Below are 72,089 nucleotides of genomic sequence, written 5' to 3' on the forward strand. Positions count from 1 at the left end.
TTGCTCTGAGAAATTATTACTTCTAGATAAATAAACAGGATATAGCCAGTCTTGTCACTGTATTAGACTGATCTGTATATTTATCTAGGCCTTTGTGATGACATGAAGTGTTCTGCCTTTTTTAGGCTATTTAAGAAGAATTAAATGAGAACATTACTCACTCAACAAAACCACAACATTTTGAATGGAAATAAACTTAGATGTTACTATTTCGAGTTCTAAAGTTTAATTGTATTTTTACTACCAAATAACTTAGGATCGGATTTTAGACAAAAAAGTATAGTAACCTTTATCAAGCCCAGTAAAAACAATGTTTTTATAACACAGTGTCAGCATAATTTGTTTAACTACAAAACAATTTTGAAAGGTGCTGAGGAGTTTGGTTGTAGATCAGGAATTCACTTAAACACGTGTAACTTGAAGCACTTGAGTAGCTCCAAAAGAGGCTTTATTTACATAAAGTCATGGCAAAGTAATAGTTATAGTCACATTTCCATTGGCTCTAGTGTACCCAGAACCACGAACTTCATTGCTTCTAATAAAATGCCTAAAACTAAGGCTTCCTGGTTTATTTAGATTAATTGATTTAGCTAAGGAAAAAGGACAAGATTTGGAGTACACAAGCCCTTCTTCAAAAGCTGCAGAATTCAGAGCTAATTACAAGCTTGGAGTAAAACAAAGCATAGGTGTAAGTATAACTCTGGATTGAATCTGGGACCTGGTATGACTGAGAATGAAGAGGAACATTTTGAAGATTCAGCAAATATGTAAACATAAAACCACAGCAAAGGCCTTCCTTCAGACCTGCTTCATGCCACTGCTCCACAACAATCACAGAAGAAGGAAGGCAGTTTCTTCTTTGTTTCTTCTCCCTCTTTTTAGAGAATCTTTTAGAGTTATAGAACAAATATCCCAAGGTCTAGTATTAGAGTCTCTGTCATTGTTCCTAGGGAGAAGGACAAACCCACTTTGATAAATGTTTCAAAGTTATTTTACATGGTATTTATAGATCAGCACTCCCAGTTGTTCAGCATTCTAAAATGGAAAGACTACTGCCACAGTCAACACACATAAAGTGTTGCAAAAATAAAAAGGACTACTTATTAAAAAAGTACTTTTCATTTCCATGTAAATACTGTTCAACTTTCATTTGAAACAAAACAAATAATATTTATTGGATAACATGGTCAAAATCCACTCTTTTCAATCAATACACTTTACCTACAATTTATTTTAAAATTGCAATTATTGAAAAACTGAATTTCCAAAAGTAATTTGTTGTACTCTTTGGTTTGCTGATATGCTTTGTCAGCAAAATCATTGCTGGATTTATACTATATTTATAACTGGAATTAGAAGCCTCTATTAATACATTATGAATTAATCTATCATAATAAGTAATGTTCACATATTTTCATATGCAGTAAAAGAAAACTGATATGAGCTGCCTTTCAGAGCATGTGTGAAGACACTTAGATATGACAGTCAATACATTGTCTTATGTTGTGCTTATGTGAGATGAAAATTGACCATTCCTGCAGCAATTTTTTTGAATATCTCATTTAATATAATATCTCATGCAGTTGTTTAATTTACTGTACTTTTATGAATCTTGAATAAATATGTTATTGTAAAGTCATTCAAAAAGACTCCAGTTTATGAAGACTTAGCATTATACTGGTTGATAGTCTTGTTTATATATGCTGATATTTACTTCCTACAATTCAAATTGATGCAGTCACTATTAAAAATATTTTACAAGAATTAAATGATTTCCACTTTATAATTCTAATTTTTGCTGGCGTGACAATTGCGCATGAATATACCTATTTATGTATCTAATTTTTTATTAACATGCAATAACTTTTACAAATACAGCAATCAGTGTTTCAGTGCTATCTCACACTAACTGGGAAATAATTTCATTTTACCTATGTGTACAAAGGAGCAAAACATAACACAACCACCTGGATCACATCCCAAAAAGCCATATCTTTCATAATATTACAGGTTTACCTGATTTTTTTGGTTTCATTTATGTGTAATCCATTTCTGCTGTGGATATACTAAAGACATTATGTCCTGAAATTCTACAGGATTTTGTGTTGGCCTCTTAGCACTATGGAAACAAATGTCTATGAGTGTGCGTGTATGTGTGTGTGTGTGTCTTTCTCCTATAAATTAATACAATCTTTATTAATAAAGTGCTCAATTTTTCAATGAGTTTTTCCTTTGTTTATTTATATTATGAAGTCTGTACCATGATTAGTTCATTTGCAGGTCAGGGGTAGAACAGACAGTAGATTATGTAGTTTCTTCTGCTATAACTACCCAGACTTAAATCTAACATGGTAATATTTCAAAAATATGCTGACTGCACAAAAAGAAATCTCCTTTGCTGAACATTTACTCCTGGTTATATCATATTCTAGGAGAGGACCTATCTACAGTGTTTTGAACATTTTGAACATGAAATCATCAACTTAGATGCTCGTTGGAAACCTGGTCTCTTAGAAAGGTTAACATAAAATGAATGAAGTGTCAAATTCCCCTCTTCCCCATTGCTCAGCCTTCTCCTAGCAAAATACATGCAGTCCACCTTCAAGGACCTCTGGATTACACAGCGTGCATACACAAAGCTGATTTTCTTCCCACATCCCTGTAATTACACTGCCTTCATTAAAATTAACAGAATTCTCACTGTTTATTTCAAGGCAACAGTGAGTACTAGGATGTGCATAGCACTGGCTGGCATACACAGCACACATCTCCTCTCCCTGCCAACAGCACCTCCCTCGCACAATATACACCTTGGAATCTCCCAAGGCACTGACAATAGTCATTTGCATCCATACTAACAAGCACTAAAGGTGTTAGAATGCTACTGAGCTACAGCTTAATCAATTCAGTATTGCTCAGCTACAGCGTTGGGGAATTTGAAAGACAAACTTGTTTCGTGGTTCCAAGAAAAAATTTTCATTTTGAATTAAGCGTGTAAAATCTCTTAGTCAGAAAGGCCCTTTCACAGAGGTGTTGCATGAGCTCTGCCCTGTCATTAGTGACATTGCTGAACAGGGACATTATCCTAGCTAATTAATATCTAAAGTATCCACTATCCATTAATTAATCACAGTAACGTGAGAGAAGAATCAGCGTTGTGTATGCATACAGTGTGACCCAGAGGTTCCTGAAGGTGGACTGGAAGCACTTTGTCAGAAGAGGCAGCAATGGAGCAGAGGGGCTTTGACATTTAATTCTCATGGACAGTTTGTTCAATTATTTAATTATTTTTTCATCAGTGTTTCAAATTTAAGTTTCAAATGGTGTAATACAGCTGTTGATTTAGATTCAGAAAGCAAACCATGTCCTGGGCTGCATCTGGAGCACTGTGGGCAGCAGGTCAGGAGGGGATTCTGCCCCACCTTGAGCACTGCATCCAGGTCTGGGGTCCCCAGCACAAGAAGACCAATGGACCTGCTGGAGCAAGTTCAGAGGAGGGATACCAAGTTGAGTGGATGAATGAAGCACTGCTCCTATGAGGAAAGGCTGAGAGAACTTGGGTTTGCTCAGCCTGGAAAAAAAAAAGGCTTTGACTGACCTCATTGTGGCCTTTCAGTACCTGAAGGGAGCCTACAAGGAAGATGGAGAGGGACTTTTCTCAAGAGTGTGTTGTGACAGTGATGCCTTAAGCTTTCATATTTGCAGATTCTGTGCTGCCTAGGGATACAGTTCTGAGCCTCATATTAAGTGCCAGTAAGGCATCAACAGGACAAGGGTGAATGGATTCCAACTGATAAGAGAGTAGGTTTAGATCAGATATTAGGAAAAAATTCTTTACTGTGAGGATGGTGAAGCACTGGAACAACATACCCAGGGAAGCTGTGGATGCCTCATGCCTGGAAGTGTTCAAGGTCAGGCTGGATGAGGCTTGGAGCAATCTGGTCTAGTGGAAGGTGTCCCTGCCCATGACAGAAGGGTTGGAATGAGAAGTATGGAAGAAGATACCTTGCACCATATTTTGGGAACATTTTATTTTCTTAGCACAAAAGGAAATTAAACGACTTAAGTAAAAATATTGTAGTTCAAGCATAGAGATACAATTATTCATATAGTTACATGATTTATTCAGAAAGTATTTTACCCTGCTCTATTTACTTTTTCAAAGGCTGAAATTCAAATTCTTGCCCACTTTCCTCTATTTCTTTTGTAACAACTCTATTCAATTTCTCATATTATATGTACTGTGTCTGGTAAAAGACGAGAGCAAATAAGATGACTAAATCAGATAATTTAAATTAAAATCTGAAAAACAGCAAACTAGAAGGCTGAAGGCTGATCATTATCCTCATAAAACACCATATATTCCATACTAAACATAAGAAATTTATCTATTAAGCTCATGCAGCAGTAGCGAAAGATAATCTTACAGAAAAATGAGCCTTAGAGCTGGTGATGCAGACTCAAAAGGAGGTCATATCAAACAACAGCTATTTGTTGTTAAACCAAGCAAAACAACAAAATCTCTTGAAATAATCACCTCTCAGGAATGAGGCCATGAAACACAAAGCTCCCGAGCAATCTCGCAACTTGTCAGATGAAGGTAAAAGCTGTACAGTTCTAACTGCAGGGATGAAATACACTGTCTCACATAACCATACTGCTGTTAGGGAATGCTCATCAATGAGTTAGAGCTTACATGTTCCCAGTGTTTCAGGAATAAAAGGGATCATTGTTGTACTGACCAAATACAGACTAGATTTATCTATTTAACAATAATTTCTTTCACTATTTAGTTGACTACTTTATCTTAGAAGAAATACTTTCAGACATCAGGTACAGATCTGTGGTAGCTCCAGACACTGATTCAGGCCTACACTGCTCTACAGCACCATGTGAAACATTTGTTATAAAGCAATCCACTGACAACCTTTGTTCTGAATATTGGGAGTTTCCTTTCCACAACAGAGTTAGTACAATCATTCCTCAGCCTTCTTGGGCACTGTAAAAAGAGTTTCTGCTATTCCATGATCCTGAGAGTTGCTATGTGTGTGAAGTAACTATAATATTTTAATTTAACCCCTGGGCCATTATTGCATAAGTAGAATTAAACAGCTGACATTGCTGAACACTGTTGAAAAGATCTCTTATGGTTTCAAAGAAGACTGCATAAGGAAATAGTACTGGTGAATCTGTACTATGTAGTACTTCCACTTCTGAAAAATTAAAAATCAATACAAATTGGCTTCAAATTTCAAATGAATGACCATTAGATACTCAGGAGTTGCCCTGTTTTTGGGGGTTTTTTTGTGGTTTTTTTTGTAATATTGTCCATATACAACAATGTACAATTTATCCACAGGGTTGTAATAGGAAAGGTAGTAGAAAAGTCCTAATTATGAAATAAAGTGGCCTTGGGTTAAATAGAACTAAAAAGAGAATTACATCTTTTTTTAAGACTAAGCTATATGTGCAAAAGAGGAGATACTACACAGTTCTGTTTTCCAGTAACAGAGTGATAAAAACAAAAGGAACTTGGGTCTATTTAATGCTTTTTGCCTATGAATCTAGTGACAGTGTTAGAGGGAGAAAAAGGATGGAGAGAACACCCTTTCAGATACTCCCAGTCAAAAGTATAGAAATGTGTGCTCTATGCATATGATTAAATGAAACAAAATCCATGTAAAGTTGAGGTGTCCTACTTGTAGTATCTCCATCCTTGTAACATCTGCCGCTCTCATTATCACATTATTTCCACCTACTATAATCTCTGTTTACTACTTTCTTATCCTTTAATCTGTACTTTCACTTGCAAATATCCTAACCACGTGTTGTTTATCTCAGAAATCATTCTTTATCCTTGATCTCCAAATCAGAAAAGTATCCCTAAGCTTATTAACTTTCATCTCTGCTAACTCTGTTCTTTCCTGAGCAGCAGTTGACATCACTCTCTCTACCACAACAGAGGCCAGGAACCCTAAAACAAGACTGGGTTTCCATGTGTAAGACGAATTGTTTTGTAGAAGCTTTTATCCCATGCAGTACCAGTGTCAAAGTCTGCCCAAGAGAGCACAAAATGGAATAAGCACTGAACAACTCAGGAGGGCAGAGAAGCGACAGACACCTCTCAGGTGCCTCGGCTTTCTCCATAGCAGTAGGACAACGAACACGGCCAAATAAAATGTCTCAGAGGTCTTAGAAAGTCTTAAGAACTGATTTTTTTGGGATTTCTTTAAGAAAGAATTCTACACCATCCTTTGTTAGGGCTGAGAGCATGCTGACCCACCAGAAGATGTGAAAAATATTTAAATTAGAGTGTTATCGGCTTCATTTTTTACACCATTACTTATAGCTTATTCACTGTCAGCATCCAAAGACGTCTGCAAAGAAGAAAAACCAACACATCCCATAAAAATAGAACATTTGATACACTTTTCCATTGAGTATTACAGAAAAAAAAAAGCATTTTATTTTGCTAAGTATAGTAATAGCTGAGTCTGACTTAAAGTCTTTGCACTGTAATGCTAAAACACCTTCTGTGCTGTAAAATGCTGCTCTTTTCGAGCTCATTCTGGGGGCAGAAATTCTTGAGATTCTACAGAAACACAAAATCCTAAGGATTCACTGGAATATTGAATCTCAATTTAACAGATTTGCCTTGTAGGCTTTTGCGCCTTATGTTTTGACTGAAGTTTTCCCTGAGATTCACCAAATTTTATCTGTGCACAGTTTTATCTATGAATTTCAGTGAAACCACTGCTTCAATCAGTGCTCACCAGGCGGGGTGGTGGGTCCCAGTCTCACCACAGCTCAGACCTTGGGCTGCATTATCCCGAGCTCCCTCCGACCCCATTTGTTCTGCGATCCCATTATCGCCTAACGGGACCTTTCTTTTGCAATCCAAACAGCGCAACATGTGCACGATGGGGAAAGACTCGTAAACATTGCACAGTTTTCTTGGGGTTTTTAAATTAACGAGCAAAACAAGTCGTAAAACCACTTTTGACGGGTCACAGATGTGCAGACAGCCCCATGCCTGGGCTTGGAGATGGGGCACAGAATTCCCAGAGGGGGTCACGTTGGAGGGGACCACAGTGGGGCATTTGTTCCAATCTCCCTGCTCGAGCAGGGTCATCCCAGAGCACTTGGCCCAGGATTGGATCCAAATGGCTCTGGAGTATCTCCAGTGAGGAAGGCTCCACGGCCTCTGAGGGCAACCTGTTCCCGTGCTCGGTCACTGAACAGTGAAGCTTTTTCTCATGTTCAGATGTCGCCCGTGACTTTCTTGCTTTCAAGTGCTTGAACCTTTGCAGCCTGATTTTCACGCTGCTTCACGTAAACAAAATCATATTCTTAGAATTTATCTGTATGTTTTGCATAGTCGTTCTCCGAGAGAGAACTTGATTAAAAGTAAGAGTGACCAATCAGGTCAGGAGGTTGTAACCTCCTTGGGCCAATCTTGGCCCTCTGTACAAAATGTATATAACTAAATTAGAGTCAGTTAATAAAGAGCCTTCCATGTTTGACCCTGCTGCTGCTGCTGTCCTCTGTGAGGGTCCTCACCCACATCACAACGTGTTACCCTCTAAGGGCAGGGGTAACATTCAAATAAACCATTTCCACCTGTTATCTCTCGTGTTACAGCTTGGTACCACCGGGAACAGCCCGGATCTGTCCTCCTGGCACCCTCTCCCCATTTAAATACTTGTATACACGGATGAAGTCAGGTCCATGGGAAAATAGAGCGGGATGAGCAACTTTGAGCCGTGAGGTGGGATGGTTCTTTGGGCTCGTGGAGTAAAGCAGCGCTGACTGATCAGCCCAGGTAAGAGCTGCCCGTGCTACTGCCCCTCCTGAGAGCGGACTGCCAGCACCCTGCCGGCGGGGCTGGACCCCCAGGGGCTTCCCTGGATCCCGCAGCGGAAACAGCGGGACAGGGGGACAGGGCGGGGGGGGACGAGGAGCTCGGCTCCTGCACATCTCCCCCCCCCCCGGGGTACCCCATTGGTACGGCCCAGCCCGGCGCTCCCCCGCCCCGCCGAGCAATGGAGCCTCCCGCGCGCGAGCGGTTTAAATTCGAGCCCCACCCTGACAGGTGCCCGGGGCTTGCGCGGGGGGCGCACAGGCCCCGCCGCTTGCAGCCCCATTCGCCGTCCGCTCCCGCTGTTCCCCTGTTCCCAGCCGCATTCACGTTCGGATCCCGCTGTGCCCGTTTCCAGCCCCGTTCACGTCCCGCTCCCGCCCCGCTCCCCTCATCCCGCCCCCCGCCCCAAAACGCCTGGCCGCCGCCGTGCGCACGCGCGGCCGCACCCGCCGTTCTCCCCGCCGTGCACGCGCTCCCCGCGCCCGCGCCCCTCCCCTCTCCCCTCCCGGCGTGGGCGGTGCGCGCGCGGCCGCGCGCCTCCGGCGGGGCGGGGGCGGTGTCGGTGTCGCGCGCAGCAGCCTCAGGGCCGGCGGCGGGAGCGGCGGCCCCGGTGCGAGGCCTCGGTCCGCCCGTCCGCAGCCCCGCTGTCCCCGCTCCGCGCTCCCCCGGCCCAGCCTCCCCGCGCCCCTCCCGCCCGCTGCCTCCCCTCTTGGCCGTGAGGCGAACCCGGCGCCCGGTGCCCGCGACGCCGCTGCGCCCCAGGTGAGGGAGCGGGGGAAGGAGAGAGCGAGCGGGGAGCACCCGCTCCCCCCTCCCTCCTCAGCGCCTCCCGCCGCTCCCGGCGCCGAACCCGCCGCTCCCGGCTTCACTTCTCCCGGAGGTGCCGCACAGCCCCTTCCCAAGATGGGCTGCACGCTGAGCGCCGAGGACAAGGCGGCGGTGGAGAGGAGCAAGATGATCGACAGGAACCTGAGGGAGGACGGCGAGAAGGCGGCCAGGGAGGTGAAGCTGCTCCTCTTAGGTAAGGGATGCCGTGAGGGGAGGCTCCTCTGGACGCAGCCGCCCCCCGAAGCTCCCTCGCCTGCCGAGGGGTACAGTTTGATAGGAACCCGCCGGGCTGGGCGGGGGCGGTGCTGCCCTGGGAGCCCGGGGTTCCTGCTCGGGGCCCCGCAGAAGTTTTGGGGTCGCGGGAGGCTCGGGAGCCTCTTGGAGCAGGTGGGAGCCTCGGCTGCCGGAGGGGTCAGAGCAGCGACCCGGGAGGCGGCTCGGCGTGGGCTGTCCGGGCCCTGACTCCCATAGGAAAGGGATAACGCCTGAAACTTTTGACCTGGATTCTCTGTTCCTCTGCTGAAAGGAAGGAAATGTTACGTTGGGGGGTATTTACTTTTAATCTTTCTTCTAGACCCGAACGACTCCTAAACTGTTGCTACGAGAGTAAATTACAGAAAAGTGTCAAAAGAACAAAAGGCGAAGCGTCATTTAACTTTTTGGTGTTTTACTTTTTTTTTTTTTTTTTTTTTTTTTTTTTTTTTTTTTTTTTTAAATTTTGTGGAACTGCTTATGTTTGAGATCTTACAACGGGAAATACCGCCTTGATGGAGCTACTACATCTGTAGTATAATGACTTATAGCGTGCCATCGTGTCTTCAATTTTGCTCACAAGCACTTGAAGCTTGCCTTTTTGTGTGTGATTTAAGATATCCTTGTGCGTAAAGATAAGGTTTTAAAAATTACAAGAAAAAAGGAAGTTGAGGTTTTGTTTGTTCAGGACTAAAAGTACTGTAGGTTGGGGACAGCTGAATGCTGCAAGATTTGCATTGGATTAGTATTGTAGGAAGTTTTGCAATATGTTCTATATAGCTGAACTGGACAGGATGCTTCTAATAGCGAGTTAAAATAGCTGTTGAATCGTAGCTTCCTTCTCATTGGTGAAGTGCCGGGCAAACTTTTTAAATGATGCACAGTTTCTCATTCCCCTCGACATTGATTTTGCTCTCCTGCAGTGCTCTATTCACTACAAACGTAGTAAACCTCTTGAATAACTTTCTATTGCTAAATTCTAAGATGGCTCTAGAAAGGGACAAAAGACTGAGCAACTTTTATTGTAGATGAAGGAATGAAACAAACCCAGAATGGGAAATGTAAAGATCCTAAAATGGTTTTCTAGATTTAAAATGTAACTTGTGAGATAAGCCAGAAACAGAAGCTTTAATTATTTTCCAGGGAGTTGAAGTGGAAACCTAAATCTGTTAGGTTTGGTGGCTGGTACTGTGCCTAGTCCTGAACACCTTTGGAATCCTCAGATTCTTGCATGGAAACGTTTTCTTGCATGTGGTAATAACAATGCTGCAGATGTTAACGGTGCAGATGCCTTTTTAAAAAGTGGCAAGGTAGCACTTTGCGTCATCTGGCAAGGCATTTGAAATTAATTTTCGTTGTTCTGCTGTTCTATGTGGAACTTGCAGTGCCTGTAGTTCGGTACTTGTTTTCCTGTTTTTCATCGTAATTCTTGGATACAGGTGACGTCTGTTTAAAGATGCTTTAAACTTAAGAATGGATTTTGTCACTGTTTTAATGCTCTTACGTACTAAGTCTTATGTTATGAGCTTAAATTTCATGAATTCTCTGTTTCTAACGCTGGAAAGCCTTTCTTCTGGGCTCTCATGAGATCTAAGAACGTGGAACAAATGGTCAAATGCATGTGGGTTCTCAGGGTGTTGTGAGCAGCAGCTTGCTGGGGTTAGTTAGCATTTCCCTCTCCCCTGCTGAAAAGAGGTGTGAAGGCTGCCAGCCTGGCTTCTCTGGCACCAGTGTTGGGATGATTGTTCAAACAATAATTACCTAAATGCTTAATGAAGTCTGGATGAGGTTTTGTGCATACACCCATGGATGCCTGTATGTAGTTCACATGTTTTGGAATGAAGGGTTTTCCCTTCCTTTTCCTTGCAAGTCTGTCAGATGTCTTGAATGTGATGTGAATGCTTTATCTGATGGCAAAACTATTTAAAGTTATTTCCACTAGAGTCACTTTCCTCTCAGCACTCACTTTCCCAACTGCTTGTTCCGCCTCCATGTCATAGTTTATCATCTACTCCGTTGTACTCCTACATCTATTTATGGGCTCGTTCTGCTAAAAAGATACTGAAATAAAAGGAAAAGTACAAATTGTGGTCTGCTGCCAGGAAAATGCAGTGTGCCAGTGGCATCTGAAACACCTTGTTTTGTGGAAAAAGGTCATGTAGCTGTACACCTTTTATTATTATTGACCCAATAAATTGGATTTATTCCAGCATATATAAAGATTTTATTTTTGCCTGGTGATTAGAGAATCCCACTGAAGTTTGATCTAGAATACTCAATTGAGGGAAGATGTGTTCATAAAATCAGTCTATTGCTAGACTGGAAATTTAATTTATTCCATTATGTTTTTCTATTTTTTCCCCTAAAATAGGAAATTGCAGAGATTTAATTGAGAGAGATGTGACATTGCTGTACCTGAACCATCACTGTCAACAGTATCACCAATCCATGTTAGATTTATAATTTGTTGTCTAGGAATATTCTCTAGGAATAAGCAGATCTATTTATTCTGTGCAAAATACTATTGAACTGGATTAAGTTATTTTGTCATATCTGTAAATTAGTTCACTTCATAAAATTTTGACTGCAGGTATTAGGAATAAAAGTGCTGGATTCTAAACATTATCCATGTACAGCTGTTTTAACTTTGTAGTTCTGTGCACTTCAATGTGCTGTCCCAACAGCAGGAAGGTGTTTCCTGAAGAATTTCTGAGGAGCATCGTTCTTAGAAGTTAGCTGAATTTGAGCTTATAGTTGGTAAGCCAGATGGAAAATGCTTGTTTATACATGGGATTTGATAATTTTCTCTCTGAAAACCATTACATAAACAAGCTTATTTACTTTAATACTATTTTCAATCAATGTCTAACAAAGAAATACTTCAGTTTCATGAGAACTCAACAAAAAATATAAGTGCAATATAGTATATTGGCCAACACTAAAAGTTCAACATGCAAAAGTATATATATACTTTTTGTTAAGCAGTTTATTTGTGACAAGTTGACATTTCCTAAACTTCTGTGTACTAATTGAAGTAATATTTTCTTTTCTTGTATTTTCCTTTCATTTTTTTTTAACAGAAACTCATATGCCAAGTGTAAGATTTTTGAAAAGCAGTTTATATTTTGCCTGGCTTCCAGGCAGAGAAAGCAGTAGATCCGAGTTGTTTTTTTCTTCTGTGGTTCCTCATTTTAACTTTTAATATTCAACAAATAAAAATTCTGGTGATGTTTGCAGAATGTAATTCTGCTCATGCTGGGAGGTGGTGATTCTGAGTCTGTGTCTGCATTAATAGATGTGATCCTGGTCAGGTGTGTATCTGCAGCACATTTCTGTTCAATTGGCTAGAGCACATAAGACTGAATTTATGCCAACTGCAGGAGAACAGGCAGTACCTCAATTAGTAGAATGCCTTCTGGTGTGAGGTTAAACTCATCAGGTTTTATCAATACATTCAAATTGACACCATGAGTTTATAGGATTAGCACTTTGTCTTTTCAATTATCACATCCTTTGCCTGACATAGCAAATTTGGTGTTAAGGCTCTTTGTATCTTGGATGAAAAAGGCAATAGATATAAAAATAGGCAATAGATGTGTCTTAAACATTCTTTAGGATTGGGTCCTGGGATCCAGGAGGTCACAGGCTGTGTTTGACAGCTGTCATTGTGTGTCTCCTTTCTGGATAATCACGGTTGTGTGTGTAAGTTCAATGGATACCTTGGTCCTCATGACAAGGAGAGCCACTTCTCTGTTCCTGAATAGATCCCTGTGATTCATACTGGAATGTGTGCATGTCATGTTCTTGAAGATAAGTGACATTTCACTTCAGGCAGTGCTGCATTTAATCTTTTCCATTGCAGCTTCCTGTTCCTGGAGATGGTAACTAGAACAATTCTATTTAATTGTTTTTCTAATTCTTCAGATCTCAGGCATCTTTTTCTGTCTGCTTTTCTTTTGTTCCAGACCTGCATCTTTCTGTCTGCTCAGCCAAACTGACTCGTGCTGCAATACTCATCTTTTCAGCACAGTGATCCTCACAGTGCTTGGCAGTACCTGGCTTATTCCAGACCCCATTGCACATTGGACTGAAAAAATACATTTATGCTGTTTGTACCATTACTTCTCTTGCCTTTCCTCCAGAATATTCTTTTTCTCCACTCTTGCAGACAAGAAAGACTTTGGAAATCTGAACTTAAGGGAGTTCTCAAAAAAGCCTTATTCTCACAAACCAGTATTGCACATTTCAGAGATGTTGACCTTATCTTCATAAATTATGCCAGCCTAGTCTAAAAAAATTCTAACAAGCTATTTCCTGTCATGCCTTTAGAGACAACTATCTACAGATGCTTACGAAGTTCACCTCTTATTTAAAAGCTGATTTGTGATACCTAAAAGAAATGTTTAATGTTTGGGTTTGGCTTTTTGCTTGTTGGTCTTGTCTGTGTTGTGTGAACAGCCCCCCATTCCCGCTGACTCCTTAGATTTAGCGGGAGTTATGAACTAGGAGCTCTCTTGCGTTTTCATATGGACTCTGGACTCTGCCAGTCTGGATGTTATTTATGTGGAGTGACTGGAGTCTCAGAGAGTGATAATCCCTCTTGCTTTTGTGAAAGGAGACTCAGGGATGTGCAGGAAGCACACCCATTTAGTTATGGTTGTGTTTGTACAGTTGCAGTGTGAGTTCTTTCATGCTTGTCTCCGTCTATATGAATGCTGGTTTAAAAGTTTACAACATCATAATACTGGTTTTTAATGTGTTTACTGACTTTAATACAAATTATCTTTAGTGATTTCAGGTCTTCTGTTGCATTATGATGTTTCTTCTTTCTGTTTCTTCTTTATAAAATCTCTATGATTATATAATGAGTTTGTTCTTTAACATTCTTAAGATAAAATTAATTTCAGTACATACTTCAGTATGTACCAAAGTACATACAGTTTTAGAAAGGGTTAAAGAGAAGCTGCATTATGTGCTATCTTGTGATACCAGTAGTGGTGACTTTGCTTTTATAAAATCTTGATTAAAAAGTCTAGTTATGGATACATAAAAATTAGTTGTGTTGTACCAGGTATCAAGGATTTTTTTTTTTTAACACTTAAAGAGTTAAATAGCACTTTAATCTTGAGAAATGGTTTTTCTTCAACTTTTCATTCAAAAACACTCATATATTTTGTAATATGCTATGATGTAATTAGTGTCTTCCTACTTTTTTCTGGCAGCAGAGTTTATTGTATCATAATTGTCATATATGAGAGTTTATTCTGTCCTGTGGATTATATCACCAAAGTGCTTGTGGATTTCAGCTGCCTCCTTTGGTGACGTTATTTTTAACTCCCATCAGAACCAGCCTTTACAGTCCAGCTCCCTGCACGGTTGTGTTGGCACAACTTGAACTTGGGGCTTTGTGCTGTAGTGATTTATATACTCACACTGCCAAAGGTGGGTTGTTCTTTTGCTGCCACATTTCACCCTTTAGTTGTTTTTGTTCTCTGAGAAGGAGTAACTGAGTAGCCAACACATCCTAAAGTCTGGCTAAATAATTGGAAACCAAGCCATGAGCCTGGCTCAAAGGGCACGGAATTCTGAAGTCGGTTTTGCTGTCTCGCTGCTGGGTGTCTGCAGTGTTTCCTGTGACATGCTGTCTGGCAAACCTTGTGGGACAGCACAACTGGGTGCAGCACAGACGTATTTAGGATGTTCTGTTAAGTGTGAGGATGGGGTTTTTTTGCCATGGAAACACTGAAATAAAGATCTTAACTGACTTGATAATTAGATATTAAAAGTTTAAGGGATTTTTTCCTAAGACATGTATAGGAAGACCTGTATTAATAAAAACCTCCTATTCTGACTCTTAGTCCTTCTTTTACCTAGGTTTGCTGTTCTCTTTATTCCCCTTGTTTGCTCAGTGCCCTACTGTTACCTCAGGCTTTGTGTTAATTACACAATTATTCTGTAAATGGAACTCTGTTGGCTTTACCTAAGAGATTTTGTATCCACCAAGTATTGAAGTTGTAGGTAAGGTATGTAGAGTAGTTGGAAAAATCAGAACTTTGGATTTTTCTCACTCAAAACTTTTCACATTCAGAAGTCCAGTTTTTTAAGTGGCTTAACTTAGTAACGTTTCCGAGTGGAAGGATAACTAGGATTTTGGAATTAGACTATTAAGACAGAAATGAACTGGTTTTGCTGAGACACTTGTGTATCAGGACATGCAGTGCAATAAGAGATTTGAACTCTTTTCTTAATGCTGAACATTTTGTTCTCCTTGACCATTAAGTAGGAGCAGACAAGACAAAATAAGATTTCTTAGTAAGGATGAGAAGTAAAGGAGTGATTTTGTAGACTAATTACCTGTATTTGTGACTGCTCATAGTCCTTTTACAGTACAGGTGTGGGAAGTATTAGAGCTGGGGACTTGGAAGATGCTTCCCATCATCACAGCTCTGCCCTTAGAGTTTGCAAAGCTGTGAAAACAACTCCAAGGTCTCTGGAGTTATCTGTAGTTTAAAGCTTATATGCCTAAGTATCACCTCTAGTCACAGATATCCACATGCACCAGTCCTTGATTTGAAAGTTACCTGCTGAGGTTAGGTTTTGACTTTTTCATTTTGGTTCAATTGCTTACTACCCCTTCCTTTGAAACATATTTCTGTGTTATTTTTTAAGAAGTTACTTTTGGTATAATTCTTTCGAGATCTCAACTGATGGAGCTAATTGACATAAAACAGTTAAGAACCAATTCTTTAAATAAGAGACTTGTTAAACATGTGATAAGCAAGTAAATTGGTTTTCTGGCTTTGGTAATTGAAGGGTCAATAGAGCTTTAAATAAGACCACCTCTGGTATATTTTGGTAACAACTTGACAATAAAGTTGCTGTGTTGACTTGTAGGTGTATGCTTACATGGGTAGTCAGTATTTATATTTACCAATACATGTAAACAATATTGTATGCACCTGTAAAATTGATACTGAAATTATAAAATTATTTTTGCAAAGCAACTTATTTAAAGGAATCAACACCATTCAAATACACTGTGCCTCCACTACTGAAATAGACTGGACCTCATTACTTTTTCAAATATTCTAATTAGACATGTAGTGTTGCCTTTGTAGTAATATACTTAGCAAAGGTACCTGATTAAATCTTTAGTGAAATATAACAGTATCTAGGCAACCAGAATGGACGGGAAGTCTTTACAATCATTGCTCTAAGCAGATTGTTTTTATAGAAGTAATCAATGTACTGTAATGAAAATTCCTGTTGAAACTGTGAAGTGGGTTTATAATTAGCAGTCTAGAATTTAATATGACCTGTTTCTTGAATTGAAAGTACTGTTGCCATCAAATGGCTACTTGTAATCCTATATTCCTTTTGATTCCATTGGTAAAATAATATTTTGCATACAACTTTGGGTGTTTTACATGGATGAAGCTATTGTAGTTGTTTAAATCATGCTACAAGTTTTTATCAATCACAGTTGTGAGGACATTCTGAATCTCTGGGGTTTTTTAATAGTTTCCAGTAAAACTCAAGAGGTTCTTGCCTACTTTCTAAATCGGTGTTGGAACACTGGAAATAAGCAGTAGATGTTGTCATACAAGCAGCAGAGCTATTCTAGAAGCTCTGTCTCTATCTGGCTGAATAGCTCTGCCCTCTCCCTGTCACTTTTAAATGCTTCATTCAGGTTTTTTGTTGGTTGGGTTGTCACACTGGCTCTCCTGATTGGACTTAGTTTGCTGTTAGTGGTCAATTCAATTGGTATTTCATAATGGTCTGATGAGGACCTGACCAGAAGCACAATGAGGAGCAGAGGTGTGCTGGGTGCAGATGGAGTGCTGGAAGTGCAGAGGAGCAGGTGGAGGGAAAAATGGATGCAGAATAAGATGCTTTCAGTTTCTGTATTTCTGTGTCACAGCTCACTGTAGAATTGGATTGGGAATAATGTGAAATTGTGTTCACCTGCAAGGTCCACTTGGTAGATGTGTTAAACTCTATTCAAAACCCACTTTTTAAAGACTTCTTTGCTACAATGGGAGATAGACAGCCTACTTTAAGGAATGTGCTGTTGGCAAGTTAAAGGTAGGAGTTTCTTTTCGTTCCAAATCCAGGGAGTATCAAATCTATGCTTCTTTATGCTCTTCTGTTTTGTAGGTTGTAGGCTTGGCTAGGAAGAATCCTCTTCTACCTAACACTTCTTGGTGAAAAATGCAAGAACTACAACTGTCAGCCCAGTGTCCAAACAGTAGAGAAGAGAATTGAGGCAGCAGTAAAGCTGTAGTAATATTAAAATAGAATACAGTGTGAATACACTATTGAAATGCATTTTTAAAACTTGCTATTACTGGAGATGTGGGTCTTGCAATAAACAAATTGGAAGTAAACCAGACAATTGTTTTGAGTATTTATAGATTTTATTTAAATAAATGTTATTTTTGAATCTTGTTGATTTCATGTCTGCCAGTAATGTTTTATACAGTGGTGGACTGAAAATAAGTTGCTAAGTCTCATTGAAGTGCTGTCTGTAGTCTTGATGCATTAAATATTTCTTGAAGCACTTTGAAATTGGATTTCTCATCTATATGCAGATCCTTAATAAATCTAGTAAACTCTTGGCAAACCCTTTATACACTTTCTAAAGCATAAAAATGCTTATGCATAAAGCTCTTAAATCATTGACATGGATCCCTTCTAATATGCTTTAGGGCTGCAGTGTTAGGTAGGAAAAGCTGTTGCCTAATTCCTAGATGAGGGTCTATTTACATTGTTTTCTCTATCTGCTGTTGTGGAACATAGAAGTGTTTGGAGTTGGGTCATATCAGCCTTTGATTATGTTCCTGTTTGAAGCCAAACAGGTGCTGTTTATGTGGGTGTTTTGCTCCTTGCTTCTGGGATTATTGGTGCAACTGTGTCTTGGAGGGAGTTGAAATTTCTATGTACTTCAAAGCTGTCTCAGTTTAATATGAGACTGGTTAAATACAAATTCTGTTTAAACAACAACAAGCCCCCCATTTGTTTTTTTTTTTAAGTACTGTTCACCCTACTTGAGGGTAGTTTCATGTGCAAAATGCATGTGCATGTAACAAAAAATAAGGCTCATGAATTTTCTTTCTTGCTTCAGATACAAATAGGAATTATGAAAATGTTTGTATTTGAAAGCAATTGTTCACTGATACCTAGGATCTTTTTACATTTTAATCTGTCACTTTAAGTCCATCCAAGTTCTGATGGAGTGGAGGCATTGAAGTGAATTTAGGTCAACTATCAATATTCTTATTTTTGTAGATCTTAGTCCTTGAGCTACAGGATGAAAAACATTTTTAAGTTAGGTGTGGATGAACACTGATAATTTACATGAAATGAAGTTCATTGCTTTGTTTCTACAATAATGGGACAGCTTTTAGTGTAATTGCGTTTTCTCTGGTATAAACTTTGACAATACCCATTTATCACATTTGCAACTAATGCCTTGGTGTTATGTAACAAGTAGAGCTTTGAATAACACCAGTTGAGATTTATGTGAGAGAACTTTTTCCTGTTTTGATAGAAATGCACAAACAGTTTTCTGATTGTCCCAGATCTGCACAGTTACATAGTTATGAGGTAGCTGGGGCAGTAGGTTCTGTCAAAATCATAGATAAGAACAACAGTAGTGTTGTTCTGAATTGGAAGCAGGGCCTGCAATGAAAATAGGTTGTTATTCCAAGTTTTGTTGTATCCCTTTGCCAGAACAGCCTCCATAAAGTATGCCTTTGTTGCAGAGGAGGATATTTTATAAAATATTTTTGATTGTGATTAATGATAGCCTGCTCAGTAAGTTTGCTCTGATGTCTCTGAACCTGCCATCTTTGCACACCATATTTATAGCATGGGGCACTGTCAAAGGCCATGAGCACTCTGTGCAGAGCAGTGTCAGGGCACTCTGGATTTTTGGAAGGTTTATTAGAGATAAATATATTTGAAAGGCTGGATGAGGCATATTGTACTCTCTTGGCAGAAATCGATGGTGAGTCTCTTGATAGATATTGTAAGAGTAAAGGACTTCTTTCTGTTGGAGCAGTCAGCATTTATCTCCTGGATTGGGCTCATATACAATAACCACTGAAACTCATGTTAAAGAAAGTCTTTAGTCGTATTTTCTCATACCATGATTTAAAATTATATAGTAATTGTTTCTGAGCATACTGCTTTGTATGGAAGAAGAAAGCCACTTGACTTTTTTTTAAGTAGCAGATTTAAATCTTCAGTTTTGTAGAGGAGATATTCATTTGCTATATTGAAGTTTCATTCAAAACACTAGCAAGTTTTTGGGCTTTGAATTTTGAAGAGATTCCCAGGTATTTTAGATGACAGTAGTGTGGATGCTGACCTTTGATACATTTAAGTAGCCAGCTGCTAATCTTATCAAGCTGGTGTCAGTATTAACATCTTAGATAAACCTGAAGCCACAAATGTTTAGCTGCTGGTGGTGTGCCATGTAGTTGTCAGGCAGCAAGCATATTTACCAAGTGGTTTTCATCTCCAAAGGTGCATTAGCACCTGAATTTAATTTCTGGCAAAAGTGAGAGGTTTATTTCCAAACCTTTGGTTCTTAGCTTGTTGTGGTCCTGGTGGGTTTGGCACTTCACACAAAGGAAGCCTCTGCCTTAATGAAAGGAAAAGCTCCAATGCCCTGTCCCTGTCTAAGGCTGTGATACTGGTGTTGTGTTAAAGCGCTCTGTTGTACATTCTGAACAGATACAGCTTTTTAAAGGAGCTTCAATTCCAAGGTACCACATTTCCTTTTGAATGTTTCACAAAGTTTCTGAAATATGACACTCGGCATTGTACTGGTGCTCTCCTTTAGGATGACATGACTCCCCAGTACAGTTATGCTTTAAGTGATGCACATAATGATAAAAGGGTTCCTATATGTAGCAGTAGCAGGATTAGTAATTTAAAACAGCTGAGGAACATAGAAATGTTTTGAAGAGCTAGGTAGAATTTGTATTCAAAAGCTGCATGTGTTTAATTTTGTGTGGTACATAAAATTGCCCATAATTTCTGCTAAAGTGTCTGTTATCACATGATTGAATTCTAAGCAAAAAGAACACTTCATAACACTTTTGTCATAAAAAGATATGAAGCACTAATTGAAGATTACAAGTAGCTCAAAACTCAATTCATACTTACAAAGATAAAGATGTGAATAGAAGTTACCTTCAGGTTTGCAAAATGGAGTCTGCACCCTCTTTGTTTCACCATAAGATTTATTTTTAGAATTCATTGGGTTCCAGAGATTATATTGAATATAAACCTATATTTTCTCCCTGGTTCAATACTAATTAACACTGTCTTTATCACTTGCTTATGTGTTTGCTCTAGTAACATCCTAGGTATTTCAGAAACTCAGAGCAGTCTGTTAGACATCTAGGCCTGAATAAACCTACAGGATGCTACCATGTGTTTATACTTGATCGCTTCTCAAGGTGACTTTTTATCTTAACAGTTTTCTTAAATGATGTTTTATATATATAGATAGACTATTTTATTGTATACAGTTGATTTCAAACATCTACTAAGAGCAATGCTGAAGACCTAGGAAATAATTAATTGTAATTAATTTTTGTTTTGTTAGGGAATTTACAAAAGTGCTGGAAGCGTATGGGTGTAAATGACACGACTTCTGTAGGACTAAGCATGCAGCTACTGAAACCTCAAGAATCATCTCAGATCCTTTGTCTGAGTCAGTGCCATAATTTTAGTCTGTCACTTCTCTGGTTTGAATCAGTGATGTAATCTGGAGTTCACACTATTACTACATGGCTAATTTACGGAAGTGTTTTCTGACAGATACTAATCATATAGTTTCTTACTTTGTTGAAAGATTCCTGGCATGTTCAAATTCCAGTAGCTGTGGAAATTCCAAGACTATTGGCACCTTAGAAGTAATGAGTGCTATCTACCTTTGGGTGACTCTGTGAAAGCAGTTGGGAAGGGGAAAAGGGACATAAACTGCCAGGGCCAGCAGCTCCCCAGAATAAGAAGAATAGCAGGTGCTGGTAGATAATTGTTGCTATTGTGTGACTTCAAAAAGAGGGAGTGGACAAAATAAAAAAATTCAGGCAGATAGAGCAGTGTGGGTTTCAGAGAATGTTTCATTTGGTGTTCAGCCTGCCCAGAGTGTGTTGTGGCAAAGTTTCCACTGTGGGTTTCTTGTACTAGCATTGATGTATTTTGAGTATAGAAGCACTGATTAGCAGCTTGCATTCTAATTTTAATCTCATGTCTGCTGATGTGTCATGAGGTGATAAATTTAAGAGATTGTGCTTCTAAGCTACAAAGCCATGTGTTTTTGTAAGAGATTACTGACCCCATAGCAGAAAGAGTAGAAATCACTGGGTGTTTAGCTTGTGCTGTGACCAGTGGCAGCTGAGAAACAGACTCCATTCAGCCTGTGCCTTCTGCTGTGGAATTCAAGTGTCTGACAGAATTGGATAGGAAAGTTGTGGGGAGGCAACTTTAGAGTACTTGAATCCAAAAATTTACAAGTCCATGTATTTTATTTTGAATTTCACATGTGTCTTTATGCTTAAATTAATCTGGTCTAAATGTCCTATTCTACAGGTTTAAAAGCTGTCAAACATCTGTTGAAAGTTTTAAATTAATTACTCTTGTCCATACTTGAACTCTCTTCTGGCAGAATACAAGGCTGTCCTACTTTTTTGTGGGTTCTGTTCCTTAGTCTGACTTATTTGGTGTTATTTCAAAGCTGACCCAATTTTTTCTCTTTAGTTTTTATCTAATGCTTAAGTTATTTTAATTTAGTCTGCATTTTTTTCCATTTTAGTATTACAAGGAGTATATTTATTCTATTAGAAATAGTTGTACTTGACAGATGATTTCATCCAAAGAGGGGTACTGTGAACTTTAAGTTTGCCTTGCATTTTTACTTTGGTATTTGATTGGTTTCTTCAGTAACCAATTGAGCAAGTTAGAAATGTTACTGTTAAGATCTCAGCCCTTCCAAGCAGTGTTTTTGGTACTTGGGTGCGTAAAACATTTGTTCCAGAAATTGGTAGTTCTGGAATGCTTGCTATGTAGGCAGTGTGTGGGATAATAAATCATGAGACATTCTAAGTAGTTTAAAGTAACATTTTTGCTTACCTGTTAATTTTAATCAAATTATTAAATGTTTCAGTTCATTTTAAACAGATTTGCTCCACTTGGAAAGAATATTCAATCTAAGATGGTGTTCGATACAATTTCATAGTAATGAGTCATAGGGTGATAAAATCATTTAGGTTGGAAAAGAACCTTAAGATTGAGTCCAACACAGTATTTTTAATTTTTTTTTTTTTTTTTCTGTCCTTGACAGATTACAGAAATTACAGCTTGGACAATCAAATATTGCTTTAGCTGTTTCTTAAATTTATTTGAGCTCTGCTTGTCTTACTTGTTTCCTTCAAGGGGAAGATTCATTGAGACTGATCTCTTAAATGGTTTTTTGATTGTTTAAGGGTTGGGGTTTTTTTAACATGAAAATGTTTTCTCTATTTCCAAAGTAGAGAGCTGACTTTGAAAGAAAAATCATAAAACAAGCTTAGTCCCTGTTGTTTAGCTGTGTCAGCCTCACCGTGCTGTGGGTGGTGCGGTGGGTTAGTCACAGCCTGGGTTTATGTGCTGCCTCTGAATTCAGGGAATGTTGTCAGAATTCGTGCTGGATCCAGGTAAATGACTGGTTTGGAAGCACAGGACTAGCTGGGAAATAATGACATGTGAAGGTAGAGCCTGAGTATTAAACTTTGATGTAGAAGACCCTTCAGATTATAATAGAATCCATATGGAAAGTGTGAAATTTTGCTGTTTAAGTTGGATGTGCTTTGCTCCCATTCTTTGGCAGTCTGCATAATGAAGCATAAGGATCTACCTGCTGTCTGGCAAGCAGGTGTAGGAAGAGTATTAGATTTAATTCAAGTTACATTTTTACTCAGCTACGTGAACAAAAGTTTTAAAATTCTCTCAATGAGACTTCTGTAGATTGTTGCCCTCTTTTTGAGGAGCAGATGAAGAATATAAAGTGTACAAGGGGAAGAAAAGACTAACCTGTTACTGAAACTTCCATTAACATAATGACCTAACAGTTAACTTAGACTTCCATTTAAAAGTAAACAAACAAAAAATGTCCACTACTCTTAAATTCAGAAATTACATGCTGCTGTTCTTCTAGTCTAAGCAGAACTGTCATGGCTTTTAAATAATATTTTTGTCATAAATAAGTAGTAACAGAGCCAGTAAGACTGGTAAATTGTTGACAGTAGTGATCTGAAATCAAGTATATATATATATATAAATTATATAAATAGCAAGCAATAAATAGCATCATTTACTAGATGATTGAGGAATATACAATCAAGTCTGTCTAAATTTAGGTAGTGTTTGGTTGTGACAGTATAGCTAGCTCTGACATTTTTTACACAGCTGTCACATGAAATATTTAATACTGCTTACTTCTTTCTAAAACTTTCTAAACCAGGATTAGTTCTCATTTTGCTGTATGGGCAACTTATTTATGCTGAGATAAAGGAGGAAATTTTACAAAGTATATCTGTCAGAAAACCTGGCAGAGTTCTGTATTCAGGAGTGCAAAAATATTGAATTTCCTTTCAACATGGGACAATGAATAAGGTGAAATTTTCACATCTACTTTGCAAAGATTATTAGGAATTCTGCAGTGTGCAGTTAAAGGAAAAACCCAAGTCAAACACAACAATTTCTGTTTTCCATTAAATAACACAGGGGAATGCACCTTCCAGGAACTCACTGCTGATGTTAGGACTCTGTAATAAATGACTTAATTATTCTTTTTGTTTATTAAAGTGTGTTTGTGGTTATGTTGCTGAGAATGCTTTTATGATAGGTATTTGGTAGGTATTTATATAGGAATTTGGTGCATGTGAATTCTCACACCATAGAGAAACATGCATATCTGACTCAAAAAATGGAGTACCAAGTGTGTGACAAATATAATTAAATTTTTATATCAAAAATAGCCCTAACACTGACATTCTTCTTTAGTCAAATGTGATAATTTTTTAGCAAAACATTTTGAGGTTATGTAAATTAAATCCTGTAGTATTTTTCTTAATATTTCCAAAATTGCTGTTTAATGCAGGGAATATACCATGTTCAAATTATTTGAATAAACAATATTAATCCAAAGCAAATTACAATGATTTCATTAATAAAGCTAACTTTTAAACTTTTGTCACTTATTTGTGCTTAAGTGCATAATCAGCTATTTTAAGACTGTTAATTTGGTTTAAATGCTTCAGGTGTCTAAATAACAATTGACTTTTGCACTGGTGTGTCTGATTCCTGTTTATATTAACGCACTTCCATGGCTGCTCAGATTCTTGAGAGCTATTGCTGCTCTATAAAGAAACCTGCAGACTTATAAAAGACTGTCTTTTGCTTTGACATGAGCTAAAGATGGCATTAAGCAATGTAGATTGATGCTGACAGGCCTGCTCTTTTCCTTAGCTCTGTTCCTCTGAGCTCAGTGTCTCCTCTTGGTGCCACACTCACTCTGAGGTGTTGGAGGAAGAGAAATGTAACCACATCAGTAGCAGTGCTGGGGAGGAGGTGGGACAACTTTTGACAGCCAGTCTGAAGTTGGGCTAAGCCTGTCCTGGAGCTTCATACTTGGTTTAGTAAGAGGAATATCCTAAAAGCATCACTTTACAGTATTTAAATATAGAAATACTTTGTTCTACAAAAATGAAATACTGAAGTTGGAAGAAACCTCCTATAGGTCATGTAGTTTAGCCCTTGGCCCAAGGCCAGGCTAGCAGCAAAATAGGTGAGGTTGCTCAGAGCCTTGTCCAGCTGCATCTTGAGGGTCTCCAAGGCTGAGTTTCTACTTCCTCTGTGTGCAGTACAACCTCTTCCATGGGATAGAATTCCCTGCACCTCCTTCCCTTATATCTCTCTGTAACTGGCTGTGCTGGAGGTTCTTAATTGCCTCACATCTTTTTGTTGTGTAGGTCTGAGAAGTTCACTTCTGCTTTAAGCTGCCTTAAGTGGGTGTTATGGGAAGGACAGAAACTTACAGACATCCAACCTGCTCCCCACACCAATCTTGCTAGGATTAAAATGCCCAAGTTCCATGTAGCTTTTCCTTGAATGTCATTGCCCTCTAAACAACTAGGTGACCTTCAGTTGCTTTTTGTCTATCTCATTTACTGGCTGCTGAGGGGGAGAATTGTACACAGTACTCAGAAACAGCACAATGAATGCTGAGTGCTGGGGAAGAAGAGCATCCTTTGACTTGTCTGCACTTTTGCCACTGCAGCAGTGGAAGCTGTTGGCCAGGGTCAACCCAGACACCCACACAGTTGTGTGATCACTCTCCTCTCCCCTGACATAAGGAAAAAAATAGAAGGGAGGCAAGAAGACTCATGGATCAAGATAATGATGTCTTAATAGGGAAGGCCACAGCTTGCACACACTAGCAAAGCAAAAAGAAGAATTAATTCCTTCCTTCTCACTGAGAGGCAGGTGTTTGGCCACTTCCTGGAAAGCAGGGCCTTGGCATGGATAATGGTTGTGTGGAAAGAATCACAGAATTGTTTAGTTTGGAAAAAGCTTATTATGTCATTGTCTCCAACCATTAACCCAGCAGTGCCAAGCCCACTGCTAAACTATGTCCTCAGGTGCCAAATCTAGAGTTTATAAATCAGCCAGGTATGGTAATTCAACCATTTCCCTGGGCAGCCTCTTTCAGTGCTTGACAATGCTTTTGATGAGGACATTTTTCCTGTTAGCCAGTCTTAATCTCTCCTGGTGCAACCTGAGGCCATTTACTATTGTCCTACTGCTTATTCCCTGTGAGAAGAGACTGACCCCACCTGGCTAAAACCTCCTTTAAGGTGGTTGTAGAGAGTGTTGAGGTCTCCCCTGAGCCTCCTTTTCTCCAGACTAAAACCCCAGTTCCCTCAGCTACTCCTTATATGAATTGTGTCCCAGGCCCTTCACTATAACCACAGTTCCAAAGGTTATAACAATAAAGATTCAGACAAACACTGTCACAACAAATGACCACCCCTCTTCCTCCCTTCCCTGAGTTTTTACTGCTGAGCCTGACATCATGTTGTTTGGAATATCCCTTTGGTTGGCTTCAGTCAGCTGTCCCAGCTGTGTCCCTTCTCAAGGTCTTGTCCACACGCAGCCTGCTCACTGGGGGTGGGGACATGGTGAGAGAGAGAAAATGCCTCAATGCTGTGTGTGCATTTTCCAGCTATGAGAGAACCATCAGTTTCTCTTACTGATGAATGTTACCAGCACTGGTTTAGCTACAACCCCGCAGTGCAGCACTGTAAGGCTGCTGTGAAGAGAGTTAACTTTGTCCCAGACAGAGCCAGTGCAGCAGCCTGGAATGTGATTGACCTTCATTGCCACAAGGCCCCACTGCTGACTCCTCAATTTCTTGAGCCCCACAGTTTTCCTAACCCATTAGTCCCAAATCTGATGTGTTGAGTGTGTTATTCTGTGCCACTTGCAGGACTTCACAATCGTCTGTGTTCACTGTCATGAGATTTCTCAGCTCAGTCCTTTAGCATTTGAGGACCCTTTGAGTAGTACCTCTGTTCTCTAACACTGGCAACCACTTCCTGGCCTCCCGGGCTCACGTCAGCTGCAAACTTGTTGATAGTGCACTTTACCTTTGCTTTCAGGTCACTGGTGAAGATGCTAAACTGTATTAGCCCAGTTTTGTCTCCTGGAGACTGCCTAAATGCTTTCCCATTGGATTTTTGAACCACTGACACAAGCCTTTGTGTGTGGCTCTCTAGGCGGATTTTCAGACACCCCAAAGTTGGTACTTACCCAGCTTAGTACAAGGGCTGCTATGGAAGGTGGCATTGGAAGCTTTGTTAAAGTACATTACATCTGTTAGTGGCCTTCACCCCCAAACCCACCTGTTTCCTCATGTAAACTTTCTAAGGGCAGTTTGTACTTTGTAAACCTGTTTTGGTGGTTCTCAATAACATTTATTTTGTCCAAGATGAGGTCGACTGTTGTGGATCAGGTTCTTGCCTTTTTTTTTGGAGATGGAAAAAATAAAGCCTTTATCACTGCCTTTCTGTGGTCAGAGTTTTCTTTGGTTATATTGGAATTGGACAATGGGTGATCTCTTTGCATTAGAAGTACCTGTAGACTGTATGAAGGTTATACTCACTTGTGCAGAGCTTTATTGAGAAAGGGGAGCTGTGAGAGGGAGAATTCAGCACAAGTCACAGACAAACTGGGAGCATGCTATCTAAAGGGATTAGACTGCAGCTGTAAGAGTTCATGTATTTTTTAGAGTAAGAAGTAGACTAAAGATAGATTGTTGAGACAGCAAAAACTGCCTCTTTTTCCCTGTCTGTTGACAGAGATACTGTTTCTCTAAGCTCTGTGTTTTAACGTAGCTTTTGTTTTCTTTTGTTGTTGTTAAGCACTTAAAATGATATCAGGTTGACTGTCAAACCTCATGCCATCTGTTCTAACCAAAAGTAGGCTGACTGTTGGTTTATTCATGCAAGGGTCAAAAGAGAGTTACAAGCACTAAAGCCTTGAAGAATTTTAAGGTGTTCATTTGCCACATGGAAAACCATTAACACAGTGTGAAGAATGGATTTTGGTTAGATTTTGATTAAAAAGGCAGTAAGAGGAATTAAGCTTTAGATCCCTTTGAAGTTGAGCAACTTACCATCTTTTCACATTAGAAACATCAGCAGACTGTGTAAAGGTTATTCTCACTTCTGTAAAAAAAAAAAAAAGACTTTTTAGAACTGACATTTGTTCTTAAAATGGCTTGATTTTGCAATTTCCCACCGAAGGTGCATTTTTATATTAAAAATCAGTTTGTAACATGTTCTTTTACCTATTGAAGGTTTTTATATTGGTTAGATACATGAAGTGTAGAATCAAAATCTATTTTCTAAGATTAGTAAAAGCCTAATGTTGAATTTTCACACTTCTATTTTTCAGGAGCTGGTGAATCGGGGAAAAGCACAATTGTCAAGCAAATGAAGTAAGTGTGGGGAAATACTGTGATAAAGGCATATTTTTAAATTTGAATAGAGAATTTATTTTTTTTTTCTTCCCACAGGATTATCCATGAAGCTGGCTATTCAGAAGATGAATGTAAACAGTACAAAGCTGTTGTCTACAGTAACACCATTCAGTCCATTATTGCTATCATTAGAGCAATGGGGAGGTTGAAGATAGACTTTGGTGATCCAATCAGGGCTGTGAGTATTGAAATACACACACATACAGCTGAAATATCCATACTCTTTCCTTCAGAAATCTTTGTGAGATACAGTGTTTGATAACTAAATGCCTTTGGCCTTTACATGGCAAGGTGACCTGTGGAGCAGTCAGCACTGGGGTGATTCACAACAAGTATTTGATTTAGATACTATTTTATGAATTCCATCTAAATTTGGAGAACTAAACATCTGAATCATAAGGAGTCCACAGTCATGTCTCTATTTGTATGGACTTGTGGGCTATTAGGTAGGTCATTTAAGTTAGACATCTTAAAAAATGCAGCTTAAACAGGGAGGCATCTAACTACTTCTGCACTGTACTGTCTGCACTTCTCTATTAGGTCATAGACACAGCAGTGCCTGAAACACTGCCAGCCTCTGATCTGGATCCTGTTTCATACTGATTTCCAGTGTTCAGGACTTTGTTGTGCTCAAACAGACATGGGCATGGACCTGCTGCTGAGATCCCATTTTTTCATGATACTAATCCTGGGATTTTTCCCAAGCAATGAATCCTTTTCCTAAACTTTTCTGTACCTTTTCCATCTTACTTCGTCTAATGTCCCACATGCAAAGCTCTGATGAGTTTATTTGCCATCCCACCTATTGGTATCTCCAGTCCTAATCCTGTGCTCTTACCTATGGTGACACTGATTACATCCACATCTGGTCAGGCAGGGAGATGTTTGGAATATCTCTGTGAAATGCTCAGTTTATGTGGTTTTGCTTGTCCTCTCATTGCAAGACTCTATACAGGCTGTATTGCAGTGCTGAAATTGATCCCCAGAGTTGTTACTCTGAGCAGCAGTTAAACTTGGTTCAGGATGTTTGCTTTTATCTCCTCCCCACAGAAATCACTCGCAGTGGAGAATGCTCACCAGTACTGGTTTTGAAGCTGGAACTTGCCACATTGTGTGTGTCTCACAGGAAAGATGGAGGAAGGATTTTGTTGTTCATGAACATGTTCATAAGTATATGTAAGGTAGTCAGAGGAATATTTTATCATAAGTTCTTTCCGTCACTTTAAGGTGGAATTTCAGTTTAGGAGGAGAGAAGCGCTTTTACAAATAAGAAACAGCATGTAGATTCTTCATTCTTGACAGTCTTCAAGATTTTATTGGTTGTTTGAAAAGGAGTTTATAAATGTTAGACAGTATTCATTCAGTAACCTTGTGAAATGCAGGATGTATGGTTGTCATAAGGAAGACATTTATAAGATTATGTATAGTGAGTCATAAAGTTGTATCTGAAGTCTAAATCTGATTGACAGCCAATTATAACCATTATTTTATGTACATATGTTAATTCTACCTGATATCTCTTCAGCTGTAAGCGTAATTAGTAAAAGCTTCAATTTCATTGGTTATTCCTGTCTACATTTGCTCTCATGTTTGCTGTAGTGTGCCCTTAAGACCAAAGTTTTCCAGAGCACCAGGAGTATTTCACTGCTTGTTAGTTGAGTGTTTGTGCAGTCCTGTCTGGAGTCTGGCAGTTCATGCTGGAGAGAGGCAGATGGTAGACTTATGTTACTAAATGCGTAGTAAGGGAAAACAGAGGAGGAGTAAATCTGGGTGTTAGCAGATAAAATTACTAACAAGAAGATTTTGAGGGCTATGGTATATATGATGTCAGTTTTAAGTCATCTGAGTTTTTCCATTTCAGAGAGCTGTATAAATGATGAGGCAGAGTTATGTCAGGAACAATCTTAAAATAGTTGTCCATCCCTTTGTACTTAGTCAGGTCTTGGTGGTCCAAATCCTTTTTTCTGTCAGAGGAACATTGCTATGGAACAGTAGCACTAGATGTTAGTAGTAGTATGTTTATGCCTCAATTATTTTCAAATTTGTTTTAATTTTGTTGTCTTTTGCAAAAAAAATAGCTCAAAATTGTAATTCCTAGTGTAAACTGTTGCATTCAGATTATTTTTCTTAAATTTCTGAGGGTAATTTCTGAGGGTTTTACTCTAAATGGAGTAAGATTTCTTCGAAAGTCACATACTCTTATTTCTGTCATAACACTGATGTTAGAGCAGTGAGTTGAACATTCTCTTTTTTCCAGTTACTGGCTCAAGGGAACACAGATAACACCAGCAGGTCAGTTGTAAATCTGGTGTATCTTCCTCTGTGCTACAGGACAGTTCAGGTAGAAACTGTGTTTTGAGAAGCATCTAGTGAATGTGCTTCAAAGGACTATGGACCACTTTCTGAATGTGAGATTTGCACTAGTTGGAGGGATGGTTAAATTAGGTTTTTTATCTTCTGTATGAAATCTGGTTTAAAAAGTGACACCTGTAGAGGAAGCTGCCCTATTTCAGTGTAACTAAAGAGAAGTATCTAGCATTGATTAATAATGAAAACAGGACTTGATCATTGCATACTGCCTTGCTTGTGGTGTCTGTGGTAGTTGCTATTTTTAGCAAAAGGAAGATGGGGTAGCAGAGACCATTTTTCATTTGAATGTTTGGCCTTTTAAAAAGCTGAAATCAATTCTCTTGTTCTACCTTACCTTTCCCCACTCCCCTGTTTGAGAGCATGAAGAGATAAATGAAAGTCAGACCATCTTAGGTATAAAATGTCATCATCTTTTGTGAAAAAAACTATCTGTTTCTAAGCTGTTTCCATCATGTGTCTTAATGTATTGTCTCTTCTGAAAGATTTGCTGCTTTGGGGAGTTGTATGTCCTTGCAGTTACATCCACAGACTGTATTCAAGACCAGAACTGTCATCCAGGTTTCTTTCATGCAGACATAGTGTTCAAATTAAAGCCCCTGAAATCTGACTATCCAGCCCTTTGAAAGGTCTGGGGTTTTTATCTAATTATTAGTGATTTCTATTAAATTTTTATTATTGTCCACTGTTTGTCCTCTGTATGTATAGTAATCAGTATTTTTGTTTGACAATTATTCTTTTAGATTTCAACCTAGTCTAGCTTTCAAAAACCACTTTTAACCACTTTTAACCACTTTTAAGATCAGTAACCTGTTCTTCGTATATATACACCTACAAATGTGTATGTATGTTTAAATCTCTTCAAGTTTGGCTGGAATTCACTGAACTGCATGCCTTTCATTTTCAACCTCTGAAATTCAGTATTACTCAATCCATCTGTAAACAATTTCCCTGTTAGCTCACACAGTCTTTGATTATTTAAGTCTACAGTGGACAGTATCTTTAGAACAATCACTGCTTTCTGTGCTTATCCTGAAAATGTTTTTGTTTCCCCCACAGCTTAGTATTGGAACAGCAAAGTGACAGATTTTCCTACAGTTTTGCATATGTGTCTTTACTTACTGTTTTGTGAGAATAACCTTATATGTTGCCTTTTAAAATCCTCCTCTTTCTTGAAACACTTTCAGTTCCCAGCTGACATATCTGAGTCTCCCTTTTCTCCTCTCTCCTTTCCAGATTCATTGTTCTCTTTCTGTTAATTGCTGGGCAAACAGTACATGCTGTGGGTGGTAGTTACAAGCTGATTTTTTCTGGCTGCTGTACCTTGGCATTGGATCATGTTCTGCTAATAACCAGGGTCAAACTGCTACCCACAGGAGACTACTCATGTGGGTCTTCCCTATACCCATCTGCTGTTTTTCCTTCAGTGCCCTACAGGTCTAAATGTAATAGAAATACTTTGGAAAATAAAATACTATATTTCGTTGCTCAGTCAAAATTGGATGTCACAGGTCGAACAGCTAAATGCTGATAAAAGGGGAATGATGGATTTGCATCCTGTACTCCATTAATCTCACTCTCAAAGCCAGTTATTATATATAGTTTTAAAATCTAGCATTTGCTCTTAAAAATCTTGATGTTTGCTTGATACTGGATTACCAAGAGAACTTGGTCTCTGTAGAATAATTAAGGCAATGGATATTTGTAGCTGATTTATCTGGAAAGGTTTTTAGAAGTGTTTTTCTAATTCTCGATTCATGATTTGGAAAGAAGTGATTATTTGTCACTTTCAAAGTCATGTAATTAATTAAAATTATGCAATTAATGCGTTTTCTTCAGTTGTTCAATATACAGCTACCCTTCTGAAGGGTCTAGTCTGTATTTTTATCCAGTATGTGGTATTTTATGAGCAAATACGGTTAACTTTAGATTTGAGCCCAAAATGTTATTATTCCTGTTTATAAAACCTAACTCGAGTTTCAAACAGACCAGAAGCTTGATCAGCTAATGATAAATTTGATTTGCCAGTCTTTTTCTGTTGTTGAAAAAAATGTGGGAATTAATATCCAATGCAGAACATTAAAATAAATTGTTTTCTTTCACGTTTTTTGTTTGGTTACATTCGCATTTACCAGGTTAAGTAGCACATTTGCTGAATCTAGTTCTTAGGTGATAATGCTTCTGTTGTGTTTCTCAGTATTTCTCCCTTCCCCCTGTGTTTACATCCTAAAGGATGATGCTCGTCAGCTCTTTGTGTTGGCTGGAGCAGCAGAGGAAGGATTTATGACTTCAGAGCTTGCAGGAGTTATCAAGAGGCTGTGGAAAGACAGTGGGGTTCAAGCCTGTTTCAACAGATCTCGGGAATACCAGCTCAATGACTCTGCTGCCTAGTAAGTACAGTGTGATAGACAAGGTTCTCTTTGCCCTCTAACTAGTAGCTAAAGCAGTATGAGGTGTCATCTTTGACAAATTCTGCTCCCACGTAGATGGAAACCACAGGAGTGTCTTGACAAAGATAGTGTCTGCTTGGGTCAGAATGCTGCAGCAAAGCTTTGGGGTTGGAAAGGAAATGGTGTAGTGTAATTATGAACTTGTCATGTTCTCACCAGGTGTTTCACTTCCTTAAAGAAGACAAAATTTGATTTAAGGTTCTTTAATAGGTTTTCTATTACAAAAGCATGACTAAAGTACCTTTTTAGTATCTGATTGTGTCCAAAAATGTGATGACATGATCTGTGTCTAATACCAAGGATACTACTTTCTTTTGTAATAGAGTTTTTTCCTATTTCAACGTTTCTATGCTTTCATTGTTAATTAATGGTCTCTATTGGAAATGTATTGAGCCAAGAAACAATTAGAATGTGTCTTTTATGCTAGGGCACTTCAGTGAGAAAATAAGATATTAAGGAACTAGGGAGGCAGAAAATAGGATGGTGTGACAGTAAGTAATGGTAAGGAAAAGAAGAAGCCACTGAAGGAGATACAAGATGGTAAAGAGTTGTAATAGCACTGATACTGCCTTGTAGTGCAATTTTTTATGAATTTGAAGTATTTTGTAGTGCTTGAAGTTGTTTCTCAGTTATATAAACTTTTTCCATAATGGAGCACTTCATTTGAAGATTCACATGACTCTCCTGTGGTAACCTCCTGTGTTCTGGTTTGTTATTTTAGACAACTGTGACTCAAATTTCTTAAGAAAACTGTTCTTATGGCCATACAATGTATCTGTAAAATTGTTAACTTCTTGTTACACAGAAAATAGAACACAATGACTTCCCTATTTACTATGGAAGAAGTACAAGAGCTGTATAGTTTTTTGGAAACACTGGACTTGGCCTATGTTGCAAGGATTTTGGCGATGAAAGCATACTGATTGTAAAAAATATGTGTGATTAGGAATTCTCAATAGAAAGTTAATTGTTAGGTATTAGGCATTTTCTTAGACACATTAATTCTGGCCAAAACACTGAGTTACTCTTTTCATATCTGTTATCAAATAGTGTGATTTTAGGCTTTTTTATGGTTCAAAGTAACCTGCAGTTCAGTAGGTTGCAAAGATGATGATGTTCTAATTAGTGCCAATAACACTGATTATGGAACAACAGTTGTGTAAATTTTTAAAGAAAAATTCTTAGTTATGGAATAAATTGCATAGGTTTTCTTTCATCTAGGATGAAATATCATTGTGTCTCAAAAGCTTATTTTAAAAAAATTGAAAATTTGAGTAGAATACTGTGTCTTCAGTATCAGAGAAAACTATTTTATAAAATTCAAGCACAGTGTAATGAATGGACTTAGAACTTCTGTAATTCTTTGTAAATATTTTGTTGCTGTTTTGTGAATAACTGAAAGCAGTGTTTATTTTTACCTTCAGTTACTTGAATGACTTGGACAGGATAGCACAAACCAGCTACATTCCAACTCAACAGGATGTTCTCAGGACTAGAGTGAAAACTACAGGAATAGTGGAAACTCACTTCACTTTCAAAGATCTTCATTTTAAGTATGTAAATCATGCTGCATGATTACCTCTCCATCAAAGTTCCTGTAAAATTATGGAATATAGCATTCAATGGTGTAATTTAACAAATTTGTATAACCACAAGTTTGATTATTTTCCCCCACTGTTTATGGGGAAAAAAAAAAATTCTTGTGCTTTCTAAAAAGCACTTTCAACTTTCTAAAAGCACATGAGAGTTGGAGCTGCAATAAATGTTTTTGTTATATTGAAAATGTTTTCTAAGGATACTTTTGTTATAAATTAAATCTCAAAACAAAATATTACATTTTCTGCCATGTTAAATAGCTGTTCTATTGGATTCTTGTTTTAAATTATGTTGGAGAACTGGAAGCTTGTTAGAGTTTGCTGGTGTTGTATGAAAGAGTAAATCTGTTTTCCTGAAGAGCTGAATTCCAATATATCCTATACTTGAAGGTAGTATTTTAGAGATGGAAGGATGTAACTTACATTTTCTGTGGTGCAAGATTTAGAAAATAATGGTAATACTTTGAGCATTTTATGTCTAAAGATGCAGAATCATAGAATGGTTTGGGTTGGAAGCATTAAAGATCATCTAGTTCTAACCCCACTACAGTAGACAGGGACACCCTCCACTAGACCAGTTTGCTCAAAGCCCCAGCCTTGAACACTTCCAGGAATGGGGCATCCATAACTTCCCTGGACAAATTATTCCAGTGTCTCACCACCCTCACAGTAAAGGATTTCTTTCCTAAAATCTAATCTAAAATTAAACTCTCTTCCTCTTTGAACTCATTCCCCCATATCCTGTCACAATATGCTCCTGTAAAAAGTTTGCCCTGACACGTGTGTGGCATTCAAGGTGAAAACACAAGGTAGTGTTAACTAACCATCAGCATACTGTACCTCCTACTGATGAGGAAGAATGAGAAAAAAAACTCAGTAAAACACACATTAAATATGAATTTAGATTCCGCAGAAATTGTTCAGCATGTTTGTATTATATATTAGCTTAGAATCTTCGTGGAAAATATTTTTCTCATAGAAATGCATGGCAAATACTGAAATATGGATACTTCAGGAAAATCACTACTGTGGAAATCTGTTTTGTTTCCTTGTTTAGAGTTTAAGAATACAAAATTTGTATTAATCCACAAGAGGATAGCTGATAAATGGTAATGAATCTCTTGCAAATCTAAAGAGAATAGTCCTTGGCCAAGCCTGAAGAGGAGACTTCAGTATTCTCAGTTCTCCATATTTTCACTTACTTTCCAGTGTTTCTTGTTCCCTACTGTAGATGGGTCCGATCTGTACAGATTATTGGGACTGTTACAAGGACCATATGGTTACACTTCTGTAAAATGTGTCTTTGAGCCAGGCCTGTGGAATTATTTATCTGTAATGTTGTACATTCAAACACCTGTACCTGTGCCTTAGGCAATAGGCTTAATGAGTTATTGGGAGGGCTTGAAGCACACTCTTACATAACCTTGAAAAGAGCTTTTAAGATCCAAGCACATGAAAGGCTCGATAATACTAAGACAAGGCACACAAGTATGAGTAGCTGCACAGGATCAATTTCTTTCATGATCTTTTCTTTCCTGTTCTTCTGTCTGTGTTTGGATTCCTTCAGGTTGAGCCTCAATTCAAAGCTTCTCTATAAAGCAATTAGTGTAGCTTTGATTATTGATTCAATCCAAAATGCAAATAACAAGTCATCTTCATCCTGGTTCTATAGACTAGTGCAAAAGTTCAGTCTGATTATTTACTACTTTTGTGTTCAAAGAACACGTTTTTTGTTGAAATGTTAATTCATATGAAAATCAGATCTCAGTATAAAGTTATAAAGCATAGCATTAGAATTGACAGAAGTAATTACTAAAATTTAAGAGATTAATTAAGATATACAGGTACAAAATACATTTTATGGGTACACCCATTGCCAATTATTTGAGAACTAAGTAGGGGGTAGTCGGTGGCTGGCTCACATTTATATATGGTGTTATCCAAAGACTTCTCTTCCAAGATTTTTCTGAAGCTAAGGAGCACCTCTAAGGAATCCTTTTTTCAGCAGGAATAATCTTTCAAGTGTGTTTAACATGGCATTATCTCAATGTAGAACATTAAAAGGGCAGTGAGCATTGTCACTTCTGCAGTATTTTACCCAAGCAGAAGACCTTGTTAGAGGTTACATTGTTTCTGACAGCTTTCCATGAGAAATCAAAGGGTCTCTTTCTTCTAATTTGTTTCCTTCTCTACCTATTTTTACTGTGGGTTTTTTTTCAAATTAAAACCTAGCAACTTGGAATACTTGAAGATATCTAAAAATAACAACTGTAATTGAATCCCTTCAAGTGCAATTTGCAATGTTTCTGTAGTGCACTAACATTAAATCAGTAGGGTTTTTTACCTGCCCTATACTTGCAATCTTACAACTCATGGAAAACAGGAAAGGGGGATAATAAAAACACAAGTCAACTTCGGTAAGTGTGTCATATGTGAGATATAATTGCATTTCAAAAAATGCATTTATTGGAGGGAAAATGAGGGTTCTGTTTACTATATAATGCTTATTTTGTCTTCTAAGATAATCTCTTAAAATTATCCCTTTTAAACATTGCCAGTTGAAGAATATATTTAAGTTGTAATTTGACTTTGTAGAGAGAGGAGCTAAAACTCACCAGGACTGACAGTCCACACTGTTGATCAGTATCTTTTATTATGGTAGACTTTCTAGTAAATCTAACTGTATATTTTTATTTTATACAGATTACAATTCACTTTGTTAATGAAATATAATATTGTAAATAGTTAATTTTGTTTATCTTTCATCTCATGCTTTCTCATGTTCCCTAAAATGCATAGGAAGACTTTTAGGGCTTTATTAAAATTGATGTGTATACTGAGAAAAATAGTAATTAATGATACAGGGGGTTTTGCCTTCTTTTTAAGGTGGTGTTCTCAGACTTACACACCTGATAATTCCAGATTTTGTTGGCTAATATTCAGAAAGCTAAAAATTCCAAAGTTCATTTAGTGATTTTTATTTCTGTTTTGCAGAATGTTTGATGTTGGAGGCCAAAGATCAGAGCGGAAGAAGTGGATTCATTGTTTTGAGGGTGTTACAGCAATTATTTTTTGTGTGGCACTAAGTGATTATGACTTGGTCTTGGCTGAAGACGAGGAAATGGCAAGTACTGTAATGTTGAAGAAAGGAATAGTTGTTGGACAGAAGCTGAGCTTGGAAGGAAAGCTATAAATGGGTCTTTTGAAGTATTACTGCTTTATAAGATGCATGGGGTTTGTGCAAAAGGACTCAGTGAAATGGTGATTGAATTCATGCTTTTGGGTTCCAAAGTATTTCCTCATATTCTCAGAAGGATTAGTAATAGCTACACTTCTCATGTTTTAAAGGAAGCATAAATTAATGAGGATACATTGTCAGTAATGCAGATTTTAGTCTCTTTATGGATGCTAGAAGTACATAGTAAGAATTTTTTTTACTTACCTGTATCTGCTTTACCACATTTTGTTTTCCTTTCCTTCCTCAATCTTCCATTTTTGTTTCTTTCTAACTGTGTTTCTCCAATCTCTTGTCTTAGTTGCGGAACTGTTTCTCTTCCTTTTCCTTTCCACCACCCTCGGCTCCTTTCTCCTCTTTCAAGAGTTTACTCCTTCCGTGTCACTGTGCACAGGGTGCATTTTACTATCTTGAGTGGTCTGAAGTGATGCTTACCTCTGTATGTGAATCATTAACAGACTCTTGTGCTCTTCCTTGTGTTCTGCAACTTTCTATAAAATATAATTTGGGGAGGAAAGAGAAATAAGAAAACCTTTCAAGTCAAATATAGTCAAAGGAGGTCATAGCTAGCATCCTGCTACTTAAATGACTGGAACTTGGCCAAAGTACTTACATGTTGGATAATTTTTCTACAGAGTTAAATATTATGGTAAGAGTTAAAACACCTGCTTACTTGATTCTCTAGCTTTGTAGAACTTTCTTCCTTATTCTTGGAATGTCAGCTAGGTGCAGAATTTATTTTCAATTTCGAGAAAATCTAATCAGTGTTAAGATAAATTCAGGTAACTCAGCAATTCTTGTAGAATATCAGTACTGCAAAATGTCAAAACACACAAAAAAATCTGAAATATTCAGAATTTAAACCTGGAAATGAGAAAAAGTAGTTGCTTAAACCATGTTCGTGGAAATGATCTTTGTGGTAGTCCTGGCCTCTCTTATATTTCCCTGTGGTAAAATGTGATTTTGTTTGCTAAAAATTTAGTTTTGTAACTGGTTCATTTGTAAGTAATCAAAATTACATATCCTTATTTTACTACTTAAGTCTGATAAAATAGAAAGTGATGACTTTGTTTCCATTACAGAATCGGATGCATGAGAGCATGAAATTGTTTGACAGTATTTGCAACAATAAATGGTTCACAGACACTTCTATTATTCTATTCCTGAACAAGAAAGATCTTTTTGAAGAAAAAATTAAAAGAAGTCCTCTCACTATTTGCTACCCTGAATATGCAGGTATTTGAGGGGTGCAGATGTCAAGGGTTGTTTGGTTTTTTTGGTTTTTTTTTTTGTTAAAATACCTAATTTTTGATGCACAGATCATGAGGAGTTGTATAACTCTAGGCATCTAAAATATTTATATGACCTGAAATTTAAGATGGGGGTTGTTTTGATGGATCACAAATCAAACAGTGCTTGCATCTTTTTAACCAGGTGAAGTAATGCTGGTCCACTAACAGCATTTGAATGTTACTGCTGCAACTGTTCAGGCTCATTTATCTAGCCCGTTCTTATTTCTCATGTTCTCCTACTTTTGTACTTTGATGTAAGTAGGAATTCCTGAGATACATGAGAGATTTTTTTGACAGAGAGTGTACATACATTTTGACATTGTGGCTTACTCAGGAAATACACAGCAAAAGAGCACAAATTCATTTAACAAGCCTTAGCATTTTTGTGTATTGTTCTCATTGTAACTTCAGACAGAAAATAGCGTGTTGGAGGTAAAAAGCTTGGGAGAAATGTGTATGCCAGTGTCTTTAACTGAGTGTGGGAAAACCCCAAAGCTTTTAAAAACATAAAAAATGAAAGCAAGTAACTTAAATGAAGGAAACAAAATATCATAAACTAGGAAAGTGATGGGTCATTATTGACTTGTTCATCTGGCACTGAAGTAAATGGAAAGACTATTTCTGCACCCGGAACCAAATTGAGTGCTAAAATTTTATTATTACAAATGCATCCAAAAGGTCTCCTTCCAAGGTTTTTTTAATGGTATCGTAAAGCAATGGCTCTGGAACTTCTCCTCTTCACTTTTAGGTTTCCAAAGAACCCCTTCCTTCCATGATAGTGTGCATCTTATTCTTCCTCTGTTGGAAAACTGCTTACTGAGCAATTTTCTTCTTCTAGGGTCAAACACTTATGAAGAAGCAGCTGCTTACATTCAGTGTCAATTTGAAGATCTGAACAAGAGAAAAGACACAAAGGAAATCTACACTCACTTCACGTGTGCCACAGACACAAAAAATGTGCAGTTTGTTTTTGATGCTGTAACTGATGTCATTATTAAAAATAACCTTAAAGACTGTGGCCTCTTCTGAGAACAGATACAAGGTTGTTAAATGGTAAATTACATGCCTGAAAACAGGACTTTTGGAATATGCCCACGCTGTGTAAAACCTGCATAGATATACTGAATTCTTTTCTATTTTATTTTTAGGTTCAGAGATCGACTTCGCACAATTCTAATTGATTCTTTTCAAGGTGAAAGAAGTACAAAATGCATTGTGCTCAATGATAGATCAGTACTGTACTTGCCTGTTTTAACAGCTTTATTTATGTTTGTCTTGTAAATTTAAGTAATTAGTTAACACTGAGATGTCAGTTGATTGTATGTAAACTTACAATTGTAGTAATGTATTTGTATAAACGTTGAACGGAATATTTTAGTAACTTGCTGTCCTCTAAAACATTCCTCTAAAATTTCCATGTTTTATGATGATACTCTTAGAGGAGACAGACACTTTTTGCCTTTGGATTATTTAAACATCTTGTAAAATTAAATTTTCTTTTCATCTTAAGGGTGCATGCTGCCTTATTCTTTACTTTTGTTGGTAATACTGTATATGGCATTAGCTTTTTTTGATATTTAAACAGCCTCATACACCTTCTGAGACTTAAAGAAACATAACCAATAAACTTGTTTTTTGCCTTAAGTTTTGAAAAAAAAAATCTTTTTATAAATTTAGGATAAATGCAAAAAGTATTTTAAAATTTAAATGAAATCCACAGTTTATGAAATCCAGGCAGTGGAAATGTGGCAACACTGGGAAATTGATGTTTAAGGGTCAGCTATCACTGAAGCTAATGGAAATGTAAAAAGGAAGTTGTTAAAACTATTCATACCAATAATAAAAAAAAAGATGCTTTACTCAGTGGAGTGAATGGAAAAATTACTTTTGGGGTGTTTTAAATAGACAGAAAAGGCTGGGCTTCAGAGTAATGTTTTTTCTGCTTACTTAAAACATAAATTCATATTCTCCTTAAACTTTTTGATATTTTCTGGTAATAAAACTAGTTTGATAACTTAACCATAGAAGTACTGGGTTCTCCCACTAGATAAGGGGCTTCAGAGATTAAAACAAATTCCTGTTGCATATAGCAAGAATCTTCAGTGTTTTGGGTAGGGTGTTTTAGTGACTTCGAAGTTCTGATTCTTTAATTTCCTCTTTAATTATAGCCTCAGAGTTTCTTATAAGTTAAAGATTATTTTCTTCTGGTTATGCTTTCATTATGTGATTTGCTGTCTTAGGTACCTGTCATCCGTTGCCTTAGGGATAGTGCCAAAACTGATTTTTTTAATACAGATTTTAAAGAGAATAAGCTTCTAACTGTAAATAAGTTGATGGTTGTCTTAAATGTATGTTGTCATCTAGAAAACCCAAATGTACCAAACCTGGAGATACAATTTTCTATAACTGTTAAAATGTTTCAGGCAGCTACAGTACATCATAAGTTCTTTGAGAAGTAAATAAGTCTTGGAGCCTGTGGCTATTTTTCTATATTATCTTAGCATTTATGTTCTTAGAAATGTTCAAAATATTGAAGTCATTGTTCTGTTGTTTAATTTTTGATTGTGTATGTGTTTAAGTTAGGCCTCTGCTTGAGTAAACCTTACCTGCCCTTTTCATTCTTTAATGCTGTCTTTGTTAGGTACAGAATTGCAAAATGCATTTTAAATGAAAGATTAGAAAGGAGATAAGTTATTGCTGGAGGTTGTTAAATATGTTGATACATTATGAGCTCTTTCAGCAGTTATGGTAAGCAATCTGTATATCCTGGGCTGCTTTTAATTGTGCTTTACGGTTCTGGTTATGATTTTAAATCTCACTGAACTACTTTGTGGAATTGTATTTACACCTACGTTCCAGCTGGTTTTTGTACTTAATGTAAAACAAAAATTGGGATTAATCAAATTAAATAAATCTAAATTTTGTGCCTTGCTTGAAAGAAATGTTTTTCATTAAAAGTGCTGATGGAAATCTTCTTGCATCCATTCTGTGGAGGTAACTAGGTAGTAAAAATGAGAAGACAGGAAGTCAGGAGTAAATGTAAAAACTTTGTGCTAGAAGCATTAATATTTTTATTAATTAATTAATACTTTTCTTAACACCTTCAGTTGGAGAATTTTTGGAATTTTGTGGCTGGTGGTTTATGAAGTCTTCATATATTAACACAGAACAAAACTGAACTAATTTGGCTTGCTAGTCCACAGATAATCTTGTTTTTTGTGACCTGATGCATGTCCAGCAGGGATGTTTCCTTGTAGAGGTGCTGCACTGGTAGATCCGTCTTTGTACAGAGATAGAGTTGTCAGCCTAGGCACTTCTCTAGGAAAAGCTACAAGAGGAATTGCATGCAGTTGTGGTGGGAGCCACACACTTAGTTTTCACTGCAGCTGTAATAAGGCTCCACATCTCTGTTCCATCAGGGGGTTGCTTCTCTGTCAGAGCCCTGCAGAAAATGGAGGAAATGCTGCAGGTACCCCGCTGTCTAAAGGGGTCCATCTTGGCCTTCAGCAGCCTGAGCTCTGCTCTCTTCCAGTTCCCCATTCCTCTGATTTCTTCATGCAGAGTGTGCAGGCAAACTGCTTTCTCTAGCATGACACAAAGAAGCTCCCTCTATTACCTAAGGAATTCCTTCAGGCTATTGTAAATATAGTAAATGTAAACAACCAGACCTTTGAGGAGACTTCTTCAGCCCCGTGGTCTTGTACACATCTGTGGTTGAAGTCTCTCAGTAAAATACAGCTGTAATTAAACATGTAGTTATTTTTAAGAGGCTGTGAAAGAGTGGTTTGGAAAATTTGCTGTTCGGCTTCATTATCCCACCTATGGAATCTGGAGGTAATTTGATGTTAAATGTAGTAACCTTTCATTAACTAAAACAAGGTCCAGGATCACAGCATGAGAACAGTGTATATTTACTGGATTGCTGTTTCTGGTTCCATGTAGGCAATTAGCAGCCTCACGATTTAAAATCTACATAAAACCTTAGGGAGCAAAAAAGATCCATCTGCAGCATGCTGAACAGCATGATGGCTGGTGTGCATTCAGAATTGGGGAAAATTAAAGTATAATTGTCTGTTTCAAATCAAGCAAAAAGGAAACCCTGCCAAGATGCTGGCTATCCTACTGTGGGAATGTGTCTTGAAGTTGTTATACTTCATATTAGTAACTAAGATCCTGTGGGTCAAAGAGTAATGCCAGGATTGTAAGCCTCAAAGCCTTGCTATATTTTATTTTTTAAAAAAGTGTAGAAGGTGCATCAAGAGTCTTAAGCACCTCATCCTTGAATAATTTACAGCTTGCAGAAGTGCACTTATGGGCCATCAATGTGGAAGGTGGGACTGGTAAAAGAGGAACTTAATCAGTCATAGACTACAAGCAATCCTTGTTGTTTTTGCAGAAGTGTTGAGTTTTTGGACTCTGATGAACAGTAATATTGAAATTTCAGTTGCATAGGTGCAAGAAAACCATTTTGTGGTTTTGTCTCTGGACTTCTTGCAAAGAATCTGGCTTGACGTAGAGGGAACTAGGACCAGAGGTTTTTTTAGTTATATTTCCAGGTCGTGAATATATGCTGTACTTAAAAATGGCTGCTAAAATGCATTTATCAAGCTTTTTGTCCTTACTGTATTTAGAAGCAGTGCTTTTCAAAGTTGGTCATGATTCCAGACAAGGTGCTTCTGGCTGGTTTGCCCTGCTTGTGTTTTCTTTTTTGTGGTAGTGAGAAGACTTGACTGTTACCTGACACAACAGAGATCAGGATTATTGAGCAGTTCATTGTAGGAGTAATTTATTTGATCTAAGGCGTAGTTAGGCTTATTTTTAGAAGTGCAGTCAATAGGTTGAGATCTATATGGGGTAGTGTAAAGCTGTACCATTTTTGGTCATACTCCCTTCTGGGTATTAGGACAGGAAAAATTGACCCCACAGTAAAAAATACACTTCTGTAGTAGAGCTATTTCTCTAGTGCTATGTGTCAATTCTGAAAGGAATTTCAGAGAATCTGTTACAAAAGAAAGATTTATGCATGCAAGGATGTGCTGATAAGAATGTGCTATCTGAAATTTAACTCCTTTTAATTGCAGTAGAACAAAAGGCATTTAAAACCAAATAGGTCCTCACTGGAAGTCACTGCAGTTTCACAGAACTCACTGTTCCCAGCTACCTTAGTCTTCCTCCTTTTCTGTCCTCCCACTAAGAGAAGTTTGGGGAGAGGTGGTGTCTATGTGCTTTCCCTCACGGGTTGAGCTATTTGTGTCGACATCTGAGGAATGGGTACCTTGAGTCATGCAGAATATGCTGATCTGTACTTTCTTTTGCAGATAAAGAATATGCAGATGCCTGATGTAAGATTATTATTAATATGGTAATGTAAGAATATGCAGATAGATTGGAAAATAAGTGTACTTAAAGCTGCATGTGTTTGTATTGAAAAGCATGAAGAAAAGTCTAGGAAACCACGAACCTGAGCAGGTGAAGCTTTTTTGTTCTGTAGTTTACAGTTCCACAATGATGCAAAGTCTGATCAGAAGTCCTTACAACACGACACCAAGCACAACTCAAATACCTCGTACCAAGTGTCCTCCTGTCTACAAAATGAGAATGCAGTGTGAGACAGTACAGTACAAGTGACTGAGAGGGAAACACAGTGCAAATAGAAACATACTTTACGTTTTTTCCATTTGTCAAAGGAACAGTTTTCTAGACTAAATCAAATGAATAAACCATCTATTTTGTGCATAGTTCCGTCATAATTTGTCTTGGGAACTTAAAACATCTTCCTGTGGAAAAAATACAGGGAAATAAGGTCATAAATTTTCACTCTTCCTCTGTTCCAGTGTCATGATTCTCTTGAAATGTGATTAAAAAAAACCCAACCCACAAATTCTATTCTAAAAATGCTGTGAAACTGTCAGCCTGAGAATGTTAAATAGTTTTGATTAAAAAATGCTAATACTTGGCCTGTTAGTCAGGATTTTTATTTTGGTAGATTAAAACAAAGATTAAGCTATTTCTGTTTTGATTCCATAAATCACTTGTCTTTCATCAAGGGCTTTATTAAAACACAGAATTTTTTGTGAGAATACTATTAATTTTGACTTGGGGTGAATTGCCAAAAATTGTATTTCAGTTCTTTTAATGACAATTAAAGGTGAGTTCATTAAAGAAAACCAACAAACTATAGTTATCAACTGCATAATCTAGAACGTAAAACAACACAGCAACCAGAAAAAAAATTACATTGTGATTTTATTGTTGTAAACATTAGAGCATATGTTGAAAACTTGAATTTGGCCTGTAGGTCTGTAAGTCAACAAGGATACTTTATTACATCCAGTTTCTAATGATGGCCTTTCTACTGTTTTTGGCATCTAACAAAAATGTGTTTTTAATCCTTCATAATTCCAGACAAATTTTTAAAAATTGGAATTTGTTAGGGACTGCACATGGTGATGAGAACATTTGATCAAATTCTGAAGTTGTTGCATATAGATTCAGCCAGTATCTTTCATAGCTGTGTTACATTGGTTTGGCTAAAATGTTGTTTGTTTGCCTTGTTTTTCTACCTATTAACTTAATTCTTTGTAAAGTTCTCAGTCTTTTGCCCTCTGACTCAATTTAAGGAATGGAAGAAAGTCATAAATTTTATCATCCACTGAGACAAAAAAAACATTTTCAAGATGTTTGTAGTCAGTTGGGTATATATGAGATTAATTTTCTGAGAAAGCATTAAAGAAAACATTCAGCAGTGATCTTCAGAGCTATGTCCAACATTTGAAGAAAGCAGCTTTGAGAGAGTGCTGTGGTATAAAGTTGTTTTTTGATATGTTCTTGCCTGCTTTTGTTATCTGGAGCTCTAACCATGAGAGTAACAGTGAGGTATGTGCAGATGCTCAGCTACTTACCTCTTTCCCAGGAGAGGCTGTTTATGTCTGTGTGTTAAAGGCTCAAAGCAGCCTGATCTTCTATATATTGAGGGAAAGGGTTCTGAGCTACTCAGCAAAAAGAAATGGGTGGGAGGCATCCTGATCCTCCTGGAAAGGAGAGAGGGAGCACTCTTCAGCAGAGTGAAGAGAGGTGGAGGAGGAGGGACACAGCTGCGCTTCTGATGTCTTGTATTAAGCTTGTATTTGAATGCTGTTGGGACTTAATACAATTTTACAAGTAGAGATGATGTATTTGGGTGCTGCTAGGAGACAACTGTTGGTATATTGTACACTTAATCTTGGAGCATGTTGTCCTATCAGGTTCTCAGTCCTTCAAGATCTTTTCTTCCTCTAGTTAAAAGCAGTGCCAGAAAGAATAGCTAACAGAGTAATAGTTTTCTAGTCTTGAAAGAGTTTTGTCTTCACCACCAGAAATGTTAGCGTTGCAGCATTTCAAAGATGATCTGAAAGATAAATCATGAGGTTAAATGAGTTTTATAGTGTTTTAAATATTAAAGTGCAGAGACAAGAACAGGCTATTTTTTATCACTTCATTTTTCCCCCAATAAATCTGTGAAATGAAGATAAATAGAGAACTCCAGGTGCTCTGTGTGAGTCTTCTGAAGACCAATGTTGAAATACGGCGCTTCCTTAGGCTGTAAGAGAAAGAAGAATGAGGCATTTGTGTCTCCTGTGGAATTTCAATAAAAAACTGATAGCACTTCCTGATAACACTGGTGTTAATCCAGTGTACTGACAGTTGACATCCTTGGCGAAGAGGAAAGAAATACTGGAGTAGTATCAGTGATGTAGGACCCTGAATTACAGGAGTACAAATCTTCAGGTCATTTGAGGCCAAACTGTGATGGCTGCTGCAGATGAGTTGTTTACACAAACTGACTTTCTCTGAAAGCTTTGAAAGGAGGTACCTTTTCCATCACCTTAAAAGGACTGCAGAAAGCAATGAGCAGTTCTGCTAGAAATGCATAATTTGTTTCACTTTAATGATCAGCATTTCAAGGGAATTAAAAGACTTTCAAGTGATTGCCTGTCAGCTGGCATGGGGTAATATGTTTCCTGAGCATTTGGCAAATGCAGTGTAGTTCACATAATTTAAAAGAACAAAACTTGTACTTCTGAGAAGTGAGGAAGGCATGATCACTAAGGAAATAACTTGCAAAATTAAACTTGCATATTAGGTAACTAAGACTTGCATTCTTCCAATAACACACACAGCATCATGTTATGCCAGCATTTCAGAAACTCAATTTTTGAAATAAATCTATGCCAGGTAGCATTTCTCATTCCCATATTTTCTCCAGGAGTGAGGGGATGATGATACTAATAGAATTTTCTAAAGTCCAGTTGCAAGGATGTTCAGCTGGCAGTTGGGAGGGTAAGTCTCAAACTCAGTCTGATATTTGAATTACATTTGGCCTGCTAAAATCTGAGAAAACCTGACATGGTGGGCAAGTAAATATTCTGAAATTGTTATTTTTACTTTCTCATGTTGATTTCATCAATGTGATACTGACCTCCTGCAAGGACTAGAATCTGTGTCACAGTTACCAGTAGTAATTATGCATTCCTTTGCAACAAATGTCTGTATCTTCTACAAAGTAAAATGAGTTCAGAGCAAGACCCTGACTCAGCCCCTTGCCGTGAACTGAAGCTGAGCTCTGTCGCTATCCTGAGGGAGGACCTGAACTGGTTATGCTCTGTTGTGTGAGAATATTGCTGTCCCTCCTCTTCATCTTTGTATGATAACAAAATTATCCTTTCAGACATTTTTTTCTGCCACAGAGAACATCTTATTTATAATAGTTCACCATGTCTGATTTAGTTTGAAATTAATAATTTTTTGCGATACCTGGTCACTTAAGATGGGCCTGGTCATCCTTTAGCTGTTTCTCTTTTGAGCTGGATGGATTTGGCCTGAGGAGACTCTGTACAATGCATTTTTAGTCAATTCATTCTTGCAGTTTTGTCTTGAATCAGTTTCCATTTCTTCTTGTGTATCTTGAATTGTGAAGTTATTTATAAATGAAAGGGCTTTAAAAGTGGAAAGCTTTTTTTAAAAAAATTCTTTTGGTAGGATGGATGGGGATGGAATATGAAATGAGTGTTTTACTAAAACATACCAGTTTAAATCATCTCTAAGCTTCAAAATTTTCCATTCCTAAAGATTAGACATCCGAGAGGCTTGTAGATTAGTAAACAATTTAATATGCTTTAAAAAAAAATCTGAAAGGAAAACAGATAAAATACTAAACCCCCTTTTTGCCTCTGTCCTATTTCTGGTCAGACAAGAATTGTTAATTGATGGCTCCATTAACTCATCATGCCATTAGACCAGGGGGCGACAGACAAAAATCAGAATACTGTGTTCATTCTGAAAGAATTCAGGTAGCACACCACTGAGGAAAGGCTGAGTGATGAAACAGGACTGCAGGAGTTTAACTAGATGATGGAACACTTTTAAAGTCCTGAATGAAGGCATGCAGCTTCCTTCCAAGGTGTTTGTCCCTTGCCTGAATTGACTCTAACTAAAGGCTGCTGTGAAAGCATTTCTTTGCCTCATTGCTAACCACTATTGTGCTTTAGAGCCATTAATCTTTGCTATGTTCAAAAAGAGACTCCTTTTCCCATGGCCCAGGAGGTATAAGCTGGACTTCTAAGGTGGAGCTTTCTTACGAGCTTTGTTCTGGAAGGCAAAATTGTAGAGTTAATGTATCTACATGGGCTTCTGTGCTTTAAACACGGCAGAATGATGTTTATAGCATTTCATTATACCAAAATAAAGTACTTTGTTAGCCATTCTGTCTGCACACCTCTTTGCTTGTATTCTTTATTAGGTGCCCAGTGATGCTGAATTCTTTGAAAGAGAAATGCCATGAGAAGTATGGTAAGGAGGAACAATCACTTATTCTCCTGATACTGATTAATCTTTAATATCTGATTTGATTTTTTATTGCTGTCAAATAAACTGGAGGTCATGCCTCAGAGAATGATAATCATGAAACAGCATCATCAGAATGTGTTTTGTCACAAGGATGGGTTTGCTTCTGGCGCCAAAGACTGTAGATAATGGAGGAGCTAGAGCTGAATGACAGAACTCAGTATTTGTGTGGGATATTTGAATAGCTTTGTTCAATGGGACTTTGCTTTAGATCTGAGCTGCCTGCTGCTCCCTGGAGGCTCTTCAGCTCAAGAAGCAGGTAGGTAGTTTTGCAGCCTTGGTAGTTTTTAATGCTTTTAAAAAATTTCATACTGTCTTTGTTGGAAAGTTTTCCCTCATCACTATCTCTCTTCTAGAGCTACGATCTTATGCAATATATGAAAAATGCCTCAAATAAATATACTAAGGTTTCTCATTGTCTTGCTATGGGTTTAAATATTTATTGGGTCTAATTTAGAGGTCTTTTTCCTTCTGTGGTTTCCTTTTTAATTTTTTTTTCTGTCGCACTCTTTTCTATAGTACTGCAGCTGTGCTTAAGATATTGTTTAAAAAAACCCACAAGTACTTACAGTCTTGCTGATACATCAGTTATGGACAAAATAATTGTTTTCTCTGCAGTTTAGAAATGTCATGCATGTTGTATTTTTCTGTTTTAGTACTGCACTTGAAGCCTTGAGTGCTTTTTAAAATTACTCTTTAGTGCTTTTCAAAATTACTTTTTAGTTCAGGCTGCCTGGAATCTCTCGCTAGTTTAACTTGGGCCATTAGCTCACAAAACACACTTTTATCAAAGCTGAGTAGTGCCATGAAGCTGTGACCAGTGTACCTTTCTATTTACAAGGCTTTTTTGCTCCCTCTCTTGTTATTTATCTACAGCTACAATAAATGCACTTCCCAAGTGATGAATTGATTTAGGGGGATTTTTATTAGGAGAGGGAGGTAACAGGAAATGTAGTGAATGGATCTTGGGAAAGAGGAAGCAGCTGGAGGTGCTGGTGGCTGTGGGATGTGTTATAGCTGAAAAATAAGATTTTAACATCTGTCTTGTGAATGCTATATTTAGTGTTTTGGAGAGGAAGCAGAGGGAAAGAGGCTGTCAGATCTGCACACTGTGGAAATATAAAGAATAAGCCCTTTTAAAGCAATATAGAATCCTTACATGTTTGCTCTTCTGTAACAGTTTCCTGTGATGATTGCATGGTCACATATGCAACCTCTGGCTGTCCTCCATGCAACTCCTCAGCTACATGTCTTATGTGTGATTGAAGGTGGTTTTGGTACCTGTTTCTGAGCACTTGGCTGTGTTGTGTTCTTAAATGCTTTATGCTCCACTATAAACTGTAATTATGGCTTTATTTGGATTGGTATTTTAAAAGTGTTGTTTTCAGTCACTCTTACCCTGCTGATGCAACGAAAACTGGCTGGCTGCTGTTTTGATGGTGGGAGACACAGCTGGTCAGTCTGACCCAAGGCAGTGGAGTGCCAAGTGTGAAACCATGCTAAATCAGGGATGAAGCAGGGATGCTTCAAGACAAGTCAGAGGACTGCCAAAACCAGACTTTGTAGATCTTTTCCATTTAAAGTGAAAAAACTCATCCTGAATTGGAAATTGCCTCATTTCCTACACAAATACCTGCTGTGACCTCAAATGCAAACGTCTTTTTGCTTTGTTTTCATAAATGATCATTTGAGGTGAATTATCTGGAATAGCATTTAATGAGAATAAGATATGGCTAGCATTCAATTCTCCACAGTTATTCAGGACATGTAAGAATTCATTTCACAAAGTGAATCACAGCTGAAGGAGTCTGAAGCATGTGCAGGGATATCATGATTTTTACCAGTCAGACAGGGTTTCACTGCAGTAAATAAGCTTGAAATGTTAGCTTGGTCTGGAGAGGGATACAAATCCTCTTTAGGAAATAAAAGTCACAAACATCAAAACACATCACATTTCATCCCTCACGACCAGCTTTAGAGGTTGGGAGTTTCTCTCAAGACACAACCAAAAGGTACTGTGACTAGAATACAATACTAAGACATAACTGACAGTGCTGCCCATTACTTTGCTGGCAACATAGATGGGAGTTTTGTGTGCAGTGTTGTCTGTCCCACACAGCAAATTCTGCTTCCACTAAGGTTAGAGGATGACCAGCTAATCTAGTGCTGACTGGCCTGGTGATGACCACCATGCTGGCCAGTAAGTCAAGTGAGCAACCACCTTTTAATGTGGCAGGACTTACAATGGCTGATGTGGTTTAGTAGCAGAATTTTTAGCACAGTATAATATCCACTGGGCGTTTAAGATGGTCTCTGTTTAGTCTGATGAAATAAAATCCAAATGCTGTCATAAACAACATCATGTAATACTAGCAACAGGATGCTGCTTCTGTACATTTTAAAATCCCCCTTTTATTCCGAGTTCAGTTTTTTTTTATTTATTATGTATGATTATATAAGCAATACTACGTGCAGTATAGGTGAGAAGAGTTCTACCTGCAAAACAGCCCCTTTTCATGCTGTGATGTGCTATCGTGTATTAAAGTTATTTTCTGTAAGAACAAACTGGAACTTCTTTTCCACTGATGGTAATGGCATGACGTATTACTCTGTTACTGAAAACAGAAGTCAAAACTGACTTCTGTAGAATCTCTGAGAGACCATTTCCTGGCATACCTCACTCATTTTAATAAATTTCTTACTTGAAGTTAGTTGCACATGAAGTCTTCATGGAGCAAGTGAATATAAGATAATCATAGTCAGCCTTACTCTTTAGATATCTCTCAAACTGTATTATTTTCCCTCAGCCATTCCTGAGATCGGGATCTCTGAGCTGCAGTGATGTAGTACACATCATTTATTTAGTATTTAATTATTCTTATGTGCTGGAAAGGTACCGAGCCTTTCTTTAAAGGCATAGGTTAGAAAAGCAGTCTAAACTTTCCAAAGAGACAGAGTAAAATACTACTTTAGAAACTATATCTCTAACCTTTTTCTTAGAAAATGTGTGCTTGTCCTTTTAGAAAACATGTTTATCTGAGCCTTATCTTCAATTAGTTAGTTTTATCATATTTTCTCTCTGATAGAAAATAGCTGACTTCAGAGTGGTAATAACTTCCCCATAGAAAATAGATTTCAAGCTGTCTCTTCAGATATAATGTTCTCAAATCCAGACACAAGGTATTAAATGTTATGTACTAACACTTTAGAATATGATCTGTCAGCAATCCTGTTAGAGCAAAATTGAAAATCTTTTCAAGGATTCATAAAAGCTGATACTAAAACCAGCTGGTAGCTGAAAGTGAAATTGCCAGACCTGTTCCAGCATGACATGCTTTTTATATCCATTAGAGGAAAACAGAACACTTGTAACATACCTTGCAAATAGAAATAATCTGTGGAGAGTTGTGTCTCTGCTAACTTTTGTAGGGATCATCAGGGAGGGCATTTGAGTCCTCCTTCCAAGTATTGCAGACTGGCTTGTTGCCATGCTGTTCTTGTGTGTGCTCTGCAGTGGCTTGTCTGGGCTGTACTATGGTTCAGCTGAAACACCAACTCCAGCTTTTTCTGGAGTGTCTCTGGTCCACCTGTGCTTGTGGATCACTTGTCCCACACTCACCTTGGCTATGCCTGATAGCAAGCAGCACAGGCTTCAAGAAGCAGATTTGTTCAAGTAAAATGCCTGTTGCTAAGGGTGCAATGGCCAAGGTCTCTGTTTCACAGGCTGTTACTCTGAACCAGCTGCTCTTTTGGACCAAGTGTCCCTCAGGAGCTCTGGGTGCACTCCTGGTACAGAACCAGATTTGCAGAACTTATTCACCCTGTGAAATAATGAGGATGTATTTCCTTTGGAAGCACATTCCTGATGAAAACTATACTCAGTGTAGACACACATGCCTTGTCACTCACTTGAGGGAGACACTGCAGAGATGCTCAGTGTTTGCGTGTGTATTAGAAATTGGTATAGAACTGGTATAGAAACAACCAGCAACCTGTCTTTAGTCACTGTGCCCAGTGCTCTTATTTCCACTGAAGGTGCAATCTCCTGGGAGCTCATACCTCTGAAAGAGAGCCTTGCCACTGCTCTCTGGATCTTGGGAATCCTTCACTTGCACTGATCAGTGAGGAATCAAAGTAAGATGACCATCTGCTGGTAGCCTAAGCTTGTGATGCCGTATTTCACTTTTAGTATAGTTTGGTCTCTAATAGCTGTATACCCCCAAGGTTAATCAGTACTGGTGTGTTATTAGTGATCTCTCAACTGAAAAGGAGTACACATCCCTGTATGCAGTTTACATAATAAAATTATGATTGTATTAAGTAGTAATTATTTTGTCATTTCACAGGCTCTGTGAGCTGTTGTGAAAGGTCATTTGTGTCTCTGAGTCTGCAACAACAGCAGATAAAACTGCTTACATCACAAATTGGCTTTTACACCTCAGCCTTTTTCCACTGAAGATGCATTTCTTCTCAAGGAAAAACTTGTTCTCCATGGTCTTCATTACCATTCAGCTCTACCAATGAACCTAGAGGCCCGTGCACTTGCTTTTAAAGTCTCCTAACTCTTCATGGTTGACATGCAGGGTGTTTTCTGTCATCTCACTAAGGAGAAGGATGGTGTGGGGCAGCCTTTCTATGAGCAGTGTAAGGTGCTTGAAGCCACTGTGCAGAGTGCTATGAGCTGTAAGCTGTGCCATCCCATCCCAGGGAATTGCTCAGCAGACTCAGCCTTGTCCAAGCTGCCACTCTCCAAACTGCCCTGTCTCCCTTCTTGACCAACCAGACATTGTGCTTATCTCTATTTTTTTTTTCCCTACACAGAGTTGTGCACTGATCTGTTCTCCATAATGAAAGCTTGCTGCATGCACAAAGTGGCCCATAACCATAAGAGCACTCTATAAGGACACTTGTATAATGCAAGGCATAACCAATACATTGCTGTAATTTACCAAAAAGGTAATCGTTGTTCTACAGGGCTATGAAAGTTTTTGTGAAACCTCTTGGGCTGCTGGGAGGCTGCTCTTTAGCTATGACCAAACCTCTACAGGTTCTGGGTGTTTCTCCTTACTGCTTGCAGTCTTTTATCTGTGGAGATAAAGCATTCCTCCATCATGAATCTCCTGTTTAGCAACCTGGATTTCTATATGAACCATCTGTTTGGGCTGCCTTCTTGGCAAAAAGCTTAATATTTGGAGAGGTGCAGGAGCAGAAAAGGTTCCCATCAAAACATTGAACCCAACTTTTTTAAAAAAGGTCTTTTTTTATAAGGATCCATCCAGCCTGTGGGGGGAGGAGACTGGGATGAGGTGTCAGCTGTCTTAATGGCAGCCTGCTTGACCTCTGCCTGGACGCCTGATACACCTGCAGAGCCAGAGAAGTGTCCTGCCATGGGGTGTTCTGGGGTAGGGGGCTCAGATTAGAAAATGCGACCAGGGAACTGTGCTGTATTCAGTATCCATGACCCACCTTCAAATGCAGCCCATCAGACAGTCTGTTTCTCTATTGCTCCCTCTTCTCTTTTTTGCAATATTTTGACAATCAGCCTACTGCTGGATGACCCACACTGAATTTTATTTGCAAGCCTGGGAATAGGTGAGGCTAAAGTCTCAAATCTTTTTGTGGTGAGGAACTATTTTAGTCTGAAGACATGCACTGTAACCAGTATCTGTGCTTAGCTTACTGGGATCTCAAAAGTTATAGTAAGAATATTAAATTTGATGACAATACAAAACAAAACAAAACAAACCCACCAAAAACAAACAAACAAACAAAAACTTCTTGGATAAGGGTCTTTACTGAAATTATTTACTAACCACTGCTAAACATCCTTTGATGTGTAGAGGGAGAGAACGGCAGTGTCCTGTGAGCAGTCTGAATTATCTCCCTGTTTTCATAATAGCCTAGAGCTGAGAACCTGTAAAGAGTTTTTCTGTGGGAAAAGCAGTTGAGTTGGGAGTGTTGGGCTGGGCCTGCTGTGGGAAGGGTTTGATACTACTGGTCAATTTTTTGCCTTGTTCCCTGCCCAGAAGGGATTGGACTGATGCCTTTTCACTGGTGTAAGGATTTACTCTGTCATTAATCACAGTAGCCACATCATCTTTTGAGGAAACACACCCTTCTGCTGGGAGTTGCTCTTCTCAGCTGCATTTGGGACTATGGAATCTGCTTCTCTTCCTGATAGCAGCAAAATACCTGGCATGGGCACTGCAGGAAAATCTACTGATACTCCTTCTTCTGGGGAGGTCAATATTTGGGATCCATACCATGGCTGGGCTATCTTGGTAGAGGATGAGCAGTCTTAGAAGCTTGGAATGGTCTTGTGGGAAGAAGGTGGAGTGTGGAGGGCAGGGAAGATGCCAGTGGGATTGTAATCAGGTGTTCCATACTGTGTAACTTGTGTCTTGTAATGTCCCTTTCCCACAGCTGCTTGCTTTCGTCCCAATACTGTGTGTCCCCAATGGGCAGCTGCTGTTGGCACATCCTCCTGCCCACACAAACGCAGACAAGACATGCAGGGCTGATCCTGCTCTCTGCCTTACGGTACTGGGGCTGGAGTGGGCTGTTTGTGACTGAGGCAGGAAGATGATGATGATGATGTGTTTAAATCCTTCAGTGCCCCAGAGGTACTGAGTCCATGCAGTTACAGCATATGGAATACTTAAAATTTCCCAAAGCTACCACAGAGATGTGAATTCTGAGATGCCAAATGGCAAATCTGAGAACCTGCAACTTCTGTCTTTGTCTCAATTCAAGAAATATTGATTCTGAACTGATGGGTAAGGAAAACTCCACTGAAATAATATGGAATTCCTTTCAGGAATCATGACAGATACCATGGCAGAACAGATGCTGTTGGTGTGGGAAGAAAAAAAAAAAGGGCGTATTTGCTGCTGGAGGTTTTCAAAGTCAAATCTTCTGAAGCTGGTCTGCATCTTACCACAGGATTTGGTTGCATAGTGTGAATTTTGCAATGTTTTCATAACTGTAGATGTGAATCATTCCGTTTGGAAAAATAAGTTGTGACCTCAATTTGTCTTTTTTTTTTTTTTTTTTTTTTTTTTAAATTTAATTTAATTAAAAAAATTAATAAAAAAAAACATAGGATGATTATCTTTTTCTTTCCAGGCTTTGGTGTTTGATTGTGCTATATAGATCCACCATTGTATTCTATTTACCTTTTTTCTTCAGTAACAAAAAAATCAAGAGCAATGAGATTTAGCAATTGTCCTGTTTGCTTTTGTATCTGCACACTGGCCGAAACATTCAAGGATGTTGCTAAAAATAAGCATCCTCTTCCTGCAAAGCAGTGAACTTGGACTGTAAAGTGCTTCTTTCAGGGAGGTACATGAAGTAACAGGAAATCAGCTCGGTCTTATTTCAGTTTACTGGTGCTTGGCAATGATGTCACCCTTCTAGAACAAGGGTTAGGCCCTTAGAGCAGGAGTAGTAATTCTGTTCCACAATCCTGTGTTTCAGAGAAATGACCTCTGGTTAGCTCTGAGGCTGAGCCAATATGCAGTGAAAATGGGAAGGCAGGGTCATTTGAGCTTTCTTCAGGGATATCTGTTGTAATTTGGAAAAAAAAATATACCTAACTGTATAGGCTTTTTTCCTTAAGTGATAAAGCTGATGATAAACCCCAGGTATTAATGTTGTGTTTCTTATGTCAACAGAAATAATAATTTTATTTTTTTTCATGTCTTTGTTTCCTTCATTTCTTCAGTTAATGAAATCACCTGATAATGTGAATGACAAATTTTGGGCTTTCAGAATTTTTATTTGTTGCTAAAAAAATGGCAAAAGCAAGCAAACTACAAAAAGATGGAAAAGAAGAAAAACTACTCTAGTGTCCCAATAAAGGAAGTTCAATGTCTCTAAAATTAATCTCCTGTTTTCTAGAAAATAATGATAATTTAAATTTTAACAGATGAAAAATTATCTTTTGAAGTGCCTTGACTCAAGCTAAAGGTATTTGTTTCAAATGAAATTTGTAACCCATGAGCCTGTTTAAGGAGATTACTTTAACAACAATGATACTTTTGTTTAGCAGAAAGATTGTAAATTCCAAATTCCAGTGAGTTTTCTTACTTTTGCTGGTTTGTTGTGGTTCTTGGGTTTTTTTTCCCCTGCCCTGAGCAGGTTGGTCAGGTCTGCTTAAGTGTGTAATATTTGCACACGAGACTCCCAACAGAAATCTAATTTCAGAAATTATTGCATTCCAACACCAACGAATTTTATTTGTTTTCTTATTTCCTTTTTTCCAAGCAATAGACATTTTTGGTACTGTTTGAAGTGTTTGATGTTCATGTGTATTTGGCTTTAAGAGGAACTGTATTGATAATTTTCAGCTACATTTTGCACTGTGCATTTTAACACTATTGTGAAGTGTTTTATCTTAATGCAGACACTTAATCAAGATTTATATGAATCTTATTAATCTTTAAGTTCTTAATAAATAAATATGATACTTATGTAACAGAAATTATTGGTAGTGCAGTGTTTGAGTTTATTCACTCTGCATAATTTATTAATATAAATATATTAATATTCAGTCAAAGGCATTTATTAAAAGAAATAAATTGTTTTTTCCCTTCCTATGAGTGAAAAACTGAAAAAGACAGTGAAAAGGGTCATTGGGGCAATGCATCAGCCTACTGTAAAAATCAAATTGTCTTGTTTTCAGAATTCAGTGTCAATGTATCCCATATCATCCACGTAGGTGGTATATGTACCCAACAGATGGGGGGACCCAGTATCCATAGGCAAAAAAGTGTGTTCAGAAATTAAGGGTTATCACTATCCTACACAAAAGACAAAAATCCTGTAGATTATGGCAAGTTTGCTGAGCAAAGAGCCAAAACCTATATGTGTATGACTCCCTCTGCAGGAGGCCTTATATCTGTATTTCATATTTTGTATAATTGTTCTGTTCATATGAGATATCTCTGTCCTGTCACATTAAATATGGTTGGATGAAGCTCTGACTTGGTTCTGCCTCTCACCAAGACTCAGAGTTTCTGCATGTCTGATGCCAGTTCTATTAATCTTGTTTAATAAGCTACACTGGCTCTGAGTGTCAAAAGCAAATTAAGATTTGCTCTTTTAGAAACTGCAAGAATGAAAGGGAAGAAGTTCTCAGGGTTTCATCATTCAATTGTTAGAGTGCAATAATGAGTATCCAGTGAAAGCCCCTTTCTGCTGATAGATCCGAGTTGCACATGCTGTCAACTCAGGGTGCTTTTGGGGTGATGGAGACTGATTCGATATTGGAGATTTGGGATCCAATAACCCCAAAGTGAAGATTGCACCCGGTCTGTTGGAAACTTTATTCAGTCTTTGCAGTCTAATCCTTTGAATTCCATTCACAGATGATGTAAATCACATGCACTGCAATGCCAGGCATCATTACTACTTCAAGGTAGGTTTGCTTATAATTCTGTCCTCAAAATATTATATTTCTGCTTTCAGATGAGTTGAAAAAGGAATATTGAATGACTAAATTGTGTAATTAAATAGGCAGCACAGCTGAAGTCTAGCAGGAAGGGTTCCAAAGAATGTATTTCTGTTGCTTGAATACTGCAAGCTGGTGGTCTGCTGACTGTGTCTTTCCTAAAGAGAATACTATATTGAAATTCATATAAAGACACTTTCCTGTTGGGAAAGAGGAAAAAAAGTTGGTGTTTTTTTTGGTTGTTTTTTTTTTTTTTTTTTTTTTTTTTTTTTTCATCTCTAGGGTAATTAAAAAGATCCCAAATTTTTTAAAATATTGTGAGGTTTTCAGTGAAGAGAGGATTCTAGTTAAACAACCTCTACATTGCATTGCTAATTATGACTGAGATTTGTGTGGTGTTACATTTTTAAAAAGGTGAGTATATTAAATCACAAACAGAGTTTTGAGAACTTTTCATCTTCTACTTCCTGTGGAAACGTAGATGATCCAGCAGAGAGGGGAAGATGAGTAAGCAGCTCTTGATCTGGCTGAGCCAGTACCCAGACAACTCCATTAACAGCTCTGGGAAAGGGCTGCAAACTAAGAGAAATCAGCTGAATCATGCACATAGTTTGTGTGTACTCCCCTGGTTTGCTGCGTACAGACCTGACAGTGTATTTGGGCTGCAATGTGTAACAGTAAGGGAGGTGAGGAGAAAATGATGAAGTGGTCTTCCAAGATGTCTTTGACTTGTATCTGGAGTTGAAAGTACAACAAATAATGTTCAAATCATCAACTTATTCACAATGAACAAGTTCAGTGGCTTTCAATCTAAAAATCCAGGCATACAGGGCCATCTTTGTTCTCCCATAAATGACTTTAAGGCCTGATATTAAGTCTATTAATGTTATTCAGAACACTTGAATTGACTTTTGTGTGCTTTGGATGTAACACTTTATAAACAGAGTAATTCAGATGAGATGAATCCCTTTTCTCTTAGGAAAATAAATACAGAAGTCTCTTATGAACTTTTCACATATGTGACCAGGGACTTAAATAATCCTCATGATTTGATTTCCCTCAGGAAGTAGAGAGAAATAGACACTGAACAGACAAAGGCATTACAGGAATCATTCCCCTGGTGTTCAAGCTCAATCATCACCAGATTTGGAAATGTGGTAAAAGTGACCTTTAAAAAACATGAATTACAATCATACTATGTAGTTTTTAAGATGTAACTCGATGTTATAGCAAAGATGGAAATTACATCAGAAGCAAAGATGCACATCTGCCATTTAAAGCTTAACATTTTAGGATGGCAAATTATCCATTACCAGTAGAAATAGATTTTTATGTCCATGCTGACTGATATATTCTTGCTGGGTTTTTTCATTCTGTCCATACAAAGTAAGTGTAATCAGGCTTTTTTCAGCAGAGTTTTTGGTCGCTTTTCTTCTTTGGGGTAGAATAAAACCAGTACAGTATGTTAATGAATTGGACCTGTAACTTAACAAAATAAAAGTAAATACTCCAAGCAAATATGTAACATGTCTGATAATCAAAAATAAGATGCATAAAGCAGCTTCTAAAATTAATCTTTCTCTTTTTCAACTAAACCCTTGTTTTTTCAGACATAGATTTACAGCTGTGAGTTGGAGGGCAAAGAAAAGCAAAGATCAAATGCTCTTTGGAGTATTCTAGACTAGACATTCCCTAAAATTGACATGCTTAAACAATTTTGATATTTCAGGCTTTTGTGGATTCCTTGTTTCTACTCTCTCCAGTCAATGTCCTGTTTCACAGCAGCAACAATGTATTGCTGAAGCAAAGCAGCACAACTGCACCAATGAAGGAATAGAACATCTTATTTCTTTCTTCTTTTTTCTGGTCTGCTTTAATTCTTCACAGCAGCCTTCCTTTCTGCTTTGACTACTTCACTCACCCGTAGAACAAAATCTATCTTAAAAATTCTTGAAACCAACAAAGTGCTTACTTTGCTGCTCATTAGTAAATGCCGCTGAAGGTGAGTGGGAGAGTTGCAAGCTCCAGAGGTTGTCCTGTAGGTTTAACTGTACCACTCCTGTAGATCTAAACTCCTCATTCCTCTTGATGCTCTTGAGACAACACAGGCACTTGTGATAAGCCAAGCCTTCTCCATAATGTGGGTGATGTTCCAGAAGAAATATTTTCTGCCCTCATCCTCTGTCTTGTACAACAGGAGGTGGGATTTAACCCTTTCTGGCTTTCTGGTCATTTTATTATATAGAGTCTCAAAGAAACAGACAACAGGTTGCCTTTGGCCTTGCCGTGTGCCCATACTTGGACATGTCAGAGTTTTGGAAATCTGGGGGAGGATGTTGCCTGGAGGATGGTAGGGTGCTCTGAAAACACCTCAGGGCCATGAGTCTGTGCTTTCCCCTCCCTTTGAGCTCTTCCAAGCTGGATTTAACATAATGGAGAGTCTTTCCTTCTTCCCCTGTCAGCAATTCTCATGGATGATTATCCACAGACAATAACATTATTGATATGACTTGCTATGAATTACAGAAGCCTAGCATGGCTGCTCTAGCTGCAGAACAGCATGGACAGCAGTAGCACATTTAATTGGCATTGTAATATCTGTTACAGGGTGCACGTAGAAATTTTGGAATGGAAAGTTTGGTGTTTCCCACCTAGAAAAGCTGAAATGAAAACCCCATTCCATACTGCTAATGCAGAAGTGGTAGACAGTGAAGACTAATTAGTGAGTTTTGTTTTTTCCTTTGGTTTAAACCAATTTGATCTCAGAAATAATATTTAAATGTGGTAATTACGCTGACAGCTTGGTTCCTGGGGGGGCATGCACAACTGTGCACAACTATTAGTGTATATTATAGCAAAGGATTAAAAATTACAGATTTAAACTTTATGCTCATTATTGTGGCTCTTTTAAACACATGGAGAGCTAAGTTGTTCAGCTATGTAATTTGGCCTGTTTACATTAAATGATTGCATATTTATTGGGAACAGTAAGATGAGAATTTTCTGAAAATCTGTTATTGCATTGGGTCTTGCAGTATATTTTCTATGTGCTGTAATTTAAAATAACACACAGTGGAAGAAAGGCAGTGGAAAGTGTATTGTCACAAATAAATAGTAAAAAGTAATAGAGTCTATAGTGAATTTAATGGTTCTCAGTTCTTGCCTGCCTTTTGCCCTTGCTTGGCACATGGTTTTCTTGCTTTTGCAGAGCTGGCTCTGGAGCATTTAAAATGTAGCACACTGAAGTGTGGTTTATGGTCATTTCTAATATTGCCTTACGGCTCTGCTTCAGCAGGAGCAACATTAAACCTCCTCTTGGCCTTGTGAAATGATGCTGTAAAGTATGGACTGCAGATAGCTAAAATTCACTTCTGGATCTCAATCTTCCTTTTATCTGAAAAATGCAGCCTGCTTCAAAGGCACAGAGGAATTGACATGTTAAAGCATATAGAGAGATTATAATTAAGTGAATTAGTTAGAAACAGAAGTACTGGGTCTTTCCGCAAAATAATAACAAGTCAAGGAGTCACCTGAGACAAAATACAAACTGGCTTTTTCACACATGAGCATGCAGCCAGTGCAGCAGCATAGCTGACATGAATTAGTACTGTCAGCTGAGCTGTGGGATTAACCATGTGTGTGCTCATAGTCAAGGGTAAATGCAAAGTGAACTTTGAAGGTGTTTTCAGTTCATAAGCTTTACTTTACAGTGGCATTGGAGCAGCACAGAGCCATCGTGCCTGGCTCTGCACACAAGTGATGACACACTAAACTCCCCTTGTTAGTGTTTGTTCAGGTAGCACGTGTTATGAGTTCCTTAAAATCCCACCTAAATTCCTCACTTTTATCTGAAAATATATATATATAAATTTTGAACTGGAAGTGTGAACATCCACCCAGGGACCTCTTTGTATTAAGAAAACATATTTGAAAACATCTTCAATGGTTTTCTTCATTTTTCTTCTTTCTAAATATTAATGTACAAAAAGTTTCAGTTACCTTTAAGTTTATTTGGGGACTCCTCTCTCTCTCCTGTGGTTTTTATGATTCAGAGTGCAATTTTATCATGAGTGTTCTTGAAGCATTTTGAAAGCTTCCTTGTGAATTATTTCTGGCCTTCTGGTATTTTGTGAAGCATCATATTTTGCAACTGAAGTATTTTTAGCATGATCTTTGTCACATCGGATTTTCCAAAATCATAGGGAGCCTCTCTTGACACAAATGGAAAAGTGATAAACACCTGAAGGGGAGACTGGAAATAAAAGGAACAAGTTATGAGTGATATTCTGTGTTGGTTCCCCTTCTATTAACTTCATTTCTTTTGATCTCAGATTCAGTCTGTGCAGAAAACTTGGAGTCTTTTTATATGTTCTCCTTTTTTGGGGCTGGGAAAGGAGTGTGGACTAAAGAGGAGAGGGAACATCCTTTGGGACTTATCAGGCATTCATCTTCAGCAGCTGAAGGCAGAAATAAAAATCTCTTCTGGCTTAGTTATTTCATAATTTAGCATTATTATAAGTTTCTTCCAACCTCCTCTAAAATATTAAATACTCTTGCCGTAGTCCTGGCAGTGTGATTCTGTGTATGACTGTCTTTGGGTTTTCTCCTAGGCTGCTTTCAAACATGTTTAATGACAGTAATTTGCTGAAATCTACTCACTAAATTTGTCCAGGAGGAAAAAAAAATACCATTCTAGGTTCTCTGTTCCCCTCAAATGCAAATCAGGGGTGAATCTGAGTCCTCTCCTTTACTAACCATGAGCTTTGACTTGTACATCAGGGTGCCATTGTGGGCTTTTCCCCTCCCTGAAAGGATTTCTGCCTGCTGTGTTTATTTCCTCAACACCTGGAAATAGCTGTGCTGCCTGGGCTTTGGGAGTGGAGCTTTGCATGGCCTGGCAGAGTCCTGGAGCATCCCCTGGGCTGGGTACCAGCTGCTGCCCATCCAATGGCAACATTGGAAAGATTGGAGGAGTTTGGCCTTCAGTCTTCCCAAAAGATACATTAGGATTAAAATTCCAGCCCTGTAATTTCTTTCTCATGGTGTTTTTATTCCCACTGATGTAAATGAAAGCAGGATCTCTCCAGACAACAATAATTTCCCAATGATGGCAACAGGCACAGTGGGAAAGTACTCTTGCAACAAAGATTGTAATGCATGAAGAAGCCAGTGGTTGGTTGCTGAGGGACTTCTTTAGTCCTCGGACCCCCCTAAAGGCTGGGGGTCTCTGTCATGCTCTGTCACTGCAGACAGCTGGTGCCCAGCAGGCAGTGACTGTGTTGCTGTAGGCTTTTGTGTTGCTTTAAGATTTTTACAATTAAATATGAAGCAGCAGTTAAGTATAATACAAACTCAACAGGATGTTTTCTCAGTAAATCAGTGCAGTTCTTTTGGCTTAATTTACAACAGTCGACCCTGTTGTACTGGGGTCCTGGCTTGTCGTGCTCATCAACATTGTTTCACTGCTTTTTCTACACCAGTGTATGTGTAATCTCTTGATTCTTGCTTTGTGCTGAGGCTACAGAACTTAGCCAAGGTTATAGAGCATCTTGTTGTGTATTTTCAAAGTAGTGCTCTTCATGGTGTTTCATGGTGTTATGATAATCCAAATAACAATAGTGGAAGTTCCAGGGTAAATGATAAGTTGGAGAGGCATGGTGATGATTGAAATCTGGTGTTTGTCAGACTTCCATGAGTGGGACTGGAGCTCAGCTGGGGAGCTGAGAGCTCAAGGGTCTCCTGCTGTGATCTCAGTCCTTTAGAAGGGGCTGTAGCCTGATTTGCTCCATACCAAAGTATTTAGCAATGTTTGCTTTATCTGATCCAATCAGGTTGAGCAGGTTTGGCTGAAATTTGGCCTTAAAATACCATCTGCTTTTTCTCATTGGCTTCAGAAATGGTTTCATTTTAGTGAACGTGCATAAATGTATATCCAAACCCCATGTATTAAAAAAATGGTCTAATATTTGTTATAGTGGGTGGCTCAATGTTTCCTGCCAATATAATCACAGAAATTAGTGTCACAAATAAAATCATGCCACTGGAACTGAGCTTTGCCTAAGTGTGATGTTTGACTGTAGTGTTTTCCAAAGAAAGCTGTTATACAACCCTTCCAGGTTCTTCTAGCATATAGACATAGACAATATTTTAACTAAATGTAGGACAAAATATGTCCTAAAAATTTTCAGATTTAGATTACTTGACTGGTTTTTTATATAAATTTTGGCAGGGAGGGTTGTAGGAAAAGCATTTGGTGTGTTCTACATTTCTTGGTTAGTTTTGCTGATTATATAACTTTTCATCTGGAAGTGTAAAACTGTTGTCTATCTTTATCCCAAGCCTATGTTTGGTCTCTCGTGCTAGGGTGATATTCTTACTGTGGCAAAGCACACAGAGGTTTAAGCAATGCAGCAAATATCTCTCTCCAGGGCTCCTACTCTCTCCTTAGCAACTCTTATCCCATATTGCATTAGTCAGCCACTGCCAGAAGTAGACACTGTTATATTCACTAAGTTATACTCAAGAATTTGTGTCACTGGGACAATTTCACGTCTGCTATTGTTGCCTAAAAAAAGCCAAAAAGCCAAAACGTGCAACAGTGTTAAAATAGCAAGATAAAAAGCAGGTCTTTAATGGAAGCTTCCAGGTGCCTCAGTGATTATGGGCACACCTGGCATCAGATTTCTGCAATTTTTATAAGTTTAACAAATTTTCATTAATCTAACAAATATTGTCAAATTAGAAGAGCAGTTGGTTAGGCAATTTCCTCCTAAGTTCTGCCCCATTGGAATTATTCCAGAGCCTTTCTTGTTATGCCTCCTAAGTTCTAGTGGAAAACAAAATATCTTTGTCATGCTTCTTCTTCTTAAGAATAAGACTAAACAGAATTCCAAGTATGCATTAGAGAAATAAAATCCAAGAGAATAAAATCCAAGAGAAAGTACAGGAAAAATACAAGGAGCTGTATAACCATGCATTGACACTCTACAATACTACAAAATATGAAAATGTATAAAAATCTAAAATTTTTAGGTATCACTTTAAGCATGGTGACAGTAGGAATTAATTAAAAAGCAATGTTTGGTCTCTTCCCCTGAGTGGGGTCACATAATTGCACAGAGCCTGTCTCCTGTGTTTTTAACTTTGTTCCCAAGACAAGCAAAGGATGGAGCCAAAGTTGGAGTTGGAGAAAAAACCTGAAGATGCTGGAGAATTCTCATGAATAGCTGTGTCCATTGCTGAGGTCAGTGTCCAGGCTTTCCACTGGATGAAAGCTGTGGTCAGGACCAGCCACTGGCACCACAGCATCTCTCTCCTCCTGTGCCTGGAAATGGCTCTGGAGGCAGAGCAGCCCCTGCCACCTGAGCTGTGCTCCCACCATCTGCTTGGAGTGTGAGAGACAAACCTTTTGCAGGGCTGTTCTGGCAAGATGTTAGAATGACTGACTGACACTGAAATGTGTTGATTTCTGTATAAATTCTGAGTGTGCTGTGTTTGTGCTGGGGCACCTGGTGAGACTAAACCTGTGGGAAGAACCATCAGTGTGTCCAATCAGGAAATGGTGAATGGTGAAGCTGGATAAGTTTTGGACTTTTGAACTTGATTTTAATGGATCAAGGATCCTCTGTGGGTTTTTTTTTTTTTTTTTTTTTTTTTTTTTTTTTTTTTTTTTTTTTTTTTTTTTTTTTTGTGTGTTTTTTTTTTTTCTATTCTATCTGCTGCTTTTTATGAAAGCAAGCAGGGATATTGAAACTCTTGCATGCTTACATGGGGTTTTTTGGGTGAGGACTTTCATCCACTGCACAAAGTGAGTCTGATATCCCTCTGATGCTGTCCCGTGCATCCATCCTCAGTAACTGGGCAACAGAAGTTAAATAGCTGCTACCTTGAACTCTACCCCAAATTTTACTGGGGGCAGGACACTTACCACTTTGTTTTCACTATTTCTTGTTTCATAGCACCTCATTTTCTCTCTAAATAAACCTGAAGTCCTTTGATGCTTTCACTTCCTATTGAAATGAATGGAGGAATGTACATTTGAATCCCAGACTGGTTTCAGCTTGGAAGGAAATGTTACAAGGCTATAAAAAGCAGAGGACTGCAGTGTAGGCAATCCACACGAGACATTTTTCTAGAAGTGAGGCATCATTCCTGCTTATGTCATTTTGATTTTTCTGAATGCATTATGAAAAGGATAACATTGTCATGACACAATGTCTGGTGGCCTTTAGATTACTTTCCTGAGTAATTATTTTTATGGTTGCTATTCAGGCTCCTACATTATGTAGTTTCCCATATTATTCTCAGTGTGATCCAGATTAATTTGTTCACTGAAAAAATTGTGCTAACACTATGGAAATATAAAAGATGCATCCTACCTCAGCTTCTGATTAAGCAAGGTGTCTGGTGGATGTAGCCATGATTGGTTTTGACATGTTGAATATTTCAATTTTTATAAGACTTTGGTCATCTACATTGTGGAAACATTTTTTTATTTTTTTTGCTATGACTTTCTGACTTTAAATGATAATCAATTTAGAGCATACATTTATTTTTCAGTATGGAAAAAGAACCAGACAGCCATGGCTATGGTTAGGTCAGATACACATTAGAAACAAACTTACAGTAGCCTTTAGGAAAAAGAGATGTTGAAGAAATGTTTGAATCCTTAAAAAAGGAAGGATAGATTTTAGATTAAAGCAGCCTTCCTGCAAGCTGTAGATGCATTTTTTTTTCCTTCAGAAGATGTTCCATAGTTGTAAAGGTGTATAATTTCAGAGGATGTCACAGTTGTCATGGTGATTGCATTAATATTGCATAGGCATAAAGTGTGCAATAACATCGTGTCAGTTCCTCCTGCCCTCAGGCTGCCACAAGTTACTAATTTTTTTTCCTTCAAAATGGTGCTAATTTTCCCCTATGAACAATCCTTTTACAAATATCAGCTCTTTAATTGTTCCCTTTTAATTCAGATAGATCAGTTGCCACTCTGTGCACAGTCTGTGACAGTGAGAGCAGCTCTGAGGAGAAAGACTTGGGGGGGTGTTTGTTGATTAGAAGATCAACATGACCCAGCAATGTCCACTGGCAGCCTAGAAAGCCAAACATGTCCTGGGCAGTGTGGGCAGCAGGATGAGGGAGGTGATTCTGCCCTCTGCTCTTGTGAGGGTTCTGGATTCAGCTCTGGGGTTCACCTGGGGTTCTGCATTCAGCTCTGGGACTCAAGAAAGATGTGAACCTGTTGAATCAAGTCCAGAGGAGGTCACTAAGATGATCAGAGGACTGGAGCACCTCTCCTATGAAGACAAGGTGGAAGAACTGGGATTGTTCAGCCTTGGGGAGACTCTGGGGAGACTTTAGAGCACCTGCCAGTATCCAAAGAGGCTATGGGAAAAAAGGAGAGGGACTTTTTCAAAGGTATATAGTAAAAAGACAAGGAGAAATGCCTTCAAATGAAAAGATAGGAAATTTAGATTAGATATGTGAAGAAATTCTTCCCTGTGAGGGTGGTGAGGCACTGTAACAGTGCTGCCCAGGGAGGCTGTGGCTGACAAGCTCTGAAAGTGTTCAAGGCCACCCTGGATGGGGCCCTGAGAAACCTGGTCTAGTGAAAGGTGTCCCTGCCCATGGCAGAAGGGTTTGAATTAGATGTTGCTGTAGGTCCCTTCCATCCATTCCATCATTCTACAGTTCACTGTAAGGAAGGGACTTTTATAAATGCAAATTCACAATTTAGTTGCATTGCTTAGCTAAGACTGGGAGTAAGAAAGAGTTGTGGATATGGTAACTTAAAGTTAGGATGTAATTAATTATCTCTTTTATCTGCTACATCTTTGTCCTTTCCCCACATATTTTGGTCATTTTTCTTTCTCTCTGAGCTTGCCCCTTTTTGAGTCTAAGAAATCTTGGCCAATGGCTATCAGGTAAACCTCCACATTATCTTCTAGGATAAAACAATAGTAAGAACCAGAAAAACAGACAAATTCCTATTGGTTCAAGCTGTGTTGCAATTGTGAACATTTTGCTAGCTCTGCTCTTCAATGCAAGTTGAAGTTTCTGGGAGAGGGAAGGTCATGGATGTACCTTGCTCCTCCCTTCTCTTCAGTTAACTTCAGTGGACTTTGCTAAAGCTTCTAGGTATGCAAGAGGTGTTATTACTTCTTCTTCCTGCATATATTGGGTCTCATTGAAAGTGGAAAATGCTGTGTTAACAGCTGATCCCAAAAGCTTGTCCCCTGGCTGTGTACACCTGCACTGCCTGTGCAGGGGTGAATCCCATTTTGTCATGCTTTAATAAAACCCATTTTGCAAGGGCAGCTGCTGCAGCACTGATCTCCCTGCTAATCAAGGCACTGCTGTCTGAGTCAAAAACCTTCTGCACCTCCATCTGTAGCTGTCTTTGATTTGGATGTTTAGTTTAGGACTTCAAAGCCCTATGTAAAGCCTGTCTGCCCAAGCATATGTTTGTTAAGTGGCTCAGGAAGATTGATTTCTCTACTGCTTCTGTACGATGACTACTCTGGCACCTTCAGTGCTTGTAGCTGAGTCCACAGAGCAAATGGGAGAGGAAATCTCCTGCAATGCATTTACACTTATATATATGCTCACATATATGAGCAGTGCATTGTCTGCTCTCCTTCACATAAAAAGTGGGTTGATCAAAATTCCTGCCTGTGCAATGGCCAAGCTGATACACTCAGTGTCTCAGAGGGGTTTGTTAGTTGTGCCTTTTCAATATTCATAAACACAAGGCTGGTTTTTGGCTGTATCCATATTGCATAAACTTGTTTTCACTTTTCCCTTACACTCTGGCTGCCTTCTGCTCAGCTTCAGCCCTGCTGGTAGGGAAGTGAATGTGCCTGGCCAGAGCCCTTGCACTTGTCTCCTCCTTCCTTTGCACTGGCTGGGCTTTGCTATCCTGCTGGCTCTGTTTGTCCTCAGCTCATGGAGACACTGGCAGCTGTCTGCTCCTGGTAGCTTTATAGTCCATTACATTCCTACTTTTTGGTACGAGCAACCTTGCCTGGAACTTGGCATAGACAACTCTCTGTTGGATAGAGTCATAAATACTTCAGTTAGAGCTGCAGGTGTAATGCCTTAGGTGATGAATAATGGGAGATTGCAATCAATTCACTTCTAAGAGCCTTATAACTAACACTAGTAGGGGAAGGCATTTTTCTTCCAACTGTTTGGAGCATTAAATCCAAAGCTCAGCATTAGAGACCTAGGAGGGCCCATCAGCAAAGTGTCACATGCATTAAACCCCGAGCAGAAAGCCTTTGCACAGCAAGCACCACAGTATTTAGGAAGATGCAGTAGCTGTGCTCCAGATCACTTACTCAGTATTGAAATTCACCTCCTCAGCCTTCTTTTTCAGCACCTGAAATATTTCAGCTGACTTTATTTTCTGTTCTCTTTCTATTTAAAGTAAATCAGGTTTATTTTTTAAGCACTAGCTTATGAGTCACTGTTAATGGGAAGGTGGAGCAGGGCCAATAATGCATTTGATTGAGAAGATCTGTTCTGCTGGTGGTTCTTGTGAGGAAATGAAAACCACAAACTGCAGTAATTTTACTTATTAAATAAGCATTATTTTTTTTTTGCTGTTAAGTAGGATTCTTCATGATTTTTTCCCAAGTCAGTGAAATCTTGTATTTCTAGAAATAAGAAAGTGACTCATTAGATTCAGGGAAGGGTTTTTAACTGGTAATACTATAAAACAAAAGGAACACATGGTCCACCAACACAGGTCAATTTCACTAATTTAAGAGGCATCACCACAGAAATGCACAGAACTTCCCTTATCCTTTGTAAGGGCTGTGGGGTTTTCAGTAGCTGTGTAGAAGCAGATAAATGAAAAACCCTTAAGTCTTTTAGTGAGTTTCTGGCAGTACTAGAAATGAAAAACATCAGAAATCAGCGAAGATGTAGGTGTCCCAGAAAAGACACCATTCTGCTATGCAGAATTATGCCTTGCTGACTACTTTCATGGGAAATGACTTTATCAAAATAAAACAAGAAGGGGTATTGCTGTCACTCTGGCATGGACCAGTAGAGCTTTTTTTAAGCACATGCATAATATATGGAGAGCTTCATTGCAAATGCTGCCCCAAGCACATTTCCTGGAGGGTATAAGGGCAACCAGAGCCCTCCTCTTCATTACTAACTCCTCTAGGCAATTCTTTCTGAAGTGGTGGGCACAAACTTTTCTTGCTGAATGGTGGGCACAAACTGCAGCATGGTCTGTGGCCTGAAGGCTGTGAAAATCCAGCCTTGCTATCCTGTAACAGTCCTTTGGTGCACTGCATAGCCACAGGTGACATAGATCTATTTTAAAAATATGATAGTGCTACTGGTTTTAAAGCATGGCTTACTTCCATTCAATATAGTTTTGGTACTTCTGTGTTCATATTTAATATAAAATAATTCCCACTTTTAGAGATCCTGTTATCTATTTCTCACTCTTAAAAGTTGATAACCTTCCAGGTTAACTTAGCTGTAATCTTGGTGGGTTTTATTCCTGATATCATCCCTGTGTGCCCTGCTGGTGTGTATTTACAATAACCATTTTATCAAGATTAAGCATATTAAGCACAGACAACCTCATAGTTTGAAAAAGGAGGCACCTTCATACTGATGACAAGTCTCTATATGTGTAATGGGCACCTGTCCCTTGTCACTCTAACCATTGGTGTGTCCAAGGTCCCATTTGATTTTCCTGTAGTCAGTTGTAAATGCCCTGTTTGCTGTGAACAGATTTAAAACACTGGCTGTAATGACTTTACCCTGTCCTGTAGATAAAGCCAATGTGTCCTAATCTAAACACTTCCAGCTCTCTCTGTGTATTCCCTACTTGACACTTTATTCACCTACATAACTTTGCCTAAAATGCCTCTCTTTGATTGTCTGATCAGCAAAAGGGCTGACACTGCTTTCATTCATCTCCAGGAAAGCAGTGTTCTCATTGCACGGGCTGGTGGCCTGTGCTGTGTCAGTCTAGAGCAGGCTGAAGTAGCAGGGTCCTGGTCACATCACTCTGGATGAAGTTTAAATTGTACATAAATCTAGAAACATATTAAAATGTCTTTGCTTTCCATACTATGAAGTTGTAAGTACAGCTGGAAAAGGATATCTTCCTCTTTGTCTCAATACAAATTGAAACTAATGACAAATTTGTAACAGATTCTTAACCTGTGACAAAAACCCTCCAGTATATTGATGAATAAATTGATTTAATTTCCCCAAAGGGAACCACAGGCTCAGCATTATCTGCTGGAGCGGCACTGCAGCAGAAGGTGATGTTGCATAGTAGTATATTTGGAATTAGATCTTTCAGCACACTGTTTTATTGCTTGTTATCTTGAATAATGGTTCCCACACCATGACCCATTGCAAGGTGGTCTGCAAAAGTCATGAGAGGTCTGCCAGTGCTCCCTAGCCTGCTCTGCACTGGTGCCCCCTGCTTTAGTGCAGAGACAGTCTCTCACCCTTTGTGCTTCCTCCTGGCGTGCAGTGGGATTTCCATCAGGCCCTGGTGCTGGGGTGGTGGCCCAGCTGGGAGGAGGGATGTTGGAAAGCCACTGACCCCGGCGGTCCAGCTGTACCGACACGTGGGACCAGATCCAGGGGTTGCTTCATTAAGTCCCTTCATTTGTCTGTCCTGTGAATTGCTATCATTCTTCCCATGGAGAAAAGACACATCATCAAACTTGGCAGAGGGTGAAAACCTTAGTCATACATGCTTGCTTTGGCTCTGATATCCAGCACGTGGAAAGGG

The 72,089-nt window shown here is 38.4% G+C and overlaps 1 protein-coding gene across 2 annotated transcripts; it reads left to right on the top strand.

Annotated features, from left to right (window-relative positions):
- Nucleotides 1–8,719: 8,719 nt before the first annotated feature.
- GNAI1 (G protein subunit alpha i1) lies at nucleotides 8,720–41,282 on the top strand. 2 transcript variants are annotated; one of them, XM_083860084.1, is made up of 9 exons: nucleotides 8,720–8,882; nucleotides 27,956–27,998; nucleotides 28,077–28,218; nucleotides 32,640–32,797; nucleotides 34,282–34,410; nucleotides 37,447–37,576; nucleotides 38,770–38,923; nucleotides 39,818–40,032; nucleotides 40,128–41,282. In XM_083860084.1, exons 1-8 carry the CDS (start codon nucleotides 8,765–8,767, stop codon nucleotides 40,006–40,008), a joined length of 1,065 nt encoding a protein of 354 aa, XP_083716210.1. In that variant the 5' UTR covers nucleotides 8,720–8,764; the 3' UTR covers nucleotides 40,009–40,032; nucleotides 40,128–41,282. The 2 variants fall into 2 exon arrangements, with proteins under 2 accessions (XP_083716210.1, XP_083716211.1); XM_083860085.1 differs by having other exon boundaries at nucleotides 39,818–40,021.
- Nucleotides 41,283–72,089: the final 30,807 nt, after the last annotated feature.

The sequence above is a fragment of the Zosterops lateralis genome, assembly GCF_965231275.1.
Source record: "Zosterops lateralis genome assembly, chromosome: 4".
Taxonomy (NCBI): domain Eukaryota; kingdom Metazoa; phylum Chordata; class Aves; order Passeriformes; family Zosteropidae; genus Zosterops; species Zosterops lateralis.

Coding starts and splice junctions, on each gene's coding strand:
- GNAI1 (XM_083860084.1), top strand. CDS start 8,765: ATGGGCTGCACGCTGAGCGCCGAGGACAAGGCGGCGGTGGAGAGGAGC. Junction 8,883..27,955: donor GGTGAAGCTGCTCCTCTTAG/GTAAGGGATGCC, acceptor TCTATTTTTCAG/GAGCTGGTGAATCGGGGAAA. Junction 28,219..32,639: donor TTGGTGATCCAATCAGGGCT/GTGAGTATTGAA, acceptor TACATCCTAAAG/GATGATGCTCGTCAGCTCTT.